This window comes from Rosa rugosa, chromosome 6, assembly GCF_958449725.1.
Source record: "Rosa rugosa chromosome 6, drRosRugo1.1, whole genome shotgun sequence".
NCBI classification, from domain to species: Eukaryota; Viridiplantae; Streptophyta; class Magnoliopsida; order Rosales; family Rosaceae; genus Rosa; species Rosa rugosa.
In genome coordinates, this window is record NC_084825.1 from 38,827,884 (window position 1) to 38,897,428 (window position 69,545).

Genomic DNA, 69,545 nt, shown 5'->3' on the forward strand with positions numbered 1-69,545 from the left:
CAGTGGCAACATGATGGGAAAGCTGCGAGTATGGAAATTATGCTATGATGTAATCAAGTAGCAAGTCGAGTTATCTTTCCGTTGTGTCACTGCTGTAAAGCAAATAGAGTCGCCTGTAGAGCGCTCTTTGCTAGTTGGTGCGTAATTGATTACATTTGTTTAGTAGAGAGTCATGATATTATTTCATGATGTTCTCTAGGTGCCTATTGTAATCAGGGGTTTACGCTCAATGTCCCCCCTTGTATTCGACAGTTTCATTAATTAAGACTTGAGGGTAGCCGCACCAGCCCTTTATTCAATTAAAAAAAAAAAGAGGAAGTAAAACTGGAAAGAAAATGAATACAACAACCCCTGAAAGTCCCGCCGTCTCCAGGTTTCCAACTTGGGTCAGTTAAAAAAGAAGGGAGCTCCTTAGCCAACATCGCCAAACCAAGTAATGTAACTTGTCTGTAGATACTAATAATCTTATAGAGAAATTTATAGCCCAACCAGCCTTGTGAGATACGCCACTACTGGTGATGTGGTTAGTGTTTGAGCCCAAAAGTGGAGCCAAACAGTTAGCCCTTGCTTTAAGGGCAAAGGAAAAATCTAAAATCTTTGGTTAGCTTTGCCTTGCAATTGGATTTTGATATATGTCTTCTTAACTCGTATTTTCTCTAGTGGTACACCAATTGAGGTCTCTAGGCGACTAGTTTTAGCATTAAGGGGAGTTAGGTTGCTAGATTTGAGTGCTTTTGTTTTAGGCTTAAATAAGTGAGCTTATTTGTTTGCAATAAGGGAACCTATCAATTTGTTTGGCGACTTGTGCCATTTATGATTTTGGTGTAAGACAACAATTTGTACATGCCTTCTAGCTATGGATAAGTAATAAAATTAAATATTCTCTTTAAAAAAGAAATATTGAATGTAAGATATGGTTAAATAGAAGAGTACTTATAGCATGCATTCGCTCATCGTTGTCTCATAGACACAATTAAAGGTATAATGAGCCAATAGGAAATCATTAAGTATGTTAAGACTTCACGTGCTTACTTGTCAATATTTTACGGCTAAAATCAGCAAAACACAAATTTCAATAAGCTATACATACATAGACATACAAAAAGACTGTACCCTTTAATAAACCCTGGCCTCGTGGAATTAAATTAAATGCAAACCATCTCTTTAATAGAAGCAACATGTCTTTGATAGAGCAGTAGGATCGAAGCAAACATGTTTTTTTTTTTTTTTTTGAAAAGGAGGGCTCTCAATACATTATTATGAAATTAGATAACAACATATCATAACCCACCCTCTACGAGGTATGTTAAAATTGAGCCATGTTAGGCTACCTTAAAGCAACCTATAAGTAATGACACTGGAGTGTGCTCTAGTAACCAAAGTAACTAAGAGAATGTTAGGATTATGAATCAAAGTCCACTCTAACTCATTCATAAGAACTCAGGACCATCATACACATATGGACTCCCCTTGGATCCCAAGCACAGGCCCAATAATAAATGGGCTGAAGACCGTAGCCAACAAAAGAACATAACACCAAACAAGGAGTCAGGCCTAATAAAATCTGCTTTGGGCACCCAAGCAGAACGCAGCCTTTGAAGTTTTCTGGCAATAGAACACCCGACTTCACTGTAGCCAACATCGATTTACCCCAGTACGTTTCCGTCCAGCCGTTCCACACACAGCTCAACAGGCGCAACCTAATCGAATACTGAACTGAAACCTGAATTCAAAGCTTCGTCTGAACCTAATCTGAACTTATTTGCGAAGACTGGTTTGAGAACCGATCGAAAGACCACTGGCAGATCCTCGAGTATGGAAAACTATCCGGCTAGGCACCACAAACGCCAACATCGCAGGCCAAAGAAGTCGGGCAGTGAAACCCTAAGGTTAGTCGCCACATAGATGAGAGAGTGAGAGCTCTAAATTTTTTTTTTTTTTAGAACTTAGAAGCAAACGTGTCTGTGATAGAGACTAAATGGATGAATATTTTAACAAGTTAAGAGACTTGTATGTTTCACTATCCCCACCAAAATAAATAAATAAATAACAGCATAAAATAGTTAATCTTCAAAAATGCTTAGAGCGTTGTTGTTTCTACTATAGTATAATGTGATCACAATAGGAGTATGAAATTTAATGTAAAATCATTCGTCCACAAATGGTGATTTAAAAGGGGCGATTGGGCAGGTATGGGTTGAAGATGGTATCTGGGACTGATTCGTGGGTCGGGTCGGGTTTAGGTGAGTGGAAAGAGGGAAGCTTTTGTCTGCTACGGCACCAGCTTTTGTTTCTGCATGTTACCAAGTTGATTTTGCAAATTCTATACCTTTTTGTGTGCTTGGGACTTTTTCGGGTCAATGCCCATTTGCTCATGTTTTTGGTCAATTTGTGTATTCAATTTCCCAATTATGTGATTGAGTTCTGCATTCTTCTTAAAAAAACCCATTAAGAGGATAATAGATGGTTGTTGTGGTGAAGTTACCCTTTTAAAACTGATTGATAATTGCCTGATTATTTAAGAACTTGCAACTTCAAAAAGTTATCTAGTTCTTAGGTTTTTGTTATGGAAATTCATTGGTGTTTATGCATTATTTATTCATTACCTTCAGACAAGGTCAACAAACATTATAGGTTTGTAGGAAGACTCCTGTTTCTCCGGAGCGAAACCGAAACCCTCTAGGTTTCGCTTAGCAAGCGGCGGCGCTCCCATACCGTCTGCAATAGGGCGCTCCGGCGCTACAAGTGACTGAAGAACGAGGCTTCATCTCCTTCGTGTGGCTGCGGAGGTGGTTTGGCTGGAGGAGAAAACTGCAGGTTCAGGTTGCTGCGGATTGGTTCTGGGGCGGCTTTTAGGGTCGACGAGGAGGAGGCAGCGACAGGCTTTCGGGGTCTAGAGGAGGAGCGCGGTCGGAGATATCCTTCAGGCGAAGAGGAGACGCCCACTAAGGCTTTTGGTTTGTGTTTTGCCGGCCAGACAATTTGCAGCGGGCAGATTTGGTAGGTGGTGAGATGGGTGCTATGGCCCCTTACCTAGGGAGGCCATCGGATTGACGAGGGGGTGGCGGACGACTTCTTGGGGGTTCCAGATCCGGTTGGCGGTTTGGGAGCGTAGGGTTTGGGCAGTGGGTCTTGGGCCTCTGCCTTTGAATTGGGCCTAATTGTTCAATTCCCCTATGTTCTCACTCTCAGTCAGGTTTGGGCTTCTTGGGGGTGGTCTGTTCTGCACCTGTCCCTAGCATGTTGCCGTGGGTGTGTTGAATGTTGCGACGTACACCAAAAGGGTCTTAGGCGTCAAGATGTTCAGGACATTGGTTCCATTTTAGGGCAGTGTAGGATTAGAGGGGTTTTTTAAATTCTGCATTTTTTTCAGCAGTTCCTTTAGGATTTTAGTCTTTTGGACTTCTGTTTTTTTTTATTTCTTTTGGATTCAGTACTCTTCATGAGCTTGCGTTGTAATATGAGGGGTGTTCTGTACCCTTCATGCTTGACCGAGTGAGGTCGTATGATTTACCATCAATGGATTAGTCTTCCGTTGCCCTCAAAAAAAAAAAAAAAGGTCACAAGGGTAGCTTCTATCTAAATATATGTAGAGAAAAATGAATTTATATGGTTCTTAGTTTATATAGCTTATACCCACGAGAGTGTGAGAGCTGACAGATCGAAAAAATAAATTGCAAAGGACCGGTTATGAGCAAATTAGTTTTTATGTGGTATTTAAGGTTTAGAGTTGACCCAATAGATCGAGACCCAAACGACAATGAAAATAACTGAAATTTTCACCATATCCATATCTTCTTATCATGATAACATCCAACGACCAATTTTGATAAATTATATTTCCTCCACCATGTTGCTCTTGGAATGTATAATTTTGTAATACGCCTAAAAAACAAGTTAGACCACATTACTAGGCATATAAGGATATTTTGCAATCTAAAAATTCGTAACTGGAAATTGATAAATTTGAGATTACCCGTCTATTTATAGTGTATTAATAGGTACTGTGTAAAAAAATTAACCCGATCCACCGTCAATTCGACATCAAACAAAGAGGTCAACTCTTTATACACTTATACTTCCCTAAGGAAAGCTATACCAGGACGAGATAAACTTCTAGAAATTTTTACATTAGTTTATATATCCCATAGACCCATACCCACGACAGTGTGAGAGCTGACAGATAGAAAAAATAAATTGCGAAGGACCGGTTATGAGCATATTAGTTTTATGTGATATTTAGGGTTTATAGTTGACCCAGTAGATCGAGACCTAAAGGATGACTAAAATAGCTGAAATTTTGACCATAACCATATATTCTTATCATGATAATATCCAACGGCTAATTTTGATAAATTATATTTTCTTCACCATGTTGTTCTTGGAAGATATAATTTTGTAATACACCTAATAAACAAGTTAGACCACATTACTAGGCATATAAGAATTTTGTGCGGTCTAAAAATTCGTAACTGGAAATCGGTAAATTTGTGATTACCCATATATTTATAGCGTATCAATAAGTATTGTGTAAAAAACTTAATCCGATCCGCCGTCAATTCGACATCAAACAAAGCGGTCAACTCTTTATACAGTTATACTTCCCTAAGAGGAGCTATACCAGAACGAGATAAGCTTCTAGAAATTTTTACATTAGTTTATATATCTCATACCCACGAGAGTGTGAGAGCTGACAGATCGAAAAAATAAATTGCGAAGGACTGACTATAAGCATATTAGTTTTATGTGGTATTTAAGGTTCAGAGTTGACCCAATAGATCAAGACTCAAACGACCATGAAAATAACTGAAATTTTGACCATAACCATATCTTCTTATCATGCAAAGGTCGTTTTTTTGATAAATTATATTTCCTCCCATGTTGCTCATGGAAGGTATAATTTTGTAATATACCTAAGTTATACCACATCACTAGGCATATGAGGATTTTGCCGACATCCGAGCTATTTATTATGATTTTTAGAAGTTTCAGAATTTTAAAAGTTATTTATGTATAATATTCTCAAAAATATATAAATAATTTATTAGAATTTTTTTTTTCATAAAATGTGGCCTGGACCGTCTACTCTGCACCTTTTGATCTGAGTTGTTAATAGAAATTACTAGCAATCGTGCCCACGCTTTGCTGCGGGATGTGAAACATAACCATAATGTCTTTTCCTACTTCTCAAACTTAAAAGGTGAGTTTAAATGATAGAACTGTTTTCATTACTGCAAAGGGAAAATTTCAGAAATAGTACCTGAAGTTTGGCCCACTATTAATTTATGTACATTAAGTTCTAAAATATAAACTTTAGTACATCAAATTGCAAGCCCGACCCAATATATGTACACGACGTCAATGACGTCGTTAGTTTGTGTGACATGTGTCATATTTTGAGGGGTAAAACGGTCTCTCTCTCTCTCTTCCTCTCCCTCACTTCACTTCGTTGGTTTTGCCTCTTAAATCCCAAGCCCTTCTGCTCATAACCACCACCGCCGTCGTCGACGCCTCCACCCCAACCTCACCACATGTCCCTACCACACCGACTTCACCCTATTCTTCTTGATTTAGTCTCACTCCTTTCTCGGCGACTGCTCTCTCCACCTCCACCTCTACTACCACGCCTTCTACTCTCCCCCACCTTCTTCTTCCTCTCCTTCTTTCCACCTCAACATCAAGTCTTCTGTACGGGCGCGAGAGATTGAGCTAACCTCGATTGCCAGAGAAGTGGAGGAATAGTGGAGGCCTTGAATTAGGGCGAGAGGGAGCCAGACGTTGCAGTTGTCTATGACTTTTGAATCGGATCACCGCCAGGGAAAAAACCCGATCAATTGGGCAGTAGCAGAGGACGTTGAGGTCGCCGCCGGTGTAATAAGGAACACTCGTCGCAGTCGGACCCGAGGAGGGACAGCAAAACTGGCGGCAGATTTTGGGTCGTGGACCAACGGTGATTGGTGGTGAGGATGGGGTTGAGTTTGGTGGGTGTGGATTTGGAAAGTGGAGGAGATGTGGTGGTCGTGGCCATGGAAGAGAGAAAGGGGATGGGTTTGGAAGGTGGATGAGATATGGTGGTCGTGGACATGGAGGAGAGAAAGGGGATGGGTCTGTGTACATAGAGAGAGAGAGAGAGAGAGAGAGAGAGAGAGAGAGAGAGAGAGAGAGAGAGAGAGAGAGAGAGAGAGAGAGAGAGAGAGAGAGATTGAGGAAACTGAAAGTACTAAATTACCCTTTGATAAATGAATAATGACATACGGGTTAACACCATTATTGACGTCGTGTACATATATTGGGTCGGGCTTGCAATTTGATGTACTAAAGTTTATATTTTAGAACTTCATGTACATAAATTAATAGTGGGCCAAACTTCAGGTACTATTTCTGAAATTTTCCCTACTGCAAATCATCTAAAACAAAGGATGATCTTATCATAGTGGAGTGTTCAAAAAATAGGCTATCCAAGGTTTACTTATTTACAGTTGTTGCTGGAATATTTTCCAAAAAGTAGTTGTTCTAGGTGTATATAAACAAAACGTGTTAGCCTATCAAAAAATTGCTTGCTCCAGTAATATCTAAACAAAAAGTGAAGCAAGAATTGCAATGACATGCTGCTTCAGTCAGTTTTCTGCTTGTTGGGTTGTGCACCGTATGTGATGACATTGCTGGTTCAATGTTAGCTTCCCTATCACTGTGAAAAAAAAAAAAACACAGTTACTGTTTTTTTTCAATGCACAATAGGAAGGTAGAAGGGTAAACTGAGGGTTTGATCAAAGAAGCCAAGAATGGATATATAATTGGAGAAAAAGAAAAAGAAGTCGGTAAGTTCTAGGAAAGATTAACATTAATGATCATCAATCAAGTTCCTTAGGAATACATAAGAATCAATAAGTTTTTAAGAACGACCAAGCAAAGTTATGTAGATCGAATTCCTTCATTGTAAAACAGGAGGAAACACACGATAAGAAGAGATTATCAAAAACAAAAAACAAAAGAAATATGAAAAAAGAGCAAATGAGTCAATGTAAAAGATGCGAAATAAAGTTGCATCAGCATGAAGATCTTTATCTTACCACAGGGAAAGCACTAATTCAATAGTAAGGACACAGTTTAGAAATCTTAGAATGTATTGCCATACATTCAAACATACATTACCAAATACGTTGTACTTAAATATTATAATCTATCACTTAAAAATGTATTGTAGAAGCTTGTTGTCCTCACAATTAATTGAAGATCAAAGCTGCAGATTGATAGAAAACAACATTCATACACAGAAACCAGAGATTCATATATCTGCTATTGGATTACATAATCAAACTCCTTCCAGGATTTCTTCTCCTTTGTTTCTTTACAAAAAATTAAGAATTTATGATCCCAATACTTCAATGTCAGAAGCAGAGACTGAAACTAAAAACCCAATAGCAAATGAAGTTTCTAATGCTAATCAATCAAATCCAAGCTAACTAATTTTCATTAGCAGAGCAATACCATCACAATACAGATTCTAGTGCATGTCTCATCAATCAAAAGCACCTAATGCAGCTATATGCAGTCTACGCACCTGTACCATTAAGAATAATCAAAATCTAAAGAAATAAATGGAAGGGGTATATACCTGAAGATTAAGTGATTGATATAAAACTGCAAGTTCTTTGATCCTTACTGAAACAACCCTGTGCAAATATATTGCAAATTAATCAAATTGCAAGGGCTAGAAATAAGCAAAAGGCTAAAAATGTTAATCACCAAATGATAAACTGAAATTTGTAATAAAAAATAGTCTATACAGAAGCAAATTTCATGTATCACTCAAATAAGGCATGATAGTGAATTGAAACAATTTAAGTATGCTCATTGACACATGTCTACAATACTGATTTCTAATTTCCAACTCCCTCATTTTCACTGAGTCATATTTCAAACAGTCAATCTATAAACAAAGATAGCACTTATTCGATTCATCCCCTAGCCATAAGCACAGAAAATATAAATACAAATACATACCGATACAAAAGAGAAATATAAGATAACAGGGACTCGCCAGAAAGATACAATCTTCTGGTGCCTAATGAGATTATCCAAAAGCACCAAGGAGATTGAGAACATCTTGTGAGAGAGCAAAGAGAACTCTTTCTTCCACTATGCAAATCACCATTGAGATTAATTTTGTTGATCCAGAGGAGTTTTAATCAAGATGTGTGTGCAATTACAAATAGGTGAAATATTGGTCTATCTCAAAATCTGTTTGTCAATAGCAGTTTCATGAATTATTGTTAGTGATTCAAAGACCACTAGAATCCATAGAACCTAGAATCCATAGAACCTGATTCTTTTGTTAGTGATTACTCTTAGGGATTTATAATTCATGACTCAAGGATAACATAAACCAAATTATTAGGACAGGAAAGGGTTCCCATTACTTTCCTATTTACCTATTTTGTTGACAAACAGACCAATATTTAGGTTCTATGGATTCGAGTGGTCTTTGAATCTGACAACAGGTCATGTGTTGTATTTAATTTTTGGTCAGGGGAAGAGAAAATGTATGCGTAAGAAGCATTTCCGCAAGAGGGATTTTACCCTGAGTGAGGAGGGCAGTCATGTTACCCCGAGTGAGGAGGGCAGTCATGACATGAGGTTTTCGGTTCAGATGATGAATCATCATTGTTTGGTGGTTACTATAAGCTGCTATTTGCAGAGGAAGAACACTTGTCAGAAAAGGTGAGCTTGTGATCTGTTTTTTTGTCTCATTATTTTTGGAAATTTTCAGGAGAAACAAGATCATTTCGTAAAGGAGAAGATTCTGACTACCCCCATTCCTCCTATCACGAACACTTTTGATAGGCCTAGCTGTCTGGTTGAGTATGGCAGACCTGTTTTGGACGGTGTCCCGGTCAAATACCGGCAATTCTCTTGGGATAGATTTGATCACTTGGAATCCCAAGAGAGTCATGATCTTTGGTAGGAGTTCCACTCTAATTTTGTTGATCCAGAGGAGTTTTAATCAAGATGTGTGCAATTACAAATAGGTGAAATATTGGTCTATCTCAAAATCTGTTTGTCAATAGCAGTTTCATGGTAAATAGATCCAAGTTGGTCTCTTCCAATTTTACTCGTTATTGTCGACTGAAAGTCAATACCTAAGAATCAATCTCATGAAACTACCTTAGGTATTGACTTTCAGTCGACAATAACGAGTAAAATTGGAAGAGACCAACTTGGATCTATTTACCATGAAACTGCTATTGACAAACAGATTTTGAGATAGACCAATATTTCACCTATTTGTAATTGCACACACATCTTGATTAAAACTCCTCTGGATCAACAAAATTAGAGTGGAACTCCTACCAAAGATCATGACTCTCTTGGGATTCCAAGTGATCAAATCTATCCCAAGAGAATTGCCGGTATTTGACCGGGACACCGCCCAAAACAGGTCTGCCATACTCAACCAGACAGCTAGGCCTATCAAAAGTGTTCGTGATAGGAGGAATGGGGGTAGTCAGAATCTTCTCCTTTACGAAATGATCTTGTTTCTCCTGAAAATTTCCAAAAATCAATACAAAAAATAATGAGAAAAGAAAAGAGACAAAAAAAACAGATCACAAGCTCACCTTTTCTGACAAGTGTTCTTCCTCTGCAAATAGCAGCTTATAGTAACCACCAAACAATGATGATTCATCATCTGAACCGAAAACCTCATGCTCATGACTGCCCTCCTCACTCGGGGTAACATGACTGCCCTCCTCACTCAGGGTAAAATCCCTCTTGCGGAAATGCTTCTTACGCATACCTTTTCTCTTCCCCTGACCAAAAATCAAATACAACACATGACCTGTTGTCAGATTCAAAGACCACTCGAATCCATAGAACCTAAATAAGGACCAATTCAAAGACCACTAGAATCCATAGAACCTGATTCTTTTGTTAGTGATTACTCTTAGGGATTTTTAATTCATGACTCGAGGATAACATAAACCAAATTATTAGGACAGGAAAGGGTTCCCATTACTTTCCTATTTACATTTTCACTTCCGAAATTCAATTATACCATGACTAGAAAACAAATGACGGTTAATAGCTATCCTGTCATGCACAGCAAAGATAACCTAAATGCACAGAAACAATAAACACAATATCATAAACACCATGGACATCTCACCAGTTGTGATTCACACACCAAGAAAGAACATTACACTATAATCCACATAAAAAGGAAAAAAAATTGAAAAGAAAACAAATGGCGGAGGAATCTAACCACAGGATCAGCAATGAAGGATTCCCCAGAGATAGAGACTAACGACTCAGCACCTCCAATCCTGAAATTAAATATACCTCAGTAATCACTATTTGTGCAAAGAACACCTCTCTTTCTGATCAATGAATTTAAATTCTAAATACAGTACCTCAATGCTTTAGGTTGGCCAGAAGATCCATCTCCAGAGATAGAGACCAACTCAGATGGTCCAGCTAATGACCCAGGAGCAGCAGCAGTCATAGGCTGTACAAAAGACAGTCCATTAGTACCAGATACGAAATTAAAACGCAAGACAACATACAAAACAGCGGAAATGAAATCAAAGTAATTCACGAGAATACAAACCTTTTGGAATCCAGAAGATGCAGCTGATCCAGACACACAAGTCAATCCAGAGGATTCATAGTTCGCAAGCTAAAAAAAGGCCAGAGTTAGAAACCCTACGATTATGAAAGAAATTGAGAGGAAAGATTTGCAAGACTCCTAAAGAAGTCAATGCAACCTTAATATCCATGCTGATCTTCAGAACAAATTCTAGAACCACAAGAAAATATAACAGTGCAAGAAGTTCTAGATCTAGGATGAAGAAAAGGAAAAAGAGGAAATTTGAATTTAAAGAATTAGAAGCTCTATGTTCTTTCGTTTCTTTTTTTTTTCTTTTTTTGTGTGAGTGAGTTTATATAGGTGCTCAAGCTTCCAGAGCAGGCCACTTTCCAAAGAAATGTACAAAATCTGTACAATGTAAAGAGAAAATGCACAGTACAAGTTGCGAAAAGAATAACATGTTTTTAAGAATGGAAGAAACCGTGTGACAAGCCAAAAGAAGACTCAGGTTCAAAGACCACTCAAAACCAAAATATTGCAATTACATTACTGGAATGTGGAATAAATAACAAGTCTACTTCACTAAAATCCAAAGAAGTTGAGATAATGAAGAAGCCCCATAATAAGGATCAAATCAGATTCAAAGACCACTCGAATCCATAAAACCTGATTCTTTTGTCAGTGATTACTCTTGGGGATTATGAATACATGACTCGAGGATTACACAGACCAAATCATTAGGGAAGAAAAGGGTTCCCATTACATATTTACATTGTCACTTCCAAAAATCAATTATACCATGACTACAAAACAAATAACGGTTAATAGTATCCTGTCATGCAGAGAAAAAATAACCTAAAAGCGCAGTTCATGCACAGAAGCGATAAACACAATATCTAAACACAATGGATATCTCACCAGTCATGATTCATACAACCAAGAAAGAAAATTACACTATAATAAAAAAACAAAAAAAATTGAAAAAGTAACAAATGGTGGAAGAATCTAACCACAGAATTAGCAATGGAGGATTCCCCAAATCCCTCAAAACCCAACGAATCAGCACCTCCAATCCTGAAATTAAATATACCTCAGTAATCAACCTCTCTTTCTAACCAACGAATTTAAGCAACTAAATACAGTACCTCACTGCCTTAGGTTGGACAGAAGCTCTAGCTGCAGTGCTAGAGACCAACTCAGATGTTCCAGAAGCAGCAGGAATCATAGGCTGTACAAAAGACAGTTCATTAGTGCCGGATACGAAATTGTACAGTAAAGACAGTTCATTCAAAATCTGTACAATGTATAGAGATAATGTACAGTACAAGTTGCAAACAGCACAACGTGTTTTTGAGAACGGAAGGAAGAAATCCCATGACAAGCCAACAGAAGACTCAGCTTCAAAGACCACACAAAACCACAAAACGTGGGATTATTATAGGGATTATCAATACATGGCTTCAGGAATAACAAACTATTAGAGAATAGAAAGGGTCCCCCATTACTTGTTTACATCGTGACTTGTAAAAATCAATTCATAACATAACAAAGAAACAAATGTGGCCATAGGTATCCAACTGTGCAGAGCAAAAAGATAACCTAAAAGCATGGTTCATGCACAGACATACAGAAATCATGGATAAACAATCCAAATTCATAAACAATATACCCAATAAAAGAACAAGGATATCACCACACCGATTTGTGACTAATACACGGCAAGAAATAAAATTACACTATAAAGATCCAAATAAAATGAAAGAACATGAACAAATGGTACCACAGAATTGGCAGTGGAGGACTCCCCAAATTCCTCAGAACCCAAACGCTCATCTCCTCCAATCCTGAAATCAAATAACACCTCAATCATCTACAGTACCTCGATCAAAAAGAACACAAGTCTTTTTTCAAGAATGAAGTGAGAAAAAACTATTAGAGTACCTCAATGGCTTAGATTCGGCAGTAGAAATAGCTACAGAGCTATTGAGCATCTCAGATGATCCAGACAATTCATTGGATCCACAAACAGACTTGGCACGCTACAAAGAAAACAACAACGCCACAATTACAACCCTAGATCATAGAATTGAGGGGGGCGAAGAGTTGCAGAAACCTAAAGAAACCACTGCAAAAACCCTAGGCGGACCCTAAGCACTGTAATGGCGAAGCGAAGCAAAGCTCACCTTGTCCATGACGATCGAGAGCGCTGTAGAGACGAGACGACTCGTGGAACTAGGGCTCAGAAATGTGAGTAGGGAAATGTGAAATCACAAGAATTTGGGGCTCTATTTTTCCCAGGCGAGCGCGAGTTTGAGTTTATATAAGAGCGCGGCCCAGTTTTAAGAGATATGTGTGGAATCGGTACAATGCAAAGGAAAGGGGGAAAAAATGGGTTGCGAATTGCATAATATGTGTTTGCCAAGGGAAGAGAAGATGTGAAGGCCCAAAATTCGAGACATCTTGTCTCTGGGTGTGTGTGTGTGTGTAGCCAGATGAAAGAAACTTTTTTCCCTAACTCCTCCATACATGAGATCAATAGAGTCGGGCATCCTTCCTGATGAAAATATGACATCATCATCATCATTTTTCTCAATTGAATCTCATGTGTAGGATGGGAAGATCCTACAACTACATAACAAAACCACAAATTGAATGACATGAGTTTTTTCTTCTTTTTTCAAAAGATGTGGAGAGACTAGAGCTTAGGGCAACTCCAACTATGAGCTCTATCTGGGGGTGCTATTTTCATTTTAGCACCCCCTTAGTGCACTATTCATGTATCCATCAATTCTCATCTCCAACCATGAGTTCTATTTGGAGGTGCTATTTTAACTATTCTTGACTAAAATATAATATGAGTATAATTTGAATGAATATTATATTAAAAATATGTTAATTTAATTAAATAAGGTAAGAAAAAATCATTTAACAATTTATCATAATATTTAATAATTATTCTTATTATTTAATGAATAAAAAAATGTTTAATTTTTTTTATTAGTGTCGGCATATACGGTGTGAGGAAATAGAAAAAAATGGGTTGGTATTTATAGAATTTCATATAATTTACTGTTCTAACGGGTATATTATTTTCCCTCAAATTTCTGATATTTTTTTAATTTTTTTTGGAACAAAATGGAATTAATAAGCCTTGAATTAACCAGAGCCATTGATCTCTTTTTAACATCAAATCTGAGCCATCAGATTTGAGATATATGATTTCAGTAAAAAAAAAAAAAAAAAAAAAGGAAAACATCAGACCGTCCATTTTCAAAATGGAGTGATCTGAGCCGTACATTATCAGACCGTTGTGTGTCCCAACGGTCGGTTTCCGACAGGCCGAAGCTGGTGGGGCCCAGTGGAGCAGACCACAGCAGGCGTATTACCTCTCTCCAGCGCGAGTTGGCGGGTTTCTTCGCTTCCTCGTTTCACCCTGACGCGCGTGCTGCCCAGCTCTCCTTCCGACGCGTCAGTCGAGCTTCTGGGCTGGGCTGGAATTTGGAGTGGTCCCGGGACACTGTTCCAAGTCCTGGTCTTGGTTTTGTCACATATTTGAGACTGGAAATGGCTCCAAGTCTCATAATTATAGGACTAGATCCACCAAAAATTATGGGTTGGAGATGATGAGTTCTATAAAAATCCCAAAACTGATTTTGAACCCTAAAGGTTGGAGTTGCCCTTAGAGAAGGAGAGATGGGGTTGGAGAAGGCTCTGGCCGCTCTGCAGGCAGGTGTGCATTATATAGCTTTTGAAAATCAATTAAATTACCAAATTACCCTCACTTTTGTTATTATTATTATTTTTTTAAAGTAATTTTTTAATCGGATCAAACGAGGATGCACTAATTCAAAGAACAAAAAACAAAACAAAAACCCGCATATTCGCCCGGTCCGACCTGACCTGATCTATCCTAAATACCAAATACAAGAATTCCCAAGGTACAACAGCTATTGCAAGACATATTTGATGGCAAGGAGCTTTGCAAAAGTATAAATCCTGATGAAGCAGTTGCATATGGTGCCTCTATACAAGCTGTAATTTTGAACCGTGAAGAAAATATCGAGAAGGTTCAGGACTAGCTCTTGTTGGATGTCACTCCCTTTTCCCTTGGTGCAGACTGCAGAGCGTTTTAATGGAGAAATGAAGGTTGTTGTCCCAAGAAACACTACCATCCCCACTAAGAAAGAAAAAGTTGTGACAAATGTCGAAATTGGACAAGTGTGTATGTAAGTTTAAAGTGTACGAGGGTGAAAGCGCAGTAGCTAAAGATAACAGATTGTTGGGTACATTTAAGCTCAAAGGCCTCCGTCATGCTCAAAGGGAAACATCTCAGGCCACCCTTTGCTTTGAGATTGATGCCAACGGGACTACGGTTGTCTCTGCCGAGGAAAAATCAACGGAGAATAAGAGCAAGATTACATCACCAATAACAACAAAGGCAGGTTATCTGAGAAAGAAATTGAGAAGATGGTCAAGGAAGCAGAGAGGTATAAGTTAGAGGACGAGGAAAATAAGAAAAAAAAATGGAGGCTAAGTTTGCATTGAAAGATTATGCATCCAACATCCCAAATCTAACTGAAGCAAATAAGACAAAAATTGTAGATGCAGTTGAAACGATGGCTTGATGATAATGAGAGCCAACTTGCTGAATGTGAAAATTATGAGAATGAGATGAGAAAAATTGAAAACCTCTGCAATTCCATGTGGCCTAAGATGAACTAGGGTGGTGGCCATACTAGAATTCGCTAAGAAAGGAGCTGTTTATTTTTTGCTGAGTAGATCTCAATCATTACTTATCTATTTAGTCTTGCTCGAATGCCTAATTGTAGAGTTTGGTTATGATTTTTTTCTTCGATCTGAGTGACATGAATGAATTTGGTCTCAAAATATTTTCGAATCAAACATACTTAATTGTATGAGATGGAATTATAGGAGAGAGAGAGAAGGTCAATGAGTCAAATTGATTCTCTGTTCGGCAAATACCTGCCTTCCCCTGTAAGAACGTGGTCTGGATCCTGGAAAGTACATTAACCGCTTAAATAAAATTTAAGATAAAGATTCACCGGAAGATAAAGAAGAGAAAAGAAAAATTAAAGAGAGGTAATAATCGGCAAGTATGGCAGTACCTCCATTCCCCATTTGATGAAATCTGGGGACTCACAGGCCTTATATTCATCAACCAAACACTCAAGTATTTCTCTTGATTCATCAAATTCTGAAAGGTCATTCTCCTGTCACATTATGGCATACATTTCATAAATTTGTTACACATGAAAATGTTTTTCTCATCAATCATCAACTCATCAAGATCAATTGCACCAACTATATGGAATATAAACATGGCATATCTACTGAAATAAAACAATTTCTACTCATTCAGCCAACTTCTCATCAAGCATTGTACTGTTAAAACTTAAAAGTTAGAAGTTAAAAACAATCATAATGCGACAAAGTTCAACTGTACTAATTGTATGAGATATACATATGGCATATCTACTGAAGCAGATTAATTTCTAATATTTAAGTCAAAAACCTCTCACCAAGCATTCTACAGTTACAAGTTCGAAACAAAAATTGAACGTATAAGAATCATAGTTGCACCATCAAGAAATTGATCAATCGAGTCTGAAATAATACTGACAGCTGTGCAGGCAACAACTTACAGCAAACATTGGGAACTTCCGGTAGTTATCAAGAAAAGCTTGCTTCTTTCTTAACAACGAATTCTGGCTCAAACACTTGCTGAAAAGGTGGCGAATACTAGTATGGCTGGCTGGCATAAGACCACTGACCTAAAAAGGATAAAACAGATAGATATTTCGTCATTATAATTACTCATCCATCTTATTAAACTGTAGGACACTACAAATGAAAACATAAAATTCTGAAATTCAAAATTGTAACTCAAATTAACTTTGAAGGGTAGATGGAAGTTTTTTAACAGCAAAAAGAACTGACATTGAGGACTTTCCAGACTTTGTTATCAGCACAAAATTTAAAAACAAGTAAGAAAGTCTAAGATAAGAGTCATAGCCTTACCCTATGGCCAGTTTGCACATGTGGAGACTTCCTAGACAACGCAACCTGCACAAACAAGCAGAAAGTACAAGATCAAACATCCAAATATTGCCCCAAATGAAGTAAATGAACTCATTTATACAACAAAATCTAGAGTGCAAAAGAACCTGAATGCTTGCAGGGGCCCACTCAATAAAGTTAAGAAGCTTTCTTTCACGTATCCTCTGCAAACTTTCATGAACCTGATTACAGAATACAAGCACTAAATACACCGTCCAAAGAAAATACAAAACAGTAGAAGAGAAACAAAGTGCTTAACATCCAAGGCAAATAAGAAACTCTAGTTCATATATCCACAGACAATTCTAAAACTTGCTACCACGTTCCGAGAATATGCATAGACTTGCAGTCATCTACTACAATTGACTTTCATTTCCCAACAAATTCATTTCAAATTTTGATTGGAAAAGATGATCATGAATGAGTAATGAATATTTTTGTACCAAACAGAAATTTTGGTTGTTTGTAGAACTGTAGGATTATCATGCAAATTCAACTATTATATTACTATTGTTATTATTGCATCCTGAGTAGGGTCTACTGTACTACTCCTTGAATGATGTTTAATATCAAAATATATAATTTGTTTGACTGGCTTCTTTTGTCTGAGCATACGATGAAACCATGATAGTTTTTGTCTGCAAAAGGAAACCAATTCATGTCAGAATTGCTCCATTCTGATCTGTGGAAAAGAAAGGCAAGCACCACTTCTTACCTGCAGAAGTCTACGGTCTTCTCATATTCATAGACTTAAAATATCAATATTCTAATAACAATATAGTAACAACATCCTAGACGTCACAACAAAACCAATCCAATCACATGATAAAACAGAAACCAATTATGATATAACATGGAACTAACTTTGTTCTTTCTATGGCCCTGCTCCCCTGCTGTTTCTACCAATCATATTTTCACAGAAATCTACATTATTACATATGAATGAATATAAGAATATATATTGAGTACTTGCAGTACACATTAGCAATCCACACAAAAACAAAATAGAAAGCTACTTTGTACGTTATGAAGTCCATCGTGTTGTGAAATAACAAGATCGAGACTAATAGTACTATACAACTGAATGAAAACAGAGACTAAAGAAACAAAAGAAACTTTGTTCACCAGACAACCATCATTTGATAAACCAAAAGTTGAATCAAGCTCTAATATATAGGAGGGGTCCTCATGCCACCATGTATCGGTGTTGCTCGGGGATCTCTCATGGGAGTCATAGGTGGAGTTCTCATGCCACCATGTATTGGTGTTGCTCGGGGGGGATCTCTTCTGGGAGTCATCATGTAGGGAGTCGTCATATAACGCATTGGGGATGCTCCAGGATCTCTCATGGGAGTTGTCATGTAAGGCATTGACGTTGCTCCAGGATCTCTCATAGGAGTCCTCATGTAAGGCATTGGGGTCTCACAACCAGAGCGATATGGTGTTGTAACTGCAGCAGCAACATTACCTGATTCTGAAATACAATGCAGACGATCAACAACAATAGTTTTCATCTGGGACTCTAGTTCAACCCTTACATTTGATCCTTTAACCTCCACAACACGCCCCCTGCAGCCTTTATAGGGACCTAGACGGAACTTTACTCGGCTCCCTTTACCAAAGCCATCCTGCCCATCATGCCTTCTTGCACCTCCAGAAAACCTCGGACTTCGACCAGGGGTTTTGTGATACCTTAAGTTGTGGGAGTCACACATTGTATCACCATTATTTACTTCAGGACTCTCCACAACATGATCAGAGAACACGCAGATAGCTTCATTGGCTGCATCAGATAAAATGGTGATCAACTGCTTCTGCTGATCAACCTTAACAACCATGCCAGTTGCTCCTTGTTGACTACCACTAACAACCTTCACATGCTGCCCTTCTTTAAAGCATTTCTGAAGTGCTGTTTGATTGATGGCAACAGTTTCCGGGAGGCCATCCATTTCCGCTTTGATATGAACAGTCCCTAACTCAACTTTCTCAACCCGTCCCACCAAGTTTCTCAGATCTCCCTCCGTAACAATAACTGCATCGCCCTTCATAAAGCTTTGGCCTTTCTTTCTATTTGGAATTGTATGATCTCCATCACCATCAAGTTCCTGGAATTCTTCAAGTTCCTGCAAGGAGGGTTTTGCCTCTTTTATACTTTTATCAGAAACAACTTTAAGATGGAAACCATCTTTAAAGATCATCCCAGATAAGCCATCAATCTTCTCAATATAACCACGTGCCAATGGATCTCGCATGGACTGTACTCGTACACCCAGCTGTCTAACTAGGTTCATGTTCCTAAGAAGTGCAGGAACACGATCAGGACGTGCGCCAGATTCCTTCTTCTTCGATGATTCTACACCTTTTGCAAGAGCTTGTAAATCAACCCTTGGAATTAACTTTACTCTAACTTGCTGTCTCCCCGGGACATGCCCCACAATCTTGGCAAGGTCCCCTTTATATACTCCCGTCTTAATCCTAACCCATTTATCATTTACAACGCTCTTGCTTTCACATGATAGCACATCAATCATCTCTTTAATAGGAACAAGCATTATTTTCTGCAGAATTACATACCTCAGACCTTTGCAAGCTTCCCTCACATGGGCTTCTTTGTAAGCTTCAACATATATGAAGCTTTTCAAGTGATCCAAAGCAATTGCAGACATGATCTGCAATTCTCCAGGATTATCAATACACTTGTGCATTAGACAAGCCGCTACCTCTCTCTCTTTACCAATGGCACACTTCACCAACCACAATTTCGGGTCCTTAACACCGGGTATGAGAGCTTGCTGTCCAACCTCCGTATCGTCCTCATATTCTTCCACATGAACATCCCTAAATCTGTCTTGAACCCTTCTTTCAAACTCATCAATATCCTCCTCTTCTTCTTCCTCCGGAAGCACAAACCCCATCCTTCTCCCACCGCCGCCATCATGATCAACTTCATCAGGTTCGTTATCAAACTCCGGTTCATTAACAATAAACCCATCCAATTCACCCTCATCGTCTTCCTCCTCATCCTCATCTTCATCCTCAATAGCCTCATCATCCACAAACATGGACTTAAAAGGCCTTCCACCACCGCCTTCTTCCTCCTCCTCCTCCTCCGCAACGGATTTCAATTTCCTCTTCTTCGAATTCGACCCTCGCCCTCTCCGCTTCTGGATCTCAATCTCGTCAGAATTCGAGCTCCCCCGCTTCGAATTGGCCCTTCGCTCCTCCCGCATCTCGCTCTCCTCTTCTTCTTCTTCATAATCCTCTCTCCGATTCGGCATGGCTGCTACAGAAAAAAGAAAACCCTAACTTTGCTCTCAATTTCGCAATTCCTCTATAACCCCTATGGGTTCATGCTATGAGGCAAAGGCCCCTATTTATACAGATAGTAGATAAAAGGATCCAAAATTACCTAGGGTTACCAAGCAATAGCATCACGCCGCCAAGCCCAATCCAAGGATAAGAATGAGAAAAACCGCGAGAAGAAGGAGATTGAGGAGGACCACGATTACGAATCGATTCGAGCCAAGCCGAACCGGTTCGTATTCGTAGAGCTCTTCGTCCTCTTCTTCTGGCTGCGTCGGGGTCCGAGTGTTGATGAGGCTCCATATGGTTTGTTGTCTCTGTAGAACCGAATTGGGGGATTTTAGTTTTCTAGGGTTTCTCCATTCTCCTTGAACATGGAGGACGTGATTGTGCCACATCCCTTATTAATAGGAAAAATAGAAGCAGTTTAGGTTTAGCAAATTGGGCCTCAAGTTTAGACCTTTTGGAACGTGTTGTGCTTTCCTCCCTTGGAGGGTTTGCTGCCTTGTTGGATTATGACGGGCTGTTAGTCTTTATGTCTATATTGTTCTGTTTGGTGTTTATCTTGTTCTAAAAAGTCTTGTATTTCTGTTTGTAAAGTTTTGCATATCCTTCCACCTCCAAAAAAAAAAAAAAAAAAAAAAATAGAAAACGTATATTTATTGGAGTTAAAAACATTCCACATTTAATATGGATCTTTTCAATAATACTTATTTAGATCAAGATTTTATTTCGAATAAAACTGGAGATAACAACTTTTTAATAGAGATATGATGGTCCTGAAATTAGGTAATTAATGCAATGGATCTGGCGGTGAGGAAAAAAATTGATGAAAATTTGGGCCTATATTGGTATAAAGAAGATCCTGGAAATCAAGTTTGGGTTTGAATGGATTTGTCTTTGAAAGGAAAGAAGAAGAAAAGACAATTGAATATGTAGTTCAAACTTCAAACATAGTTAAGGGTGATGGGTTTGTTGCATAGGTTTAGAGAATGAAGAAGGGAAGAAAAGGAAGAGGAAGAGGAAGAGGTAGAGGTGGGAAGGAAATCAGCTGTCCCCAAAATCTCTGTCCCTCCAATAAAATTAGCCACCTGTCTTCTCGACTAACAGAGATTTAACTCTGTTAAACAGAGACTTAATTATGTTAAACTTATATTATTTTAGTTAAAGATAAAAACAACCAAATAATCGTACACACTTGGTGGGGTGCTCTCTGAAGGCTTTTGGTTTCATCTTCTATTTTCTTTTCCATCAAACCCAGCTAGATACCAGCTAAAACAATTGTACCAATCTCTAGGTCCAAATTCAGCGATTTGCAATTTCCAACTATAAATCTACTGATCTAATTGTAATCCACAAATCATTGTGATAGAACAATTGAATGTAAAAAATTGCAGGAAAATGGGACAAGTGTAACTTGGATTCATGACGGTGTGTGTATATATAAGCTAAACCAAATTACCAATCCACCGACCCCTTAGTTTCCTTTTTTCTATAAGCTAAAACGAATAATCAAATTAATGTGTGTGTGTATATATATAGAGACACTTTCTACCGTGGTGATAAATTTTAGTAATTAAATTTCCTTGGTGCAAGAATCTAAACCATGGTAATCCTTCTTTTTCATATGAGAGAGTCTATGAGAATAATGTCTCGTTTCATTCTTCACACAGAACCTCCTTCACTCTTCTTGTATTAGAAGTGGAACGAAATGACTCGACTAGGCTCAGTTATCGTAACACATTGTAGCAAAGTCTTTATGTTTACATGATGATGTTACTGAGGCTCATTCAAGTGTTCAACGACTGGTTAGATTTTGGTTTAGGGCGTTTCATTCTTCACACAGAACCCTTTCAGTCTTCTTGTATTAGAAGTGGAACCAAATGACTTGACTAGGCTCAGTTATCGTAACACATTGTAGCAAAGTCTTTATAAACACATGATGATGTTACTAGGCCTCGTTTAAGTGTTGAACGACTGGTTAAGTTTTAGGTTTAGGGCTTCTAACCCTCTAGTTTCATAGTATTTGATTCATCTCTGAGTCGAGCATGAAGGAAGAACAATCTATGGACATTCTCTGATGTAGGACCTTTTTCCTGGGACCGAAAATGTTACCAACTTACTTTCCATCTTTTTACCATCACACACTGTTTTTCCTTTGAAGTTCACATTCTTGGATTTTGAAGACATAAATTTGGAGTTCATATATTGATTACTGAGAACATATGCAGTTGAAACATGTCCATCACACCACTAGAAATCCAAAAGTGGAATCAAAGAATTCAAAAACGAAAGTGAAAGCAAAGAATAATTTAACAAACAATAATAACATAAACTAAAACTCATCCCCCAAATACTGCCATTCATGAATTCCTCTAAACCATATATCCACAACCATAATTCTCGAACAACTCATAAATAAAGGAACCAAAAGAATAAAAACCCATCACCAATTTTTTTTTTTTTTCATTTCCCCCTTCTCCTACAAATCCCCATTTCTAAACCTAAAAAAAAAAAAAAAAAAAAAGAATCAAACTCAAAAGAAGTTGTAGGATGATGCATCCAAAGGATGAATGAGATATGTGAGCACCAAAGCCACGAGCATCAGCACATACGCAATCCCCTGATCTATTGAAGTCCCTGCAAAATCCAACCCACACAGAAAACCAATCAAAACCCAAAATGCCATTAGAAACAAAAATGGGGTTTCAGATCTAGACTCCATTACCATCACTAGTGGGAACAGGAACAGGAGCAGGAGCAGGAGCAGCTAGCGGTGAAGCAGCAGGAGCCCTTGAGGCAGAGGCAGAAGCCAAGAAGAGGACTGCCAGCACTGCCAGAAGTCGGAAAATGGCCTTGGAAAAAGCAAAGCAAGCTGCCATTTCGGAGCCAAAAAAAGAATATGGAACAAGAGTGAAGAAGAGAGGAGAATGGAGAAGACCCAAAATGAGAGAGAGAGAATGTGGTGTGGGAGAGGAGAGAATTTTGGTGTTATATAAGGGAGAGGGTTTGGTTTGGTTTGGTGGTGAGAAGGAGCCAGAGGAAAGAGAGGAATAAGGCAGGCCTCCCTGTATAGGGAAATTAATTTTTCCCCTTTTTTTCATTTTTTTGTCTCTTTTTTTGCTTTTTGCCCTTTTTTGGCTGACGTGGTCCATGTGGGTGACAGTCTGTCCTTCACAGCCCAACTTGTGTTTCAAAAGCCTTTTCGCTCTTTCTCGGATTCTACAATCCGAGGCGGGCCCCACCTTCGCTCCGTTACAACGAAATTAACGGCTATTTAACGGATACTCTTCAATCAATCTCTCTTCCGTTTTCAAATTCAAAAAATTCGGATTATTGATTATCCGAAAAATAACCAGCAGAGGTCTCAGCTCATCGATAATTTTTCATTTGATTACAATTGAGATTTGACGTTTCTAAACAATCTTTGCTAGGGTGTGAAGCAGAGTAGGGAATTTCGTTGTCATGGGTGGAGTGTGGAAAATTCTTGTAATGGCTTGAGACTCTGGCACTGACAATTGTCAATGACAACGATACGTATTATTGAGGAAGCAAGGGGTGATTGGAGAACGAAGGAATGTACAGGGACAGTTGTATAGGATAATCAAGATATGATTAGCAAGTGTGCACGAATTTAAAGTAGACAATTGGTTTTAGGGATTATTGAATTCGTCTTAAGCTGGCAATTGGCGTTTTTGGCAACAATGCAGCTTTGTGGATTTTCCCTTGTGTTCCGGCATTGGCGAATTGTTGTCTCAAGTCTTGACAGTTTCACGAAATCGTAACGAAATGAACCAGAGAGTCCTATCATTCACTCGAGTATGGCATATTCCGGGTTTCTGTACCGATAGCTCTGTTCTTTTACCCAATCTCTACAGTACAGAAAAACTCCGCGCGCATGCCATACTCGGCGGAAAGTAGGCATCCTTGGGATCACAACACTGTTCCTGTCCACATATTAGCTAAAAAGCTTGACATTTGAGATGAACAATGTCTTACAAATGGGGACAGACGAAACCCTAAAGCTCGTGCCAAAGTTATCTTCATCATTCAAATTTCAAAAACAAATAACCAGTCACAATCAGTGAAGAACAAACTTATGAAACCAAAGATGGGCATGACACCATTGAACATGCCATGCCAAACACCAAGAGCTGTGATGAAAACAAGCATACCAGCCTCCAATGGACCCAACAGACCAAAAACAAACAGGGTCTACCACATGGGGAGTAGGTCTATCACATGGGGAGGGTGGTACTATGGTAGCATCATCATCATCATACAGTGAGATTCTGTATTCTCTAGGGATTGAAAAATTGGACACCCTTACCCAAATCAATAACCAAAATGAAACACCCAGAAAATAATATTACATTAATTATTCCGTTAGGAAATACTTAAAATGAAGAATTGCAATAAATACTATACAATGCTCCCTCCAAATGTACTTTTGGCACCAGCACTTAGCGATATGTGTTTTCCAATCCTGGCAAATCACCAAACAAGGAGGGCATTAAAGATTCAGCATTTAGTTGGTCTCGAGTCTTGACAGAAAGTGAAAGGTGTAAATAGGGCAGATCTGATATAAAACCATCCCAAAACACAATAATCAGAACAACTACAGAAGGAAATGCAGTACATTTTACATCTAGCTTACCTAAATTGTTCATACTGCCAATTTTGGGTCCACTGTTCCTGCTGCACTGCCTTCTCCTGTAAGAACGTGGTCTGGATCCTGGAAAGTACACTAACCCGGTTAAATAAAATTTAAGATAAAGATTCACCGAAAGACAGAGAAAAGAAAAGAAAAACTAAAGAGAGGTAATTATTGGCAAGTATGGCAGTACCTCCATTCCCCATTTGATGTAATCTGGGGACTCACAGGCCTTATATTCATCAACCAAACTCTCAAGTATTTCTCTTGATTCATCAAATTCCGAAAGGTCATTCTCCTGTCACATTATGGCATATTGTTATGAGGAGCCCCACATGCATTTCATAAATTGCCACTCATGAAAATGTTTTTCTCTTCAATCATCAACTCATCAAGATTAACTGCACCAACTATATGGAATGGAATATAAATATGGCATATCTACTGAAATAGATTAATTTCTACCCATTGAGTCAACTTTTCATCAAGCATTGTACTGTTAAAAGTTAAAAACAATCATAATGCGACAAAGTTCAACTGTACTAATTGTATGAGATATACATATGGCATATCTACTGAAGCAAATTAATTTCTAATATTTAAGTCAAAAACTTCTCACCAAGCATTCCACAGTTACAAGTTAGAAACAAAAATGAACATATAAGAATCATAGTTGCACCATCAAGAAATTGATCAATCGAGTATGAAATAATACTGACAGTTGTGCAGGCAACAACTTACAGCAAACATAGGGAACTTCCGGTAGTTGTCAAGAAAAGCTTGCTTCTTTCTTAACAACGAATACTGGCTCAAACACTTGCTGAAAAGGTGGCGAATACTAGTATGGCTGGCTAGCATAAGACCACTGACCTACAAAGGATAAAGCAGATAGATATTTCATTATAATTACTCATCTATCTTATTAAACCATAGGACACTACAAATGAAAAACATAAAATTCCAAAATCCAAAATTGTAACTCAAATTAACTTTGAACTTTGAAGGGTAGATGGAAGTTTTTTAACAGCAAAAGAATTTGCATTTGAGGACTTTCCAGACTTGATTATCAACACAAAATTTAAAAACAAGGAAGAAAATCTAAGATAAGAGTTATAGCCTTACCCTATGGGCAGTTTGTACATACGGAGACTTCCTAGACAAAGCAACCTGCACAAACAAGCAGAAAGTACAAGATCAAACATCCAAATATTGCCAAATGAAGTAAATGAACTCATTTATACACACAATATTTAGAGCGCAAAAGAACCTGAATGCTTGCAGGGCCCCACTCAATAAAGTTAACAAGCTTTCTTTCACGTATCCTCTGCAAACTTTCATGAACCTGATTACAGAATACAAGCAGTAAATACACCGTCCAGAGTAATTACAAAACAGTAGAAGAGAAACAAAATGCTTAACATTCTAAGGTAAGCAAGAAACTCTAGTTCATATTTCCACAAACAATTCTAAAACTTGCTACCACGTTCAGAGAATCTGCATAGACTTGCAGTCATCTACTACAATTGACTTTCCTTTCCCAACAAATTCATTTCAAATTTTGATTGGAAAAGATGATCATGAATGAGTAATGAATATTTTTGCACCAAACAGAGAAATTTTGGTTGTTTGCAGAACTGCAGGATTACCATGAAAATTCAACTATTACTATTGTTATTATTACAACCTGAGTAGGGTCTACTTCTCCTTGAATGATGTTTAATATCGATATATACTTTGCTTGACTGGCTTCTTTTGTTCGAGCATACGAGGAAACCATGATATTTTTTGTCTGCAAAAGGAAACCAATGTCAGAATTGCTTCATTCTGCTCTGTGGAAAAGAAAGGCAAGCAACACTTCTTACCTGCAGAAGTCTTCTCATAACATCAAGTACAGTGGTTTTACGAATCACATTAGCCTGCCAATAGGAAATATATTTGCATCAGACAGCTAATTGCTTCTTTAGAAGCACAAAATGAACATTAAAATTTTGAAATTATATGAAATTACACATTTCTCTCAACCTCTTTCCCTCTAATTCGCCACATGCTAGCTCACACACATGGATACATATGAGTAATTGGATGGTATAAGATCAAAGACATTCATGCATGACTGAGTCTTACCTGGCGCTCGACTGTGAGGGGTGTATATCCTGTCATTAGAAAATGGCATCTTGGTGTTGGAATCAAAGATGCAAGAAGACCAACCAAGTCGTTGTTCATGTACCCTGGATATCTCAGAGTGGTTGTGCTAGCAGACATTACAGTAGAAACCAAAGAATTTGTTTGAGCAAAGGTGGGATTTGTGAGATGGAGGCGCTCGACAGCGATTCTATTCAATGCAGTGTTATCAAGGACGACAACACAATCAGCATTCAGAGTTAGTCGCTTAAGTGTCAAAAGTGAGTTATAAGGCTGGACCACCACATCACTTGTTTCCATCTGGTTAGGAAATACACTGTATGTCTGAACCAGTTTTTTGCTGTATCGATCATTCAAAGTCTCCAACAGATAGGAACCCATTCCTGCATTTTACATAGTGATCTGTGAGTACACTCAAAAGAGCTATGAAGTAAGCAGTCATTAAGAAGTCCATTTGTCTATACTACAAATTACACCACCGTCATGAAAGCAAAATCTTGTCCGGAAGGCTTTGGAGATACTCAGGCAAGTAACACATCCCATATACGATTCATTTGAAAAAATGTTGTTTTGTATAGGCCAGGCCTAAATTATATCTAGTTTGAAACAGGTACAGTAATGAAATGATATATCTAATCAAATGACCCATCCTTGTAAATAGGAAGTAAATTGAGCAAATATTTATTAGGTCATGAAAGGTGGGAGAAAAAGGTAAAACTAAAGAGAAGCAAAGAAAACCTGAGCCTGTTCCACCAGCAATTGAATGGCAAAGAACAAATCCTTCAAGACTATCACTCCCATCTGCTTCTCTATCAATCATGTCCATTATGGCCTCTTCAACACCTTTTCCCTGAATCATAATTTACAATAATTTCAGGTCCACTTACATGGCAGCTAAGAAAAGAGCTTTGACATCATAAAATTAGTATGACAGAAACTGGTATGTATCTAAAGTAATCGACTCAAAACACCTGACTGCAGTTGAACAAAGAAACAAACCTGATCATATCCACTGGCCCAATTATTTCCTGCACCACCTCCATGATCTGCAACATAGATGTTCTCATGATTGTAGAGGTTTCGATAGTCACTGTTCTGAATACCATTAATCACTCTGGGCTCCAAATCAATCAGCAAAGCTCGTGGTATGTAGTGCTGATCGTCAGCCTGGTAGAAAAACACATCTTTTCTGTCCCCTCCCTGCAGCATTTCAGTTTGATAAGTACTACAGACATCTATTTCAACAGACGCACTTCTTAAAGTTGCCATAATCACTACTTCCTGATGAACCATACGGCAACAATTCACATACGCAACTCCTCATTTTTCTGCTCAACACTTCCCATCACTCCAAAACAAATTTCGACCATCAATATCTTAAGCATCCTTAATCTATGTTTGACTCGGGCTACTCTAGGCCTGACTAGTATTACTCAAACACTACATAACCATTTTCAAGAGCCGAAATTTTTAACATTTGGTTATTGAGACAGAAACAATAAAATCTCAATTACACTTGCAACTTCTAACAGTAAAGTTTGAAGTTTCACTATATGATACCAGAAAACAAATTTACCCAGTGATCGAGCCTCAGTCAAAAACTCAACCAAGTTCCCAAACAATCGAAAATTCGATTTCCAGCGCAACTTTTGGATTCATGAATTTCATCATTCTTAACAACCGAAGCAGCAAAAAGACAATTCAATTCACACACTTCAACTAAGCCGAGCACGGGTGCTCAGGAGCAATTAAGCAAAAGGTAGACAAGTAAAGAAGGTGAGGGAACCTGAGTGGCAAAGTCTTCGAGAATGCCTTCTTTGCTGATACCGTGCTCGAGGCAGAGCTGCTTCCAGAACTCCATTCCGATCTGGTTCCCGCATTGTCCCACCTGCAATGTGATGATCTCCCGAGGCATTTTCTTCTTTCCCGCACTTTCTCTCACCTAGGGTTTTTCTTTCTTTCTTTCTTTCTTTCTTTCACACTCACTCACTCTCAGAGTTTTGAGACTTGAAATACTCATTTGCCGGTTCGCACCCAATTTAACTCCCATTTTCTGGGTAATTCGTAATTCAACGGAGCCGAAAGAAAGTCGTCGTGGTAAAATAATATTTTCTTTTAAAAAAAAAATGGTAAAATAATATTTTTAACTATTAAGATATATATTTTTTTTTAAAGGGAATAAGAAATTACGAGCGTGAAAGCGTAATGCAGAGATTAAGAAACAACACATGCGGTGACACGTAATATTATATTACCCTAGTTAAAGTTAAATCATATAAGATGATCTATACGGGAACTAGTCCTTTACATTTAATAACTCACATCCACAATCTAAAAGAGAGAACAAAAGACATTCTCTTCATTTTGATTGAAGAATGTTGATCCAATTTGAGAGCAGAATTCCAAATTTGGATGACTCCATTCGGATATTACACTCAAGTGGCATAAGTCTCCTCTTTGTAAATGGGAGGTTGTGAGTTCGACTCACAAAAGACTAGTTGTTGATATGATAAAAAAAATAAAATAAAATAAAAAAAGTCTAAGTCTGAACTTGACCCAACCTATGAACGCGATTTCAAGCCCCCTCGCACTAGTGCAGTCCCACCCACCAGATGGAAGATCTCCATCAATGATTGTTGGAGACAACTACAAGAACCCCTTAAGATGCAACAAAGTTGTTGTTGGTGACGAAAAATTCCGAAGAGAATTTTGACTCACCAGAAATGATTGAGAAGCTTCATTTGCTTGTTGACTGATGTTTGACTGCGACTCGAAGAGGTGGGGGTACCTACAAAAAACCCTTCGATGCCTAAGTTAGTAAACTACTTAAGTCGAGTGTGGTAGAAAGAATCGGAATGAGATGCATTACCTGAATATCGAGCCTCCTTTATATAGTACTTGGGCGACAAGTCGTCATTAACACTGCTTTTATGGCTTATCACCGTCCTTAAAATAAATTCTTCATCATTTTTCAATGAAAAAAAAAGTATCTAATTTGAATTCAAATCTAATGGTTACAAGGTATAGCTTATCACTCTACAAAGAAATGGGCAGGCAACTTTTTTTTTTTTTTTTTTTAAAAGAAAAAAATGAAAAACTATGATAGGCTAGCATCCTCCTTTACCCAATCATTACACTTTGACGGGGCAATAAATGCAGAGGGTAAAGCTTCAACAGGGTTTGTTATTAGAGATCAAAATGGAATTGCAATTTTCGTTGGTTCGATTCTGATTGGCTTTGCATCAGTACTTCAAGCAGAGGCTATTGGGTTAAAGACAAGATTACTTTGGGCTATCGACTTCGGATTCAAAATATTCAAGTAGAAGGCGACTATTGTAGTGCTAATCAAGATCATCAAACATACTTATAAGTTGCCTTGGCGAGTCGCGACCATTATAGCAGACCATTTTGCTAATCAAGATCATCTTTCTTCTCATTCTTCAATATTTCTCACTCATGTTTTTCAAGAGACAAATATGTTGCTGACCATTTTGCTAGTCTAGGTTAGAGATTATCTCAAAATAGTATTTGATGTAATCAGTTTTCTTTTTCTGTCCTTAAGTTGCTATATTTTGATCAATGTATGCATATAATCCCAAGGGAATTTGTTGTTTAATGTGTTTGATTTTGCAAAAAGAAATGGGCCAGTTTGAAGTTAGAACCCCATAAGTGCGATTAAGGCACCCAACTTAAACAACTTTTTGAGATAGCTAGTGATAGTTGTTTAACACGACTAAAATGAACAAAGCTTCTGTCAAAGTAGAAAAGCACAAAGGAGAAATTAACAAACCTTGAAGTTAACCACTTCTGTCAAACTATGATCTTTACTATCAACATGAGGAGTTTTCACTGTGTTGTTAGCGTCTTCAATTTTAGGTTTCTTTGCTTGTGGCTCCTTCACTTTGATAATCATACCCAATAAACCAGGAGTAGGATTCTTCTTTTCAGCTGCAGATAACTGTCCCTGGACTCCTAGAGGAAGACAACTAGGTGCTTCCTTAAGCTCATGCACGACGCTGGCCTTGGCTAGCTGCCAGGGCTGCCTTGAAACTCAGAAGCTGTTGTGCTTCCTCATCCTCTAGTCGCGCGCCGTTCGTATTCCTTTCTTGTCCTCTGCATTCTATCAAGAAAGTTAGTCTCCTCATCGTCCAAAGCTTTAGGTGGTCTGTGCTTGAAACGTTCGTTGAACTCTGCATCCTTCCTCTCCTTGTTTTCTTTCAGAACCTCGTAAAGGGGTCTATCCCTGTGGGCAGTGCCATCATGCATCTACTCGTTCACCCCTTCTTTTCTTGGCTTCTTCCAACTGTTTCTCCGAAACGAAGTTCATAAGATGGGTTGAGCGTTCCATTGTTTATTTAGGGTTATTTAACTCTCTTTAAAAATGTAGACTAAATTTTGTTCGAGGTATTTGTAGATTGTGAAAGCCTGGTTGAAAAAGGAATACTCTGCTCAGCTTTGCCCAAGTTGTAAAATACATGAACATAGTAACCAATTTGGATTAGTAATAGAGAAAGTTGCAGAACCAGTAGGTATATATTGAACTTTTAGTTACTTCTTATTTTTCAGGAAAGGTATTGAGCTAAGGTTTTCTTTTTTTTGAAATGTAAATTCATTAACGAGTACACTCGTTTAGAATGACATCCCTTATATTGTCGAAGCAATACCAAACCAAGTTTGGTCAACACTATTACAAAGAGCTTTTTTTGTTAAAATATGAGCTACTTTGTTTGCTTCACGGGGAGCATAAACCACCTTGAAATCAGCAGAGCTATTGAGATGATCCTTCAGATCTTCAACAACAAAACTAAGCAGGGAAAGATCATTTTCAGTTTGGTTCACTGCTGCTGCCAAGATGGAGCGATCTGTTTCGAATATGACCTTCTCCATATTCATCATTTCAGCTAATTTGACACCTTCCAACAGGGCCACTAATTCTGCATGGAATGGTGAAGTGATATGCCTCACAGGCTTTGCTGGTGCTGCTCTAAACTGATCATCATGGTCACGGATAATTAATCCAACTCCACCCCTGCTAGTTTGCTCAACAAAAGCTCCATCAGAATTGCATTTAACTATTTAAGCCACCCCTCCTGAGGCACCACCCAGCCTAGCTTGTCTCTGCACCTGAGATTGCTTTTCACAGCTATTAGCTTTTAAAAACTCTATTAGCCAGCCCAAAGCCATTAACACGGCATCACATAGGTGTTGCATTGTCCCTTCCCATACCTGAGTGTTTCGATTTTTCCATATAGCCCGGAGAAGAATTAAAACTTTGCCAAATTGTTCCTTACTCAAACTGCCCACCAACTGTAAGAGCCAATCTTTCACGTCCAAGACATGCATTGTGCGTACTGGAAGATTTGCAGCTGCCCATACTTGATGTGCATAACTACAATGAATAAATAGATGCACATTGTTTTCAATCCCACCTCCACACAAAGGACAAACCATATCCCCCACATAACCTGAGCTAAGGTTTTCTTTCTTCTTTTTCAAATTTTTTTTATATTTTTTTTAACGGGAGACTTGGTATTAAGAATGTTTACAAGTCAAAAGAAAAAGTTAATTGGTCACACAACTATTAACAAAGCAGAGGTCTTAAAACTTACCATCAACAAATCGAAGCCAAGACATTTCCAAGTCTACAAGAAGTTTCAATATAATCATTCTGTGAGTACCACAACGAGTCTAGTTTTGATTGCTAGCTAGATATGTCGATCCTTTGCATGCACGGATTGCAAATTCTAATGGTGGGTCTACAAATCTCAAGGTCGTGACAATAATTACTGTTGGTAATTATCTTGAGGAGGCTGGGGATTTGCATTTCGGGGGATTTGCCTTTAGTTTTTGCTAGTTTTATTTTACAAGGACAACTGGTTGGTGTAGTACATCTTCTGGTTTGTTCTAGGGCCAAGCTGTTTTTGGCCTTTGTATGCTCCTCATTGGGATGGCCTCTTGAGTGATTTCAATTGCTAATTCAATGAACCTTTTTTTTTTTTTTAAATCGAAGCCAAGATCTAGAAGAAACAATTTTAATACATCACCAAACATAACAATTATATTATATATTAGAACTGATACACATTGATTAACTAACTATACCTCATGAACAAGACTAGTTAACTATAAGCTAGAGGTAAATGCTACCAAACTTCTCATACTTGCAGAACAATATCCACAAGGCCTACTTAGACCACAAGAAGTGTCCGATGGCAGACTTCCTAGCTCCTTCAACATCTCCAATGGTTGGTAGCCCATACGAATTAAGCAAACAATCTAGCTTCCACTCCGGCCGGCATGGTCTCATAGTCCCATTTTTTGTACCTAGGATAGTGCAGAGGCATCTGGAAATACTCACGTCGCTCTATCGTGGGTTGTCCATTCACTTCTTGTGTCATGGAGGCCATGGATATCGATTCCATGCTGCCTCCGATCCACACATATCTTTGATCGTTGATTCAAAGGATTTGGTTCTCTCTCTCTACTTCTTATTAGGGTTCACTTGGAGTGATGAAATGTGTTTTGAGGAGGTATTATAAGGTTTGTGATGGTCGTATAAAGGATGGAATAGACTGCTGAGCTTTGTCCAGGTTGTCAATTTTAATACAATAGGAATCAGAAAAGAAACCAATTTCAATTAGGAATTAGTGAAATTGCAAGCAAAAGCTATAAAGGAATATATTTTTAAGAAAGCCTTGACTTAGGAAGACTGTGCTGAGCTTTCTACAGGTTGTCAAATTTAATTATGCAAACTTACCAATAATTAACCATAATGAACACAAAGCTTTATGCAAGAACAAAGGAACAGGGAATTCTCAAAAATGAAAAGAAAATAGGAAGAGGGAAAGTCCCACAGATATCGGTTTTCCTTTTGTTGCATCTTGCAAGAAGTGATTTTTAAGACACTTTGTGTTTTCTGGTTTCCTTGCAAAGTTTTTCTTCTCCTGGAATTTCCGGTTACATATACTATAAAACTTATATTGTAGAGATACACACCAAGATACCCATTTCATTTCAAAAGTATCATCATACCTTGATTTTGTTCACTATTAAATATTCTTTCTTTTCTCTTTCAATATTTCTGTCATCAGTTTTGCTTATATCAAGACAGAATTCTTTTTTAAAAACATAAAAATTAGCACCAAATTGAAGCCAGGAAGAAGAAGAAATGAGTTTTGTACATCACCAAACATAATAATACAAGATCATCATAAAACCCATATATGCACATTGATTCACTAACTAGACCATGCATGCATGCCAAGTAAAAACGACTAAACCAGCATAATAAACAGGATCGTTTCATAGAACACGATTTAAACGAGGCCTAGCTAGTTAGGCCAAAGAAATTTCCCACGGCTGACTTCCTCTTCTCTTTAAGATCTCCAGTGAATACTAGAAGAAGGTACACGCGATAAACAAAGCCTAGTTATACCACAGAAAGTTTCCCATGGCTGACTTCCTCCTCTCTTCAACATCTCCAGTGATCGGTAGCCCATAAGATCTAAGCAAACAGTCAAGCTTCCACTCCGGCATGGTCTCATAGTCGGATTTCTTGTACCTTGGATAGTGCAGGGGCATCTGAAAATACTCGCATCGCTCTCTCTTGTGCTGTCCATTTGGTTCTTGTGAACAAGACGACATCGATCCCATTCCACTCATATCTTTGGCGGTGGTCTTAGCTAGGCTTTGGTTCTCTCTAGGTCTGCTTCTTATTAGGGTTAACTCTAAAAGTAATAAAATTTGGTTTGTGGAGGTGAGCTACTTATAGGGATTTTGAAGGCCAGGTAGTAGAGGAAGAATAGTGTGCTGAGCTTTGTCCAGGTTGTAAAATATATAGTTTATTGTTATTGCGAAACTAACTTAATTACCAATTTCAAATAGGAAGAATGAAAGGTAAACGGTAATTTCTCATTAAAAGACAGACAGAGGATCAAAAACACCCTAGATATAGAGCAAATTTTGACCTTCTGGAGACCTCCGAACCCATTAATTCACCAAAATTAGCCAAATAATTTTTAGTTAATCTTAACATTAGACTATATAACCATTGCAAGTGGCCTAGTGGTTCTTGCCTAGTTGGGTGTGCTCCTCAACCTAGGTTCGAACCCTGAAGCTATTAAAAGTAGCCAGGCACTGTGCTGCAATGCACAGTTGGAGCATTTCACATGCGCCGAATGAGTTTATCTTAGACCTAGTAAGCTTTTGGGTTCCCCTTGACAAAGTAAAAAAAAAACATTAGACTATACTATATATAAACTGTTTATTTTGTTAATTTTTAAGTTTCTTATAAAGTTTACTTTCTAGTATTAGTACGAGTGTTTTGTCTTTGGGTGGACTACTAGAATTTGCATTTGAATGTTTATCATATTGAGGATTCGAGCTTATCAAATGGAACTTGCTTCGAAGAATTGGATAATTGGATGGGTAGGAATATGATCTCGTGCATGGCAGGCTTTTTCCAAGTCCTGCACTATGTACGTTTATGAGCAGGCTGTGTCATTATGTGAGGGTTTCTCAAGGCTAATTTGCTTGTCTCAAAGTCCCAACCAAAATGGTCTGTTGGCTTATTGTGAAGGTTTGGTCGAGATCAATGTGCACATTAGGGAAATTCGATTCAGGTGGTCAAATTTGGTCCCTTGTGCGGGATTGCCACTCCTAGACGTGTAGAGATTCTGGAGTCTCTCATGGGGGCAGCATTTAGTTCTAGGGCTATATTTCTTTCTATTATTTTCTTCAGTCAGATGCTCAAGTTATATTATTCAGAGCTTGCAAGATGACGAAGAAAACTTGGTCTTGTCTTCTTCTTTTTTTGGAGAAGGAAAAAAAAAAAACAAAGTTAGACTTGGGCGAGCATCTAACTGAGAAACTTAAAAGGGGATCCGACTCCTCTAAAGTTAGGAGCCATGAAGTTACATGAATTTAATAAAATCCAAGCCATTTAAATTTATCTAATGGTTCAAGATAAAACATGCCATCAAGAGCTTCTTCTTTTTTCTTTTTTTTTGGCACAATCAACAAGGCATAACTGATGGTAGCATTTGCCGTTCAATCCTCAAGTTACTTTCTCAACATAGATTCCAGGAACTGTTATTGAATGATTTTCGCATTCGTTTTCCAAAAAGAAGTAAAAGAAAGAGCAGCTCAATCTCCATTAAAATTAAGATACCAAACCTTAACAATTAAAATAAGAAATTTAAAAGCTTTGGAAAGTTGGCATCCTGTGCCATTAAAAGAGAATAGCTCATGAGTAATTTATATATATATTGATTTATCAAAGCTGATGAATCCTTTCCTATTGAATCGATTGATCATATCGAGTTTTTGTGATTACCATCAACATTAGCCAAATCATTCAAATTATAGCTCTCTATATCTGGTCTTTGTATCCTGATATTCAAATTGACTACCTGAGAAATAAGAAGAGGAAGCAATTCATTTAATAGCAGGAGATATATCCCTACAGAGAATGTTGAACAACAATGAGAGATAGAGGAGATCGATCATGAAACAAAGAGATTGACGGCAATTTTTTTTTTTGGAAGGAGGTTTGACGGCAATTACAAAAATAAAGATACCTAGGTTAATTTGGCTGACATGGACAATTTGGGTTCACTTAATTGATCAGTTAAATGGCTTAGATTTTACTAATTTCATGTAACTTCACGGTTCCTAAATTTAGAGGAGCCGGATCCCTTAAAAGGTTACTTCAAACATGCAATTTGATGTGTAACACATCGATATGATCCTAGAATGAGCAACATGTGGCAGCTCATTTTGTGGCTCAACAAAGAGTAAGTGCGCCATCACTAACTTGTGAGGCGTTTTGTTAACCTTGCACAAATTATTGATATGGTCCAAGGGATGCTTGCAACTTAGTAAGAACGAGCGTTACTCATTTCTTAGTTTAAAATTCTGTTCCAACGAGTCCTTTTAAAACAAAGTTTTAATGAACTCGCGATTGAGAAATTAGAGTACATAACTGTAAGTAATTGACTAATCTATTGATGATAAATCATATGACCACACTTGGAACAGGGAACAAGGAAGAAAAGTCGCGGAGGTCTTTACCAAACGCAGTACATAAGCACTTCTGGATACTTGTGCAAACAAATATATTAGTTACGGTAATACACATATATATCTTCGGAACTCAGAGGCTTCCAAAACTGGAGGCCTTATGAGACCACACCACTTGAACATGCTGAGGGCCGCCTTTGTGTCATCTTACCCGCCAACTACTTTATGTGTGCTTGTTTACTTTTTCAATATTTTTCTTTCAAAATTTATGTACCAAGTGTCAATTTCTTTCAAAAATTAATGACAAAAAGTGGTACATGACAAGCACGTACATAACTCACTTTGTAAGTATAACTTGGTCTCAGATGCGTCATTTTTAGTACGTAGTTTGCTTTCCAACCTTCTTCTCTTATGAATCTTTTACAGCTTCTTCCCATCTTCTAATGTCCGCATGAAGCAAATATTGCTACTCACTTGGTTGCGCAGGATGTTGGGCGTTGGCGTTTCAGGTGGAGGAGCCGCATTGGTTCGTTATAAGTCTTTAAAATGATATGCCCATTATTCTGAGTGGGTCTTTGCCACCATGTCGGCAAGTCCTCCCCGTGCTACTCAAAAGTGATTGAATAATATAGATAGTTTCGAAGCCACCCTTCAAAAGAAAACAAAAGGATTGATCTCACCAATTTGTCCTTGATTGCGAGTCATCAGGTGCTGCAACTGCTACTTGCCACTTGAAAATTAGATGAATCATCAAAATTGACGCCTTGATAGTACATGCATTGGTTATGTCATTATAATTTAGAAAGCAAATCAATTATTGAAAAAGAATTTGAGTTAATCAACGCGCTCCCTGATTTAATACACAGGTATGCTCGATCGTTAAAATTATCTCATTCTTATACCTCTTTTCATGGAGCCTTTTTTTCTTCGCAATTCTATTTCTTTGTTAATTTTGCAGAAATAAACAAGATGATGTTACAAAATCAGAACAGTTTTATACATTCATACTCCAGCAAACATATATAGATCACAAAACCAAGCATCAAGAACCATGAATACAACATATAAACTAGCATATATAATTAGCATCATATATCTCTCATGGCTAGAAAGAACGAACGATTAAGAAATAAGTCTAGTACGACCACAAGAAGGCTCCCATGGCAAACTTCCTCTTCTGCTCAACGTCTCCGGAGATCGGCAGCCCATACTCTTTAAGCAAACAGTCGAGCCTCCACTCCGGCATGGTCTCGTAGTCCGATTTGGTGTACCTTGGATAGTGCAGAGGCATCTGAAAATACCCACATCGCTCGCTGTGATGACCATTCTGTTGATGCCTAGACGTCGACACCGATTCCATGCCGCCTCCTCTCATAGTTTTCTCCTGCCTCTCTCTCTCTCTCTCTCTCTCTCTCTCTCTCTCTGGTTATATGAAATGGGGGGAGGTATTTATAGAGGTTGTGGAAGCCTGCACCAGAGGCTAGGAAGGAATTAAATACCGTGTGCTGAGCTTTGTCCAGGTTGTAAAAATATCAGATTTATTGAGAAAACAAAGTTCCCGAATTGAGCTAGGCATTCTACAAATCTTGGACAGCAAGCTAGCTTTTGACACTTTGATAAAGTAATTGTTTTGTGGTATAATAACTTTCCCAACTGAACCGCCCAAAGATATTAATGGTGGTATTATGATTTCTCACTTCTTCTACCAAACAAACCTAAATAATTCCTCTCCCCAACAACGTTTCTCTCATTTTCTCCTTGAGGTAGGCCCTCCAGATCCATCATTGTGTACCAAATCAAATGACCACATCCAATGAAAGAAAATCAGTAGGAACGTTCGATAAGAGGAGTGAAGAACCAAAAGATTGAGAGGACGACTTAAAAGTCAAGAATTGGTATCGAAATAGCCGCGGGGTGAGGAAAATTGATTCCTAAAAAATTAAAATCAAATTTTACATGGGGTCTAATCATTCTCGTTCTTACAAATATGAAATGTTTATTTACTTAAACTTAATAAAAACAAAATAAGACAAATGATTCCAATGTATGACCTCATTTGCTTCTATTACTTATGGACAAATGGAAGAATTCGACATCAAAAGAAGAAACTCCCTCGTTGATAACACCAAATTCAATATCCAAAGTCTTATCGAAGTTGATGGCTATCACTCATCACCAGTATACTAGCTAAATGCAACCATTAACTTGGCGTTTTCATTAGACACTGTCCACACAATATCACTGTGAAGTATGAGACCTGGCTAGAGATCTGACCATCAATTGAGTAAGAGAGCTTTCAATACATAGATGTAAACGCTGTACAATGTATGTATTATTAATTAGCCCATTCCCACAATCAAGTATCAGCATATTGCTCATAATGAGCCATTCGATCAGGAAGTAGAAGATGCTAGAAGCAAGAAATAGAGGCCACAGATGGTGGCTTAGCTTGACCCTCACACCATTCATTGGCGGTAGGTGGAGGCTGGCAAGATTAGCGGTCTAGCTGGATGAGACTCGCCCTAAGTCCAGTCACCACAAGGCTAGCGCAACATTAATCTACGGGTTTCAAATCATGGGTAATACAATTTGAACTTCGCATCTTGCATGTGTTCAGTGAACTTGACTAATCTAGCATCTTTTAAGAATCATTGATATTTGTAAAACAAAGTCTCTCTGACCTAGACGCTTTTTGGTCCGTTCCCGTCGAGGTTCATGCCCTGTCCGACGACACGCATTCGTGGCGACGTCGTCGGACGAGCCAAAGTGGACTTAGTGTCCAGTGGTGGAGGATGCAGGTCGTGTGAATCCAGTCACCGGCCGCCACCCACGGGACTTCTCTAAAAACCTCGCCGGAGGTCTCCAAAAAGGTCGTCAGAGATCTCATAGGTCGCTGAAAAAATTTATTGCCTCCCAATAAACCTTTATTGGAGGGCAATAAAGGTTTATGAAACCTCGCTGGAAGTTCCCAAAGAGGTTGTCGGAGATTTCATATGGAGCCGGAAATGTTTATTGTCCCCCCCAATAAACTTTTATTACCCTCCAATAGACCTTTATTGTCCCCCAATAGACATTTTGATTGTCGGAATGAGAACTAATCTCCCTAAACTTAGACAAATAAAACTTTGATTAAGGAAAAAAAACGAGGAGATTACATCAATTCAAAACATTTATTGCCCCCTCCCCCCCCCCCCCCCCCCAATAGATGTCTATTGCCCTCCAATAAAACTTTTTTCTTTTTTCTTTCCTTCTGGGCCTTAAAGGGAAACTGATTGTAGCTAGTCTCTTTTTTTTTTTTTTTTTTGAAAGGTGTAGCTAGTCTCTTTTGATAAGGAATAAATCAGAAAAAAAAAAGAGATAAACCAAATATTGGCGATATCGTAGCTACAATATGATTCTGACTACAATATCAGAATAAATCCCGTGCCCAATCAAAAGAGACTAGCTACAATCATCATTGGCGCAACTCTTGCCGACCAACTCTTGTCTGACTGCAATATTTCCCACATCATCATTCTCAATCTCCAACTCCAATGTCACTTTCTACTTCTCAGAAAAGAAAAAAAAAGAAAAAAAACTTTAATTTCACTTCGACTTCCCTCTCCTTGGCAACCCTCCCTCTCTGGCCCCCGTTCATTGCAACCAGACCCACCTTACCCGCCAGGCCGCGCCTCCGGTTCCGCCTCAACCTGCTCTTCTCGTGGCCGTCGATCTTGACAGAGATCGACGTGTACTCCCCAACAACGCCAGCGACCCAAGGAGACAAACTCTTGAAGCCACATGACCCGTACCGGAATCCTCTGAGAAGCTCCTGCACTCGACGCCGATGAGCTAGACCTAAAACCAGCACCAAAGGAGGAAGGAAGGCTTCGACACCAGCGAGGCCGGATGTGGAGGACGTGCGGCGTGAGGTGGCGATAATGAAGCATCTGCCCAAGAATTCGAGAATTACAGGCCATGTCGCCGGAAAACTTTCTCCGGCAAAGTGGGGGGAGAGAGAAAGAGAGCTGCGTGTCTGCGTCAGCTGGAGAGAGAGAGAAGAGAGAGTAGATTAATGATGTAATTGTTGAGGGCAGAATAGTCATTTTATTTTAAATTGGGTTAATGTTTGTTGCTGAGGTAAGTGAGATAATTTTGGCTTATTTTGGTGCTTTGGTCAAAGACCGTAAAAAAAAAAAAAAAAAAAGGGATCATTGATAAAAATGTTTATGAATGTAGCCTTTGGTATATGTAATATTTTGGTAATACAATTCATCCCATTAAAAAAGAATTTCAATGATTTGTATTTTTTTTTTTTGGTCAAAAAATGATTTGTATTGAATGTTGGATTATACAAACAAGTGATAGATGACTATGGGACAAGCCCTCCCATTTACATAAAAAAGAATTATGTCACTATTCAAGTAATTATGGGCAAATAAAAATTTAGTCAAATGGAACTTTCATCGATTAAAGACAAGTAAATCATAAAAGTTTTTGAAAATGTTATTTTTTTTATTACATAACAATTAAGAATACACAACAATTAATCCGTAAGTCGAATTAGAATTTAGTACCTCTCACTTACACAAAAAAAAAAAAAAACTAATATCGATCATTAGACCAAATGATATTGGGCTGAAAAGGTTCATAGAATATTTGTGTTTTATTTTTCTTTTTTAAATTTTATTTTAGTCGCCGAAATGGAGAAATTTATTCATGGGCAATGAATCACCAAAACGACGTAGCATTGTTCAAAAAAAGGCGCGAAACCAGCATCAAAATTCTGTTAAAACGGTTGGCCCAGTCCTCTCTAAATTGAGAAGGGAGAGACATCGAAGCTGGCGGGAACACTTGTACGGAGAACCACCCACACATACAAAGTAGAGTGTCATCAACCAACACATGTTGGCTTCCCTAGTTTTGAGTCATGCATTCCCAACATCTCAAAATTTTCTAACCAAAAACTAACATCACCACCAAGAAAAAAAATAAAATTTTAACCGAAAATCGGATCGTTTTCTTACTGGTGATCTGCTGGTTCTAGTTTTCTGCTCCAAAGTGCTATTTTCCCCCCCTTTTGAGTGATACCTGGATTGCTAGGTACTCTAAACTTGCTGGATTAATTTGGCTCGAAAACTGTATTAGTGCATACCTTGCTTGGTTGCTCAGAGAGTCGAGATCTTTGTATATCCGATTCTTTGTTTTCACCGCCGGATTGCAAAGAGTTCGAGAGATCTCAACTTTTCCTCCTCCTGGGAGGTCTTTATTCACATTTCTGTTCCCAAAGAAGCTCCTTTTTTGGGTCATATAGCGCCTTTTTTTGTCATTGCTTTGTTTCATTCTTTGTTTTCCTGCAGTAATTTATTCTGCTGCAAGACTTCTTATGGTAGTTACAATTCACTTTCGGCATCCCATTTTCAGATCATTCAATTTGAGCCCTGAAAATGGAGCCTTTCCGAAGGCTTGGGGAGGCTTTAGGAAGTATTAAGTCCTTGATGGTGTTCCGAGACAATATCCGCATCAATCAGCGGCAGTGCCTTTTGCTGCTCGACATCTTTGGCTCAGCGTATGACTTAATAGCCGAGGAGATGAAACACAACCTGAGATTTGAAGAGAAGCACACTAAATGGAGGGTTCTTGAGAAACCATTAAAGGAGCTGCACAGGATCTTCAAAGAAGGAGAGTTCTACATTAGACACTGCTTGGACAACAAGGAATGGTGGGCGAAAGCCATCTCGCTCTATCAGAACACCGACTGCGTTGAGCTTCACATCCACAACTTGCTTTCCTGCATCCCAATTGTCATTGAAGCGATTGAAATTTCAGGAGAAGTGTCGGGGTCGGATCTGAGTGAGATGCAAAGGAGGAAAATTGTGTATGCGGAAAAGTACAAAGAAGCATATAGAGATTGGAAGCTTTTCCAATGGAGATTTGGGAAGCAGTACCTGATTACTCAAGATTTCTGCAATAGATTTGACACAGTATGGAAGGAAGATAGATGGACTCTTCTGAATCAAATCAGAGAAAAAAAACTGATCTCAGGTTCAACAAAGTATGATCGACGCCTCACAGATCTCCTTCTTAAAAGCTTAGAAGGGCCAGAGCCTTGGAATGGGAAGCTCTTGCCTAGCTCAATCCTGGTGGGATCTAAGGAATACCAAGTGAGGCGAAGACTAGGCAGTGGAAGTCAGTACAAAGAGATCTTATGGTTAGGTGAAAGCTTTGCCTCAAGGCAGTTCTATGGGGAAATTGAACCCTTGCTGCCAGAGATCTCTTCATTGTTATCGCTTTCCCACCCGAACGTTGTTCACTGCCTTTGCGGGTTTACAGATGAGGAAAAGAAAGAGTGTTTCCTCATTATGGAGCTGATGAGTAGAGACCTAGGCAGCTACATCAAAGAGATCTGTGGCCCGAGGAAGCGAATTCCATTTACTCTTCCTGTTGCTATTGATTTGATGCTTCAAATTGCAAGAGGAATGGAATACCTCCACTCCAAGAAAATCTACCATGGAGAATTGAATCCTTGTAACATACTGGTCAAAGCAAGAGGAGTGTCCACAGAAGGTTACTTGCTGGCAAAGGTTTCAGGTTTCGGCCTAACTTCTGTTAAAAACTCCACCCAGAAAAACCCTACAAATCAGAATGGAAGCCCACCTGTTATATGGTATTCTCCAGAAGTTCTGGAAGAGCAAGAACATAGTGAAAGTAGTGAGAAAAAGCATACAGAAAAGTCCGATGTGTATAGCTTTGCGATGGTTTGCTTTGAGCTTCTTACAGGTAAAGTGCCTTTTGAGGATAGTCATCTTCAAGGGGACAAAATGAGCCGAAATATTAGGGCAGGTGAGAGGCCATTGTTCCCCTTCTATTCTCTGAGATATGCCACCAACCTCACAAAGAGATGTTGGCATGCGGATCCAAATCAAAGGCCAAGCTTCTCATCCATCTGTAGGATTCTTCGCTATGTTAAAAGGTTCCTTGCCATGAATCCTGACTATGACAGCCAGCTAGACCAACCAGTGCATATGGTAGATTACTGTGACATCGAGTCGGGGGTTCTGAAAAAGTTCCCTTCTTGGGGGAGCTCTGATCAATTACCATTATGGCAAATCCCATTTCAGATGTTTGTTTATAGGATAGCGGAGAAAGTCAGAAACTCAGGCCTGAAAGATACTTCAGAATCAGGAAGTGACGCTTCGATATGTGGGGATGGAATTGTGACCCCACCAGATGATCCATTCCCAGCAATACCCGAAAGGAAGTGTTCACCTGATAGTACGAACAAGAAACTTCCCTTGTTGAAGAGATCTTCAGATGTGAAAGCCAACAGAGTACCAGGTATGCCTTTATAAGTATACTATTTTCTCTAAGAAACAATCATAATAACTTCCATCAAAGATGTTAATGCCTAAAATAGAAGAACCAAGACTCAAGTCCACAACTAATCAAATAGGAACTTGGTGAATGCACCTATGCACTAACATCTTCTGATTTTGGTTACACAGGAACACCAAGAGGACGGTCTGCCAGACCTCCACAGGTAACAACCCCTTATCGTAGTATTAGCATGAAAATGAGTTCAGAAAGCCATCAAAAGATGACTCAAAGAATACGGAGGACATCAACGAGTTCAGAAATGGTGATGAGTTCCAGAATACAGAGAACCAAATCCGGTCATGCCTCAGACTCTGAGCTCTCCTAGACCTTTATATGTCATATCAAAAGACAATCTGGATCCATTCTAAATTCAAAGTTCAAACAATCTGTGGACTGCAATCAAAGATTAAGAGGAAGCACAGTTAAAGGGAAAGCTGAACCTGAAAGGTAGCATTGGTCTTTTTATGAAGGTAAATAAGGGTAGGTAAAGTGTAGCTTGCTCTGACCGAGTCTAGCATCTTTATCAATAGTAAATTGTGTTTGAAAACCACAGTTAAATGTTTGAAGCATAGAATCCTTGTCAACAGAAACATCAAAGTAGAGGACAATACCAGGAGAAAAAGATGGAGGAACAAGAAGATGTTTTTTCAAGGTCCAAAAGGGAAGAGCAATAATCGCAAGACCATATGATCTGCAGAAACTCAAAGCAGACTTCTAAGAGTCTGATACAGAATTACAAAGTGGCGTCATAAAGAGTTAAAGATTTGGGAGCCTCTGTTGAGCTTAATGCAGACAGAACTTTAACGGAAGATCTCTGACAAGAAATAACAACAAACTTGAAGGCAACACAAGACAATCTCAGTTATTCAGCAAAGGGAAAAAAGAAGACTACATATATATGAGGATAATATACTATTATGGGAGCGATGATCAAGGGATCCCATCAGTTTTGTAATACTGACTTGATCAGAAAATGCAAAGCATTCAGAAATGGAAAAAATTTATTCGGATCATCAGAAGATGAACCAGATATTTACATCTTGTGGTTTTCTCTATAAGTTTTCAGCAGCACATTGAAAAGCTACAAAGTAAAATTTGGAATTTAGTTGTTGTAAAGCGTAAACAATCCCAGCAGTATCACAACATCCACTCTGGTAAAACCGTAAAACATTACCTCACTCAAGAAATTAGATGACTGCATGCCTGAGACAGATTTACAGTTCCAAGAAGGAATCCAGATGCAGCCATAAGCTTCTCTTGAATCACTAGAACCCTGAATATCTCAGCCACAGATGTACAGTTCCAAGGAGCAATCAATCAATCAATCATAGTAGTGTCATAAATTACTAGTATCAACAAAATATTGCTTGTACAGGATCTATATGCCTTGTCCAGACAAAGCTCTGTAAACAAATCACAGGAATCTTTAGTGAATATACACCGATCTTTAGCCACCCAAACCCTCCAATCTACAATCTATCTGAATTCCACTACCATTCAGCTCTATTCTATTCTATTTTCAGAAAAGAAGAAAAAAAAAAAAAAGGTCCCAATTTTGGAACTAATATAGAACCAATGATGTATATTTTTCAGCTATCAGCTTCAGCAGGTAACTAGATTCCAGCATGACGTTTAACCCACAATTGAAGGTAAATTAATTTCTCTGTGCATCCCCTCTCTGCACCCAGAACACACAGGGCTGGCTCTGTTAAACTTCTGTTGACAATGTAGTCTTCAACACGACAATTTCATGCTTCCCATTCATACTTGCATGCGAAGAAGACAGGACAGGCAAAGCTTCGGCAGACAACAGATTCATTTAATGATCTAGAGAAGGCAAGCTTTTACTCACACTATCTGTAATAATTTCATAGTTCCACTTGAGTTGGCAGCAACAAGTGTGTTAGACTTTCTTTGCCAACAGACACTTGAGACATACGGTCCACTATCACCAATCTCACTTCTAGGGACAGGATCAATAGATCCAAATTTGTGAGAAGTGATTGGAATGGGTAGACTTCTGTGATAACTATAAACCTGAAAAGGGAAGAAAAACATCCACAAAGATACAAAGCTAGTCAATAAATGTATGGTCCGTAATCACGTATTGGTTTATATTGCAATATAAAGAAATGCTTGGAGGATGAGATTGAGCAAAGCTTTTGAAATTTGAAAAGTAAACCCCACATAAACAGACACTGCACCCACTCATGCTCATTCTGCTATAACATGGCACAGTTATAGGTTCCAACAACCAAAACCATCCCATTGTGGAAAAGACAATAACAATAATGAAGGTAAAACCTAATAATAAACAAAATTTCAATCGTTTTTTTAGCAGAAGGAAATTTCATTGAAATGAAAAGAAAAATTTAAGAAGAAAACAATTAGGACTGTAGGAAAGGGGAACATGAAAGCCAAAGCCCCTCTAACAAAAACAGATGTGCACCTCATTAGTTTCTGAACCGCATGCTATGTATCCATCAAAAACAGATAAACCTACAAAATTCTGAGCAACCAGGACACACAGAGTTAGAATATCAATTGCTTAAATTATTGAAACAATACAAATGATGAAAGGTGATAACAAAGAGTAAAGCAGGCAACCTTCTCATTAGTATGACCGCTAAAAGTTAAGCTGCAGGCATTGGAAGACAACCCAGTTGAACTAGATTTGTTAAGATCCCAAAGCTTCAGAGTGTTGTCCGTGGAAGCGGAAACAAGAGTTTCTTTATCTACAAATCTGACATAGCTAACAGCTTTTTCATGACCACGTAAAGTGCACCAAGGCATTCTAGTATGCCGAAGATCATAGCCGTAGATCTTGTAATCAGCACATCCAAGAATCAAGAGATGAGAAGAGTACGCGGAGAACTGAACATAACAGACATTAGCAGGGTTCCAGATAGTGTTTATTGAATTTTCCTGCACATTATAGATTCAATATTACTTCTCATTATCTTGTAGATATTACTTTTCAAAGATGAGTCCTGAACTATCATACTATGACCCGACAAAATAACACCCTGAGATCTTCACTCGAGTTTATGAATATACGAATATCATGATAAGGCGTTTTTTAAAATCATACAAGAGACTTTACCTCTTTAACATCCCACAGTCTCACAGAAAAGTCATCACTTCCACTAGCAAACTTTGTTGGGTCAGCTTGAGAAAAGTCGACAGACCAAGCCCTCCTTTCATGCTCTTTATGTTGACAAACTCTTTGACCCGTGTTTGCATCCCATATCTGAACTCCAGACATGATATAATAATATCATTGGTAAAGAAATAGATTGACCAAGGGCATTATTTTTCCTCAAATGAAATCACCAACTTAAAGCTGATACAGCCATACACATTTATGCATGTATATGAGTATATCTGAATCTTTGTACTTTTATACATGCTATAGGGTAAAACTATTTTAATTGTAAGAAACACACCTGTACCACTCCATCATAATCTGATGATGCCAGATAGCTCTTAAAGTAGTTGTTCCAGCAAACAGAGCTCAGCTTAGAATTGTTTGACATCTCAACTGAAGGATAATGGATATCTAAAGAGTTGTCTACAAGGGCACCAAAATCAAAGATTTTGATTTTCTTTGATACTCCGGCTGTAGCAATATAGTCCTCATCACGGTCGAAACTTAAAGAGCAGATTGCACTGGAAGAGTTGAGAAGATCTGCATTCCTTAGTGTCCCACATTCTTTAAACTTTTTGTGGCAAGCAAACTTGGTCAGACCATCAAAAAAGGCCCCAAGGGGATCACCTGATTTCTTATTGATGCTTAAATCTTGAGTACAATTTCGCACATGACTATCTAGCTTGTTTAACATATCCTTATTAGAACCTGCTGCAGAAGCCGTTTCCATAACCAGCATTTGGGATCTTGCGGAGAAGTAGGCATTGTCTAGCTGACTGATACTTTTCATCATTTGTGTCTCATCCATGTCTGATGCTGAGAATAATCTAGAACAAACACCTGAGCGTACAGGCTCTTCCAGACAGAATCCATGTTCTCTTTCACTGGAAAGCTCATTCTGTGCCCTGAAATAATCTAAGGATTCCCTTGATAAGTGCCTTGTCGTAAACTTGTTTATATCTTCTTCTAAGCATCTTATATCTTCGATTAACTTAGAGGCACGCCCATGCTTCCTGTCTTTTAATGAGAGGAGAAAACTACGTAACTCTGATTCTGCAACAAGATCATCATCAAAATTTGAGAAATCATCACAATGATACACTTCTTTGTGTCCACCTATGAGTTCAGACTGCAAGATTTCTCTGTTGCACACCAGAAAACCAAAACTTCAATATGTGCCCATTTAAGTTTAATCGTCTGGAGGAAAAAAAAAAGAGCTCATTTAAGATATTCATTGGCTAAGAAATGCATTTATTTGAAGTGGATTTGGATAGGGTATGTAGATAAAGGGGTAGCTAGGAACGGTAAATGCTTCAAATATGACTACATTTCCCAAATTTCGAATGCCTTGATTTTTCATACTTGAATATAGTACAATGCAGTACATAAAAGAAGTGAAAAAAATAATGCAGATAGTAAGACCTAGTTGTTGGACGAGACAAAGGTTCAGGATGGAGAAGCCAAAAGCAAAAGCCAGCTTCCTTTGGACTTCGTGAAAGAAAATTTGGTGGTAGGATTCGATGGTGCAAATCTGACATCACTGCAGAATGCACCTCCCACGATTCACAGCAGCACAACAACTGACAAAAACAGGCCATACAAGTCAAAAGGACGGACATAAACAAAAGGATTATATTCTAGAATACCCTTGAATAGGGTTTCCAAGCTACTCAGTTATTATATGTTCCTTTCTGCTAAGCTCAAATGCAACATAGCAGCAGCTCATAATATAGTGGAAGAATTTCTCTTGCCCATTGGCATAATACTATCAGTCCAACATATTGTTTTGATTCATTGTTTCAGAATATTACTTAAAGTTTCACTTGGGAGTAGCAAGTCTTGAATTATATTACTTTATATCAAGCTATATAAAAAATCCCATGGAATCATAAATTGCTATAATCAAGTTCCGAATTGTAAGTGCGGAAACAGTAAACATATCTCCCTACCTCAAAAAGAAGAATGCCAAGGCCATAGATATTTGATGACAGTGTGCAACCTATCTCACCAAGATCCTCTGGGCTCGTATACCACGTCTCTTCCAAATGAATAGTTGCAGAAATGGTTTGTTGTTTGGGTAATAGTACTGCATTTTGGAACTGGAGTTCACCATACCCAGAATCTTGTGGATCTATGCAGAATTCCTTCTCATTACGTACTTTAGTCCCAGAGCCACAACTAGAGGTGTACTGAGGCTGGTATTTAACAGATATCATCTCCTCACTCAGTTTTCGCTGTTTTCCACCTAAATTACGTCCAGCACAGGCCCCTTGCTCTAACAGCCTCTTCTTACTCAAATCTCGGTTCACAATACTGTCTGATTGTCTGATGGCTGATGCACCTGTATATTTAATAACATTTGATGGCAATAAAATGAAGCGTGATGGTCGCAACTCTTGCAAGGCAACACCTTGATAGTGTGCATAATCCACCAACTCCACAATCTGCCTAAATATGAGCAGTCTTTCAGCTATATCTACTTTGTGACGCCCGGGTTCAAGCCACTCCCTCAAGCAGATCCCAGTACTGATAGATTCAGGACCAGACCTATCAAGGACAAGTGAAGAATGCTGACCATTTTGGTTAAGTGATTTCATCCTTGTATCGCAAGATACCTTCTGGTCCATAACTGGGATTTCACTGATACCCTTACCCTTAACTGTTTCCTTCACAAGAGATTGGATCTTCAGATGGTTTTTGGCAATACTTAGCATATTGCTTGAGATGATCTTGCTGTTCCTAGCCCTTACATATGCTGACATTTTATCAGGGTCTTGCTCAGAGGAATTGCTTGAAGAAGGCTTCGGACTCCTGATGCCAGAATGGATTTCTCTAAGCTCACGTCTAACTCTCAACAACATCTGATCATTATCTTCTGACACAGAATCACCATGTGAATCCTTACTTCTAAACCCAATTCCTACCTGACTATAATCAGCTGAGTTTGGATTCCTTAGATATTTCAATTTTAACTCTTGAGCATCAGGGGCAATGCTAGTTATGGAACAAGGACTTCTGCACTCGTATCCAGATGAGGAGGTTACACGTTTACTCAAATCCTTCTCCTCCATATTAGTACTACAATTATCGGTGTGCATCGCTGGTAACCCCAACAATGTTTTACCCTCTGGTTTGAGATCACAATCCTTTTGCTTAAGTTCTCCAATCCTTACCACATTTGCTGCCATTATATCTATGAAACTCTATACTATCCAATTGCATTTCATTCAATCAATATGAGTAATTTATGGCGAATTGGCCTACACATGTCAAATTCAAAGAATCAGTGACAAAGAAGATAGACAAAATCATAATCAATGACTGGTAAACTAGTTGAATCTAAAGGTATCAAACTCAGCATGAATGCAATAATAACTTCTGCTTTTCAATGACTCATCTTTTACAGAACAGACACCACAGTCCTCAGGTATATCGAATTAGGAAAATGAACTGGAACAAATCATTCTAGAGAATTAAAGATACAATCTAGACAAATCCATAAAGTCAAATGCAGAATCCTACTTGAATTAAAAGAGAGGGACAAATAAACATGACCAAAATGAGAGACAAAGATTACATATGAAATCACAGAAAGTAATGTGTGAAAATTGCTTTAGATTACAAAATCTAAACACAATCATCCAAACACATATACATAAGCACAAAAGATCACATTTTTATATAATTTATAAAAAAAATATATAAAAAAAAAGATTTGAAATTCAACATCATCCCTTCTTTGGTTGATAACACCATCAATTTCTTGCCAGATCAGTATCAAACAAATCCATCATCCTCAATAGTCTTAACATCACCACACAGAAACCACTAATCAAAAAGGCAATAAATCCTTAAATCAGTTCCCACTAAATCTGAACTCAATGTGCAAAAACTAACCAATACCCAAGAATCTTAAATCAAATTCAAACCAGAAAGAAATAGCATTACCATTGAAAACAAGCACCAGACAGTGTAACCATGATAAGCAAAGCCTCCAAACACCCAACAAGCTCAGAACAGAGACTCCATGAAAAGACTTGGCTGGAATATCAAGTAAACTTCTTTTGAGTTCTCTTTCTATAAACTGAAACGGTGAAGCATTATAACAATATAAGTGTCTGATCAATGTCTAAAAGTTCCCTTCACGTTTTTTTTTTTTTTTTCCAATTTCTTTGGATACCCTCTATATAGAAAAGTTTGAAGCTTCCATTTCAATAGCAATTATTAAGCTTTATGTATATTTTTGGGTTTGGCTTTGGAATTTTGGGTGGCTTTGCTTGCTTTCAATATCAGAGAGGCCTTCTGCAGGTCTGTGGCAAAAAGTGCAACCACGACGAATTATTGCATCATTTTCTTTTCTTTTTCTGAGACATGGTTTTACAGATATGGGCTCTTGTTTTGTGATTGTTACTGATCTTGCCACTGAGATCTTTTTTAAGAACTTTCAAGTTCAGAATAATGAATCCTCTCCGATTCAAATCACAACATGTGAATTTTGGGTACATGAATCATAACAGTACAGCATTATTCGGTCTTCGGCCCTCTTGGATGGCACTAGAAGAATTTGGAATTGTCACTCTCCTAGTGGTTGAAGGTACGAGAATGTGTCTTAACTTTTTCAGAGAATTCCAATTGAAAATGATTCAAAGTTTTAATTTGACTGTATTATGAGAAATTACGACATAATCCTCATTCATAACTCAAAACTAGTATCCATTACATTTGATGATTTTCTACAACTTTTGAAGACATTTACTTCAAGCATTATTTTCACAATGCAAACTTCAAAACAAACGTTATGACCAATCTTGACACATAGTTTGAATGAGAATTGAATTTGACTTAATGACTTCTACTTAGTGTATTTACAGCTTTAAATTTTGATCGTTTCAGCTCAAAGTGTACAAAGAGCTTTCGGTTATAGTTAATACTAACTTTTGTTGGTGCTATATACATTTATACATAAAGAATAATTCTAGTAAATTTTCTAATATTAGTTGGACAAAATTGGGTTTGTGAGGGTTTTTTTACTTTATCATGAAATTTTGTACAAAGAATCGTGCTAACCATGACTTGTCATGTCATTGAGTCATAGGGTTGCATTGGTTGGTACTCATTTGAAAACCACAAATGGCACGTGTTGATCTTTGTGTGAATCGGCCATGAACCTAAAACGAGTTTGGTGAAAATATCTAGCACCAAACTTATATATGTGAACCAAAATGCAATGAGGATTGAGAAGCATCATCGTCGTCCTCGTCCGGGGCATATCATGTAATTCAGAGCAACTCTGGGGGCAGAGTGTAGAATCGCACATCAGAAATGATCAAGTTGGAGCAAATTCAGTGAACCACGTCTCAGGGAACGAGTGGCCTTTAACGAGCTTTGGTTAAACGTCCATGCATTGTGACGTAAGCACTGCCCCTGTAATTATTCTGATGCCCAGCCATTGGCCTCCGGAGAGGTGTACTGGTGCTAGGGATGGTCCTTCGGGTCCGACCAGTTTAGGATCTCATCCACGATCGGGTTAATATTTGCTTGAGCCTCTCTCATTATGTTCTTATTCCAAATTAGCAGCGTTCTCAAACCGTTCGATTTCTCCAGTCTTGTGTTTCTATCGACGATTTCCAATCTCGTAGACTTGGGGGCAAGTGATTTAGCATGTAATGAAAATTTTGTCATACACTAGGGTATGCTTGCAAGGATATGTATATCTATTGAAACTTTGAAAAAGGGATATATCGGTAATATTTAGGAAAATATTTTTTTTTTGAAAAAACCAATTTATTGGAATTACATATAAATACATATGAATGTCAACTTCATCTACATCCAAAAATATATTCTAAGTTGTTGAAAAGTCGCTCGCTGGTCAAGACATATGACTCATATAGTACGAATTGCTTCATCATGAATTCTCCTCATTCAGATTTATCCTCACCTGGATTTCACTCCTCACTCGGATTTCTCTCGAAGGGAATACTCAGATTCATTTTGAGGAGATTTCTCCTTACCCATTAGGGTTCGGTTCGGTTCGATACCGGAGTATATGAGCCAATACCATGTACCGTACCAACTTATATTGGTATGCCAAAAATCATACCACTACCGGCCACAAAATTCGGTATACCTATTTAATTGGTTGGTTCGGTACGGTTGGGCCTGTAACCGAGTGATGGAAGAGTGATTGTGGTGAAGGAAGAAGCAGCCTCAAATCTGCAACCTCTCTGCTGTTAGTGGCTCAAACTGGTTTGATCTCCTCCCCTTTCTTGTTTCTTTGCCCACAGATCCTTAATGATCCTCTGATACCCACAACCCAAAAATCAAAAGAGGGAGTGAGACGCCCATAGCTGCCCTATGCGGTCGAGTCCCTCTTTCACCAACCCAAGTTTTCAATCTCACTAAATCAGGTACTTTTCATTTCTGGGTCTTTCAATTTCAATCAAAGTTTTGATCTTTAGCTATCTGGGTATTTGAATCTGTCAACCGAGCTCTGTAATCTACAAAAATATATTACATAAAATGATGATTATATGAAATTCTGATGATTGCATGCTAATTGCCTAAGATAGAGATGCCAGAAGAATAGGAACGTAACAAAGTATTTGACTCTGATCGAAACCCTCAAATAAAGGAAGCTGAAGAAAACAAAGGATTGAATGGTTTGATTCTTTGAAGGAACAGATGAAAGAAGCAGTCGACTTTTAGATGAAATGCGTGATCTGGGTGCCAACCAAGTGTTCTGGTTTACACAAGCTTAATCACAGGGTTCGGAAATTAGATCAAGATGGATATGGTTCATGGATTGCTGAGAGAGTTTGAGAGAGGTTGGGCTCGGTTTGAGAGAGACTGAGGGAAATGAAATCGATTTCGATTGTCTCTCTGATTCCTTTAGGGTTTGTTAATCTAACTGTTCTGATTTAATCTCACATAAAACAATTGATAATCAATGGCTAAGATTAATAAATATTAGAAAATTTTAGATAAATATATATAATATCAAATATATGGTACGGTACGGTATACCGTATTTCTCTAAAAATCAATACCAATACCGTACCGTGTACTCCTTCTCGGTTCGGTACTACCGTACCAATACTTCGGTTACCGAAAATGTCGGCTGCCAACAAACTTGGTTCGGGACGGATACGGTTGGTTGGTTTGTCTCGGTTGGATTTGCCAGCCCTATTACCCATATTCACCTTGAGGAGATCTCTCCTCACACAGATTTGCATTTAGAGAATTACTTCTCACCCAGAATAGCCTTGAGGGAGTTTCTCCTCACCCAAATTCTCCTTAAGAGGATCTCGCTTCACCCAAATCTGCCTTCAGAAGTTTCACTTCGAGATATTTTTCCCAAACAGGTTAATTTGCAACTTTATTAGGCCATATTCTAATTAGAAACCATTGTTAAAATTTTACACCCTGATATAACCTCCATATTCCATAATGTACTAGCCCCTTAACATGTGCTCTGCACATGTCAATTGGCTTTTGTTTTTATTTTTTTAAATTAAAAAAAGTTATAGCAGTTTCTCTCCTGATTTTGAGGAAGTTTCTCCATTTTTCATGGGAGGTATTGCAATCTTTTGAAATATGATATAGTCAATTGACTATCTTATCCTCATATATAAATAATTTATTTATTAATATCTATATTATGTGAGGGCATATATGGTAGTTCAAAAATTTAACCATTCCCTCAAGAATTGGTTTAATTATATAAGATGTTTTTTGTGAATAATTGAGTTTTTTTTTCTATTTTTTATTTTGAGAAATTTTAAATACCCACACCCCTAACTACTTAATACACATCTCTATTATTTTACATTTCAAATTAGATTTTATTGGTAGGTTAAATTGATATGAGCATTTTAATGCGACGTTTTAATAATTAATTCCTCATATTTTGTTCAGTTATTTCCCTTACTTAATCATTTTAACTTAGTTTCTACTTTCTAGGTACATTGGAGCAGATGAAGGAGAAATGAGCTTAAAAGAGCAGGAGAAGCAAAGTAGACATTGGAAATGACAAAGGCAAGGCACAAGGGATGCAGAAATGAGCTGAAATGAAGAAATTGAGTATTCCTGGTCCAACCAGGAAAAGGTATCCCAGTCAAAGTAGGAATCCTAGGTCAACTAGGAAACATGTTTGGGGTAGTGAAGAAAAATGCAGAGTCCTAGTTGGAATAGGAAACATATTTCTGCTAGGAAATGAAATCCTAATGAGATAAGGAGTCCCAGTTGAACAAGGAAAGCATCTAGAAAACATTTCGACCAAAGAGTCATGATGACATGAGGAGTCCTTGTTGGACTAGGACACTTGATTGCATAAGGAGTCCTGATGACACTAGGATACCTGAGTGGACTAGGAGAGCCCAAGAACATTCAAGAAGCATCTAGAAGAAGTCCAAAACATCCCTATACAAAGGTGATATGGATTGGGAATTGATTTTGACAAGAAAAGATGGATAAATATTAGATTTGGAGTCCGTATTAGACACAGACTGATTTTGGCCGAATTTCAAGTATATATCTGGATAATGACATCTCAATTAAATCCTAAATGCATCTAGACATGATTGTGGCCAAAGTAAGTCTCCTAGAGTTATCTTTGAGAGTTTCAAGAGATTACAATATGCACAAAGGATGGAATCAAGTCCAGATACATTCCTTGTTGCCCACACTCCTTGTTTGCCTAATTTGAAGAAGAAAATCATATTATATCTCTTAATATTTCGGCAATTTTAAAGAATCAAGGTGCAAAAATACTTAATTTTAAAGGCTTCTCATTGGTTGGATGACACAAGAATGCTGACAAGGATTTATCTGATTGGTTGGAGCTGTGTGGACCAATTAGATAATTCCTGGAAATTAAAAGAATGATCCAGAAGGCTTGGATGTCTCCTATATATATATGCACCCTGTAACGTCTCATTCATTCATTCATTCTTTCGTACGCCAAAATTATCTCCATTCTCTGGTTCTCAAAGTTCTGCGTTTTTCAAGCAAAGAGGAGAAGAAGAAGAAGCCGTGAGAAGCCCTAGCCACCATCATCCACCCTTGTGCCGTAGCCATTGAAGCCTTGCTTTCAAGATTCAAGTGTTCTTCATTCATCCCTTCACGGTGTAATTCAATCTTTTTCCTTGTAAACTCTTTCGTTTTTCTTTGTTTGAATTCGTGAACAATAATTTCTAGTTAACATATAATGTTAAGGGAAAAGTTTAAAGCCCGTCTTTATGCTTGAATAAATTTGCGATTTCTCTATGGTTGATATCTATGTTGCTTATGTGAGTTTGCTCAATTGGTTTTGCTTTACAAAAATCTTTTTTATGTTAATCTTAATTGGTTCAAAACTTTTAGGATTTGCATGTAATTGATACTAGATTTGGGTTAACAATTCACCTAATAGTTTTGTAACCCTAAATCATAAGTAGTAAAGGTTTTGACAAAAGTCGAAATAAATTGAGGAGGATTGCAAGTGGATGAGTTTTTTCATACTAATTTGTACACTTAAGTTGACATCTTTTCTTTGTTCTTCATGCATTAAATGTGTTCTTGAGTAGCTAACTTTTTAGGCTATGATTGCATATTCAATATAATTAATTTGGGTACTTTCACTTAGATTAGTTATTCAAGGAAAGTAAAAAATGGGAATATTCACATGGTCAACTTCTTTCTCATGACATAGAAATTCAACTATAGGAATTGTAACTGGATTTCTTGCATACGGTTGTGGTTTTGATCTTTGGTCATTGCGTTCTATCCTTGTATATGTGTTTTTACGTTTTCTTTGTTTGATTTATTTTAAGGGAAATTGGTCTAAATGGTACCTGAACTATCGCACTTTATAAAATTCGGTACATCAAGTTTCAGAAATGTCATATCGGTACCTGAGATTCGTACCCCGACCGAATATATGTACCTGGGGCTGTTAGCTCCTTTATGGAAGTTGCCATCTGACAATTTTTTGAAGGGTATTTTTGTCTCTTCATATATATATATATATGGGGAGGGAGGGAGGGAGCGAGAGAGAGAGAGTTCAGAGAATTCTTAAGAATTCTCTGAACTCTCTCTCTCTCGCTCGCTCCCTCCCTCCCTCCCTCCCCCCCTCTCTCTCCCCCAGATCAAAGCCTCTTTCCTTTCCGCTTTAGAGTTAAAACACTTCTCCTTCACAACATAATCTGCTTCCCTGAAAATCATCCTCCCCACCAACGCTCAATTTTTCAAACAGGGTCGAGATGCATTCGGATTTTGCCAAAAGAATGAAACTTAGAATTGGGGCAAATCATTAATAAAGAAGGGATTGAAAAATTGGTTTCTGAAGCCCAATATTGGGCAAATCGCAAATCATCCTCCAAAAATCCGGTCGGATCAAACTGGATGTGTAGAAAGTCCCAAAGGCCTAGCCGCTTCAGGAGCTCCTCATGGCGCTGTAAGTTCAGATTTTTGGCGGGCACAAAGAGAAATGGGTTTAGGGTTTGTCTGAGGATTTCAAGTTTTGATCTTTGTGTGACATTGATTTGGTTTAGGGTTTATTGTTGATTTGGTTTAGTGCGCTTTGATCTTTGTGTGACATTGATCTTTTAATTGAATTAATGTAATGCAAAAAGTTCAATCCTATTTCTAGCTTTCTATGTAAAGTTTTGTTGTTAAACTCATCTCTGTAGCATTTGTATAACAACAAGAGTCAAACCTTATTTCTGTTTGATTGTTTTTTTTTTTTTTTAATAAAACCGGGGCAAAAGGCCTGGAAGAAAAAAAAAATTGAGGTAGAAGGAAAGATAATTCAAGACATTGACAGATTGCCTCTTCTTTTGAGTCACTCTCTTTTAGTTATGTTTTTAGGGAGGCAAATTTTTTTGCTGATGTTATTGCAAATTTAGGACATAGTTTTTTCAAAATGGTCATTTATGGACCAATATTTTCCCTACTAGAGTGTCTAATGCTCTATTTTTTTTTTTTTATCAAAAGAGACTTCCATATTTAATATATAGTCTTTCGTTATTGAAAAATATAGCCTTTTAGATAGAGTTGGTATATATAGGCACCCTAAGTTGCTCCGAGATTACAGGGAAGCCTTTTAGGGTTTTGGAAATCGCAAAGAAAAGCTTGCTGCCTGTCCGACGGCGCCTCTGCGTCGACTGTGGGCTCCGACCTCATCGACGAGTGGCGGATGTTGCCGGACGGGATCGTGGGGGCTCGGAGATCCGTATCGGGTTTCTGATTCATCCTTTCGGGTCGTATACGACGTTTCTCTCTTCTCGGATGGCAACGCAGGCGTGCAGGATGGGTGGCTGGGATTCGACGCAGGCTTGGAGCAGGTGGCCTGAGGCCAGATCGTGGCGGCGGTATGCCATGGATTGTATGGCGCTGGCTATCTCTCTTAGATGGGTTGATAAGCGGATCAAGCGGACGGACAAGGCCGGGCGGCAAGGCATGGGGAGTTTCACACTGGATCTAAATGTGGACTCGTCGGGATCTGGGTTTAATTCTGGTTTCGGCCGACAACAGTTGAGGTCGGCGTGGCTTGCTGTGGTGTCTTTCCGGCGATGTGAGTTTGACGGGGCAGTGTTATGGAGGTGGATTGCCGGTGGGCCACCTAAGGAGAAGGAAGACGGTAGGTGGGGCTGTTTCATGTTTTTAATTAGAGTAATTGTTTTGGTTACGTTTTTTATTAGGATTTTGGTTAGGTCTTTCTGGTCATTCGCATGTCCCTACTCTGTTGAGCTAGGGTTGGGTCAATTTGAGGTGCCATGGATGTGGTGTCATTCCTGGGGACGAATTGGTTTAATTTCGGTGTTATCTTATGGTCAAGGTGTTGACGAGCGATCCTTGCACGTGGTCTGGTATCTTTGGGACACGGTGTGGAAGAGGGCGTTGGTTTTTCTGGCGATTGTCTATAAGGTGGTATCAAGATTCTCGGGATTTCTTGTAGCCCTAGAGGTTGGGCGTTATAGGTGGTTAGGGGTTGGGCCCATTCGGCTCATGGAAGTCATTCTTGATGACGGACCCATAACTGGTTTGGTTTTTAGGGAAGAGAGTGTGGAGTTCATGTCCACCACCGGTTATTCTCGTATGGTGTAGTTTGGTTATTATCAATAAAGGTTTCTTATTCCCAAAAAAAAAAAAATAGAGTTGGTACAAAAATAATTTTCAATAGGAATTTTAGATTATATGCACAACTAAGGTATGTGAGAATTCATTTTTCTCCATATTTTTCATTTTATTAGTTGGACAAAATTGGAATTGTGAGGGTTTTCTTCATCTTACATATAATTTCGGGCTAACTATAACAGTATAACTTGTCATGCCATCGAGTCATATATAGCTAGGGTTGAGTTGGTTGGTAGTTGGTACTCATTTTGATAACCACAAATGGCACGTGTTGATCTTTGTGTACGTGAATCGCCACCAACCCAAACGAGTTTGGGGAAAAATAAGATCTAGCACCAAACTGATTTGTGAACCAAATGCAATGAGAATTCAGAAGCATCATGAATTCATGATCATCGATGATCTCTTCCGGGGCGTCATATCTTGTGACGTAAGCACTGCCCGTGTAATTATTCTGATGCCCAGCCATTGGTCTCCGGAGAGGTACTAGTGCTAGGGAGGGTCATTGGGTCCGACCATTTTAGGAACCCTTTCTCGGGTTACTATTTGCTTGGGCCTCACTCATCATTATTATTTTTATTTTGCACTCAACTAATAGTCTTCGTCGTACCGTCTTCATTACTGTTGTTGTTTCCACATGCATGGTTCATGCTGTCTATATATGCTTTTCATTTTAATCCATATGCATAACATGTTCTGATGCTATCTTGAATACTTGAGATCTGCTATCTATAAACAGCCAGAGTTTGTATAGCTTTCAAGTTATGACTTCCATGGAGGACATGAGCTCAAAAGCATTTGTGCTGCTAGTACCCAGCCCCGGCATGGGACACCTCATCCCCTTCTTGGAGCTCGCCAACTGCCTCGTCGAGCATCACAATTTCCACGCCACAGTCGTCGTCATTTCATCCAACACTTCTCCTGCACAATCCCAGGTCATCCAATCCACCATGACCCCGAAACTTTTCGACATCATTGAGCTTCCACCACTAGACACCTCCGGCCAAGTCAATGCCCCTATTTCAGTCTTCACACAGCTCCCGGCCATTATGCTTGATGCCCGGTCCTCTCTCTAGTCCGCCATCTCGGCCATGGAGTTCAAGCCGGCAGCCATGATTGTCGATCTTTTCGGCACCGCTGTTCTTCCCGTGGCCGATGAGTTCCACATGCTCAAGTATGTAAGAGTCTCGTGTGCTTGGCCCCTTGCCCTGCTTTTATACGCTCCTATTCTAGATAAGGAGGTGGAAGGAGAATACTTGGATAAAAAAGAACCACTTAAGATCCCGGGTTGCAAGCCTGTTCGACCGGAAGACGTTGTTAAGCCCATGATGAACAGAAAAGATCCCGAATACGAGTCCTTCATACGTATTGGGGTAGAGATAAGCGAGATGAGTGATGGGATTTTGGTCAACACTTGGGAAGATCTGGAGTCAATGAGTCTTAGACCCATGAGAGAGGATCCAGAGTGGAAGCAGATCCTTAAGGTTCCGGTCCATACTTTCGGTCCCATGATTAGGCCGGCAGGGCGCTCCACTCCGAGGAGCGAGGTGTTGGGTTGGCTGGACATGCAGCCCAATGCCTCTGTGATTTACATTTCTTTTGGGAGTGGTGGGGTTCTGTCGGCTGATCAAATTACCGAGATGGCTTGGGGTATAGAGCTTACCGCTCAGAGATTTATATGGGTAGTGCATCCACCAAGCAAAGATGGTGACAGAGGCAATGACATTTCAGACTACTTGCCTGAAGGGTTCATGGCTCGGACTCGTGACAAGTGGTCACCACTTGGGCTCCTCAGATGGAAATCTTGGCTCATTCATCAGTCGGAGGGTTCTTGTCACACTATGGTTGGAACTCGTCGCTGGAGAATATATTGAATGGTGTGCCAATGATCGCATGGCCACTTTATGCCGAGCACAAAATGATTGCCACGTTTTTCGTGGAGGAGCTGAAGGTAGCGATTCGACCTAAAGTTCTGCCGGCAAAGAGGATAGTAAGGAGGGAGGAGATTGAGATGATGGTGAGGAAGATTGTGGAGGAGAAAGAAGGAGATGAAATGAGGGCAAGTGCTAAAGAGCTAAAAAAGAGTGGGGAAGCAACTTTGAGTGAAGGTGGGTCTTCGTTCAAGACACTCTCTGCACTGGCAAAGCTCTGCCAGCACAACTCGCAACATCAGAAAGTTGGTAGTGTGATGACATAAAACTATAGAAAATTACACACAAGTATCATTTTGAAACTTAAATTAGCCATAAGGCCACCTAACATTTTTTGTCATCATAAGGCGCCACTTGAGAACTCAAATTTTCCCCTCCCTGGTGATTTTACCCTTCTACCTCAAAAAACTAACCGCACCACCGAAGCCAATTACAGATCAATCACACACACACACACACACACACACACACATACACACACACACTCTCTCTCTCTCTCTGTCACACACACACAAACACACACACACAGAGTTCAATTCCAAAACCTAGACATTGAATCGACCTCCTCCGTCTGATGGCGCCATTCTGGTCTGAAGAACTTCGACGACGCGAGCCACAGCTAAAACGGCGCAAAGCTCCGATCATCGCTCCGATGAAAATGAATGGCGGTCGCACAAGAAGATGAAGAACCTCGAGCTTCCGATCATCGAGCCCGGCGGCCAGGAGCTCAAAATCGAAGCCGAGTCGCTCTGCTCAAGCCGTACTCCAATATTTCGTAATCTCAATGTCCGGAAGGCATCTGAATTGGAGAATGGTTGATCTGTGCTTTGTACTCGATTTGAGAGATTTTGTTGTCGCCGACTTGGGGCAAATTGGAGTCGCTCGGAGATCTGATAGGCCTGTGCTCGTTGATCACCTCCTCCGATTGTATTCCCATCACCGTCATCGACACCTCATCCAGGTTAGTTGTACTTATCGATTTCTGATGCAAATCCCTATGCAACTGTAAACGGAGCTCCGTTTGATTTTGATTTTGTGGATGTGTGAATTATTATCATGGAGACTAGTATTAAGCGCAGTGAAGAACTCAAGCGAGTTGATGCAGTGATGCTAATGTACTCCTATGATCAGCCAATGACGCTTACTCGTATCTCTAGCTTCTGGCTCCCTAAGCTTCGTCGATTGGAGGTATTGCTTTGTAAATCCAAGTGGTTTGAGCTTAGCTGATACCTAATTTGGTGGTTAGGTTCGTAGGTAATATGATTCAAAATGGTTTAGGTGAATGTACTAGTAATTTTGGTTGGATGCAAGTTGGATTTGAGAGACGAGCATGATTCGATGAGCATGGAGCAGGTGATGACACCAATCATGCAGTGGTATAGGGAAATTGAGACTTGCATCGAGTGTTCTGCTGTTACTCTTAGATTTTGTATTCAGATTTTGTGCAAGAGCTTGAAGACTAAACAACAATTTGCTTGTGTTTAGGTTCCTGATGCATTCTATTATGCTCAAAAGGCAATTCTTCATCCAACATTGCCTTTGTTTGATTAAGAAACATAGTCTCTGCAACCCCGTTGTGTTAGTGCTTAATTTGCTACTGCTCCAGAAAGGTAAATTCATTAATTACACTTTATTTATTAGTTTGATGTGGTATACATTGTGTTGGATGTCACAGGTAGTTCTGTTGTCTTCCAGACCCCCAAAAAAAAAGTTCAATGAATGGTTACCAGCGTTTGATTGTGAGCATTGAATTTGCAGGTAACTATTGTGATCTATGAAAGATAGGTTTTGCTATTTTTGGGTACTAGCACTTATGCTGGTGTGCAACCAGTCAACCACTATCAAAACATATTGATTATCTTGTTAGATTGATAGGTAAATGTGACAGAAATAGGAGGGTGAAGTGTGAATCATCACTCATTTTTCTTTGCTGTGTCGCCAATGATTTGTTTTTTTATGTGGATTTTCAACACAGTGATAATAGTTTTTTATTACTATGTTAGTATCTTTTCGACGTGATGTTAGTGGGTTTTTTTGTTTTCATTTTATTTGATTTCAAGTCAGTAGCCCTCTATAATTGTTATAGTGGCTTTTCAATACATTAATAGTAGCTCTCCGTCTATTTTAGTATCTTTTCAAGCTGGTAGCTTTTTGGTTTTCATTTTGATTGATTTCAAATCTGTAACTCTCCATAAATGTTATAGTGGCTTTTTAATACAATGATAGTAGCTTTCTATTCATACATTAATATCTTTTTAAACTGATGTCAGTAGCTTTTTTTGTTTTCATTTTGATTAATTGAAGTCAGTAGCACTCTATAACTATTATAGTGGGTTTTCAATACAGTGATAGTAGCTTTCTATCCCTATGTTAGTATCTTTTCAATCTGATGTCAGTTGCTTTTTTGTTTTCATTTTGATTGATTTTATGTGGTCATTTGTTAATAACTTATCAAATTGGAAAAACATAATTATGAATGAAATTCAATTTTCTTTTTGTTATGATTTCGCATCTCTTAATTAACATTTCTTGTTTGAGATTTGTGTTACACTATCAACATGGATAATCAGCAGGTTTTGTGCGACCATGTCAGTAGCTTTTTATTACTGGTCCAATAGCTTTGTACGTGTGTTATAGTAGTTTTCTGTATTTATGTCAGTAGCCTTTTAGATTGCTTATTTTTTATTATCTAGTTGATAAAGAGTGCCACGTTTGCGGCTTTAGCAATACATTGTTGTTTTTAGTTTTTATTTCAAATACTAATATTTTGTTGTATCTTTGTTCTTGTAGAACTCTTCCCCTTTGCATTTGTAGTGGTAGATTTCGAAACTCATGTGAATTTGGATATTAAAGTCTTCATTGGCCAAGAGATCATTTGGCTAACCAAGAAATGTGGAAATGAAGTCTCGTGCTAAAGGTGGCAAAATTATGCCTATGGGATTAGGGCGTCACCATTGAAAAATCACAATAGCATTACAACATTGACAGTAGCTTTATACAACTATTGTAATAGATTTTCACAACTATATTAGTAGCTTTTTACAACTATGGAAGTAGTTTCTTACATAGTTATATCATTGTTGAACCGTGGATACTTTTTGTATCATTGAATATCATTTCTTTTCTCGATTGTAGTAGCATTTTTATTTTGGTTGTATCATTTAAATCTCATCAGAGTAGTTTTTGTTACTAGTGATAGTAGTTTTTATTGCTAGTGATAGTAGCTTTTGTGACCTCGCCAGAAGTTGCCGGAAATCTCATTAGAGTAGTTTTTGTTGTTAGCCACAGTAGCTTTTGGTGTTAGTGACAATAGCTTTTGTGGTCCCTGGAGACCCACCGGAAGTTCGCCGGAGACCCACCGGAGTTGACCGGAGACCTCGACGGAGATGAGAGAGAGAATGATTGTTGACTTTTTACTCTAGTGGCATCTACGTAAATATGTTAGTTTTTATATCTAAAATATAACACCAATTTTAATCTAGTGGCCTTGCGAGGGAAAAAAACTAGTTGGTGGCCTTATGGCTAAAAAAACATTCAAAGATGCATTTATATGTAATTAACCCATAAAACTATCAAGACTCGTGGCACCGAACACCAAATCTAGTTGCGCGACTTACCGTTGTTAACATTTGTGTGTTTAAATTTACATTTCAAAATCATCTCATTGCATGTTGCGCTTTGCCCGTTAAATAAGCTAAAGTTGAAAATAAAGCTATTCCACTATATATTTTAAGGTCATCAATGGCTACTTTAGCAAGCAACTAATAATACCATCCTAGATACATGGCCCCGCTTCGCTGCAGCTTTTATAGTTGATTAATTTAGCTGCATTAATGTATAGTAATTAGGTTGCTTTTGAATTTTGATAAAAAAAAGTTGCCAAAGATATTTGTCTACATTCATTACAAAAAATGGCATGGCTGCCCCAGCAGCGCTGGGTGTTGACACACTTTGGTTACAAAAACAGTAGATTTCTATCTGCAACACTCAAAAGCAGCACTACTTGATTGGTTTTTGAGAGCCATTAACAATACAAAAAATAGCAAATGGTCTTGGCAACTAATCCATGACAGGAACAGTAGTAAGTGAAATCTGCAAGCAAAATCCATGACAACCTAATATCAAAACAGCATAATCAATCTATTTGCCAACTGTGAAGCACAAAATTATTCAAAGCCTAAAATAACTCCAAATGTCATTTTGAGTAAGCATAAAAACTAACAATTTAAGCAACTCTAAGTAAAATAGAGATGCTAGAAACTTCAAAATTAGAGTAAACAATTTAAGCACTGGTAGAATAGAAGCCTTTTGAAGTGCCAATAGTTGTAGCTGTGGGTAGGTAGAACTTTCGTTTTTATCGCTCTGAGTTTCGATCAGAACTTGAGTGGTCTTTACTTTCTAGGTACTGGTAGTCAATTCAGATTGTATAGCTGCTGCGAAGCTTAAAGATCAATCAATGTCCAGATTGCAACGCATTAAGATGTCAATGTCTAGTAGTGAATGTGTTGAATGGAGGAGGGGAATTATTCATGAATGCCTTCAATTTCTTTATGGTCTCATATACTATGTAATCCTATCATCCTATGTAATGAGCAAACATGATCAGGAACATCCAATTACTGCACCCGTAGAAAGAGATGACCAGCTACCGCACTACCCAAACATCAAGGCAAACAATGACAACCAGGTTCACACACATCATCAAACTTCCCAAAAGCTTCTCTGATTGCAACAGTAGACTGGTCCACCTAGATACAACCATTTTCCCATTTTCTGATTCTGCCAAAGACAGTAGAAACCATGGTCATCAAATGCTGAGTAGTCAACAAACCTCCAAGAACAGTGTCAACATTAATCAAAAACACATGCTACTGAATCAAATAAGTGCTAATATTTTGCCACAAAAATTCAAAGTCCAAATGTAATTGTTATCTTCTGATAAAGCAAGTATAAGGAGATGTGTGGCTGTGTGTTAGTAAACACCAGAATCGGCGATGCTTAGAGTGATTGGAAACTCGAGAATGCTTAAGTTTCATCTTCTGTCAAAAGCTGCTTAGTGTACTTAGAATTAAATAGGTGAAAATGTGAAATGTGATTATACAGAAGTATACACAAAGATAGAACTGCTGGCCTAAGTACTGTCGGGCCCAATTCTCAGATCTCACATTCCACATTCCCACATTGTCCAAAGGCATGTAAATTGCAGTCCATGAAACGGGATAGACCTGTAATATGCCGAATTGAGGTTAGAAAAGTCACATTAAAATCAACCATGAACACATAAGTCACATAGTTATTAAGACAACCGCTGGTAAACTTTGCCAAAATTATTTTGTCATGTTAAGAATAGTTGGCGAAAAAATTTGTTGAGTTTACCTAAACAATGCAACGTGAAATAGTGTCCTGCAAATTGGGTCTTAATCTGCTTGCTAGTATCCACTCTCCACCATCCATACTGTCCATATCAAAACCATCTTGTTTAAGAAACTTAACAAGCAGCGAAAATAGTTAATCTGAACTTCTGAAATAGAAAAGTGGACAAAGAAGCTATAACAATCAATGTGCCATGACTGCAAAGTATCCTCTGGATTCTCAAACACAAAATCCCCAATACATATATACACACCCTAATTCAAATAATTTATAGTCATTTAGCTGAATTAGAAACAACAAAGCTGCCAATATCAAAATGTATGTTTTCAGAGGCCGAGTGCCAAGCTTGTGTTTGATTAATTAATTAAAACCAAAATCCACTTTGTTTCTTCATTTTCTCTAATATGCTTTATTTCTGAGTTCTAGTAAGTGTGTTCCTTTTTCTCAATGCAATTACAGCAGCTGCAGCTTATAAATATTCAAAATTCTTCAACTTCTTAAGAAACTTTGAAACTTCAATAATAGGAAACATGAACACAAATTTGAAGGGATTCAGACAATTTGGCCCCTCCTCCAGCCATAGGGGACAATGCAAATTTAATTGCAGCATGGCCCCTCATCCTTCAGTTCCCGAGCAAAGAGACGAGGATCATATGATCGAAAATCTTTTAGTTCAAATGGAACAGAACTTGGATCCTCTGGTTAATGAGAATAGTATTCGTCATTTCGGTATCTAAAATGGTGCTTTACCAATTTGGCAACACCTTATGTGCTGGGTTGTGGTATGCTTTCAGATACATGGAAGCCAAACACAGCTTTAAAAGGGCCATCGGATTCTGATGAGTTGCTTTGAAGCAAGCTTTATGTCCAATATATTGTTTAGGACGGACTACTGAGGAACTTGGAAGTGATGCTTAGGTCTGGGAAAGCTACATAGATAATAACCCTCCAAAAGGACATAGTCGGATTAATGATGATTATCAAAAGCTACTTAAGATCTGATTCTGTATTATTAGCTAATTCTAAGGTGACCTAATCAAAAGATTCAAAACCTTGATGTGGAGTAGTGGGTTTGGTAAGACAGTAAGAGTACAGCAAGCCAACAACATCAATAACATAGCAACAGTTCTCTCATCAAGACTAAACTAGAAACATCAGAAAGATCGACATGAGAAACAAATACTAGAGATATTTGGCAATTGTATGAGAATTCAACCCATCCAATAACAAAGAACAAAACTTCATATAGACAAAGGCATCAAGCAGAGCGTACACATTTAAAGATCCATATTAATATGAAATCACAGACAATTGGATCAAGAACTGATCTTTCAATGCAAACATTGACACCCATCGAAACAAATCGATCAAACAGAACACAACATATTAACAAATTGAGTGTAATACCTTCAATGGCAGATCAATACATAGCTGACATAATTCCAATCAACAAAGCTGAAACACTGGAACCTGAATTAACTACGCATAAGAAAACCCACCAAGAATTCCAATCAACAAAGGTGACCAAAAGTCTGCAGAGTACCAATTCTTTTGCTTCTGATTCCAATCCTCCATTACAGAACACATGCATAAAGGTTTTGCATTAGTAAAATGGCAGAACCTGATCGAGTACCGGACAACGAAGATGGTCAGGTGGGGGAAGACAGAGAAGAGAGAGTGAGTAAGTAAACGTGTCATGAAAGTACTTCGACTTGTACTTTGGTTGTGGAACAATTTTAGTGAACAATGAACTCACCGAGAATCGGATACTTTAGAGAACATTTTGAAGAAAGTTTAACAAAATCAGTTCAGCTTTGTTTCTTTATTCTTTTACAGTTTTGAATAACACCAGCAATAGGCAGACCTCTCTCTCTCTCTAATTTTTTTTTTTTTTTCCGGAACAAAAAATACGCAGGCTTTTAGAATCACGTACCGATATCAACAACATTTAAAGATGTAAAACTAAAACATACTTTGATTGCTCATTCAAGATCAACTTTGATGATGGCTCAGTTATCAGGAACTCGGCCGCTAGGGATTTTGTAATCGAAAACTCTTGTATACCCCTAATTGCAGCCAATAAAAGAACAGGAACATCAACTGTTCCTACAACTGAATTTTTGGCACGTTGCGACAGCTTACTCAGTGCTCAACAAGGCGGCTTTTGGAGAATTCAAGTGGAGGTTGACTCCAAACTTGTCATTGACTGTGTCCGCAGTGTGCCCTCACCACCCTAGAGATGATTGAAGATAATTCAAGACATTAGAGAGATTGCCTCTTCTTTTCAGTCAATCTCCTTTAATCATGTTTTTAGGGAGGCAAATTTTATCTAGGACATCGGTCTTCAAATGGTCATTTGTGGACCAATACAATCCCCAGTAGAGCGTCTAATGCTCTACTGTTTGATCTAAAGAGACTTTCATATTTAATATATAGTATTTTCTTATCGAAACAAAAAAAAGTAAAAGAATAAAGAAGAAGAGCTTTTTGGATAGAGTTGGTCCAAAAAGAATTCTCAATATATAGGAATACAATGAATTTTAGATTATATGTGTAACTAATGTCAAGAGTAAAACGAAAATGAATCTCTTGTAAGGTATGTGAGGCTCTCCATATTTTTCATTTTATTAGTTGGACAAAATTGGGATTGTGGGGTTTTCTTCATCTTACCTATAATTTCTGGCTAACTATAACAGTTGGCACGTCTTGATCTTTGTGTGAATTGCCACGAACCCAAACGAGTTTGGTGAAAATATCTAGCACCAAACCTTTCTCGGTTTATTATTTGCCTGGGCCTCACTCATCATGTCCTTATTGGTTGTTTGAAATGTCTATTTA

General features: G+C 38.4%; 7 protein-coding genes, 1 long non-coding RNA gene and 2 pseudogenes across 19 annotated transcripts; 3 read left to right on the plus strand and 7 right to left on the minus strand.

Annotated features, from left to right (window-relative positions):
* Positions 1-6,408: 6,408 nt before the first annotated feature.
* LOC133717911 (uncharacterized) lies at positions 6,409-13,290 on the minus strand. 7 transcript variants are annotated; one of them, XM_062144673.1, is made up of 12 exons: positions 12,769-13,290; positions 12,527-12,624; positions 12,366-12,429; positions 11,731-11,813; positions 11,596-11,659; positions 10,607-10,675; positions 10,410-10,504; positions 10,262-10,322; positions 9,710-9,809; positions 9,618-9,671; positions 7,616-7,673; positions 6,409-6,688 (listed from the first exon to the last, which is right to left on the minus strand). In XM_062144673.1, the coding sequence occupies exons 1-10, from the start codon at positions 12,775-12,777 to the stop codon at positions 9,655-9,657; spliced, it is 660 nt and encodes a 219-aa protein (XP_062000657.1). In that variant the 5' UTR covers positions 12,778-13,290; the 3' UTR covers positions 6,409-6,688; positions 7,616-7,673; positions 9,618-9,654. The 7 variants fall into 7 exon arrangements, with proteins under 7 accessions (XP_062000657.1, XP_062000652.1, XP_062000655.1 ...); XM_062144668.1 differs by adding an exon at positions 9,282-9,542 and having other exon boundaries at positions 9,618-9,809; XM_062144671.1 differs by lacking the exons at positions 9,618-9,671; positions 9,710-9,809 and adding an exon at positions 8,433-8,491.
* Positions 13,291-13,394: 104 nt separating this feature from the next.
* LOC133717912 (heat shock cognate 70 kDa protein 2-like) lies at positions 13,395-15,596 on the plus strand (annotated as a pseudogene).
* Positions 15,597-17,574: 1,978 nt separating this feature from the next.
* Positions 17,575-20,359, minus strand: LOC133717910 (putative transcription elongation factor SPT5 homolog 1). Of its 2 annotated transcripts, none has more exons than XM_062144667.1 (2): positions 20,073-20,359; positions 17,575-19,943 (listed from the first exon to the last, which is right to left on the minus strand). In XM_062144667.1, the coding sequence occupies exon 2, from the start codon at positions 19,939-19,941 to the stop codon at positions 17,830-17,832; it is 2,112 nt and encodes a 703-aa protein (XP_062000651.1). In that variant the 5' UTR covers positions 19,942-19,943; positions 20,073-20,359; the 3' UTR covers positions 17,575-17,829. The 2 variants fall into 2 exon arrangements, with proteins under 2 accessions (XP_062000651.1, XP_062000650.1); XM_062144666.1 differs by having other exon boundaries at positions 17,575-19,946.
* A 1,902-nt stretch (positions 20,360-22,261) lies between these two features.
* On the minus strand, positions 22,262-22,966 carry LOC133715946 (arabinogalactan protein 16-like). The gene is made up of 2 exons (XM_062142649.1): positions 22,695-22,966; positions 22,262-22,606 (listed from the first exon to the last, which is right to left on the minus strand). The coding sequence occupies exons 1-2, from the start codon at positions 22,846-22,848 to the stop codon at positions 22,503-22,505; spliced, it is 258 nt and encodes an 85-aa protein (XP_061998633.1). The 5' UTR covers positions 22,849-22,966; the 3' UTR covers positions 22,262-22,502.
* Positions 22,967-24,297: 1,331 nt separating this feature from the next.
* Positions 24,298-28,768, minus strand: LOC133714868 (tubulin gamma-1 chain). The gene is made up of 12 exons (XM_062141131.1): positions 28,549-28,768; positions 27,762-27,962; positions 27,501-27,612; positions 26,745-27,145; positions 26,483-26,536; positions 26,305-26,409; positions 25,888-25,962; positions 25,743-25,787; positions 25,362-25,490; positions 24,814-24,918; positions 24,624-24,701; positions 24,298-24,452 (listed from the first exon to the last, which is right to left on the minus strand). The coding sequence occupies exons 1-11, from the start codon at positions 28,675-28,677 to the stop codon at positions 24,633-24,635; spliced, it is 1,425 nt and encodes a 474-aa protein (XP_061997115.1). The 5' UTR covers positions 28,678-28,768; the 3' UTR covers positions 24,298-24,452; positions 24,624-24,632.
* A 1,775-nt stretch (positions 28,769-30,543) lies between these two features.
* On the minus strand, positions 30,544-31,110 carry LOC133716755 (uncharacterized; annotated as a pseudogene).
* Positions 31,111-41,353: 10,243 nt separating this feature from the next.
* Positions 41,354-44,952, plus strand: LOC133718733 (uncharacterized). 3 transcript variants are annotated; one of them, XM_062145599.1, is made up of 4 exons: positions 41,354-41,864; positions 42,186-44,099; positions 44,267-44,618; positions 44,726-44,952. In XM_062145599.1, the coding sequence occupies exons 2-3, from the start codon at positions 42,209-42,211 to the stop codon at positions 44,461-44,463; spliced, it is 2,088 nt and encodes a 695-aa protein (XP_062001583.1). In that variant the 5' UTR covers positions 41,354-41,864; positions 42,186-42,208; the 3' UTR covers positions 44,464-44,618; positions 44,726-44,952. The 3 variants fall into 3 exon arrangements, with proteins under 3 accessions (XP_062001583.1, XP_062001581.1, XP_062001582.1); XM_062145597.1 differs by having other exon boundaries at positions 41,354-44,099; XM_062145598.1 differs by having other exon boundaries at positions 41,354-44,099; positions 44,267-44,608.
* A 493-nt stretch (positions 44,953-45,445) lies between these two features.
* LOC133718732 (protein SUPPRESSOR OF PHYA-105 1-like) lies at positions 45,446-51,606 on the minus strand. The gene is made up of 8 exons (XM_062145596.1): positions 51,235-51,606; positions 49,236-50,546; positions 48,709-48,866; positions 47,585-48,428; positions 47,242-47,388; positions 46,746-47,063; positions 46,588-46,647; positions 45,446-46,175 (listed from the first exon to the last, which is right to left on the minus strand). The coding sequence occupies exons 2-8, from the start codon at positions 50,472-50,474 to the stop codon at positions 45,987-45,989; spliced, it is 2,955 nt and encodes a 984-aa protein (XP_062001580.1). The 5' UTR covers positions 50,475-50,546; positions 51,235-51,606; the 3' UTR covers positions 45,446-45,986.
* Positions 51,607-60,494: 8,888 nt separating this feature from the next.
* On the plus strand, positions 60,495-61,277 carry LOC133716756 (anthocyanidin 3-O-glucosyltransferase 5-like). Its single transcript, XM_062143418.1, has one exon. The coding sequence runs from the start codon at positions 60,495-60,497 to the stop codon at positions 61,275-61,277; it is 783 nt and encodes a 260-aa protein (XP_061999402.1).
* Positions 61,278-65,475: 4,198 nt separating this feature from the next.
* LOC133717866 (uncharacterized) lies at positions 65,476-69,025 on the minus strand. Of its 3 annotated transcripts, none has more exons than XR_009849987.1 (4): positions 68,681-69,025; positions 68,115-68,328; positions 66,711-66,789; positions 65,476-66,559 (listed from the first exon to the last, which is right to left on the minus strand). It is a non-coding gene; the product is annotated as an uncharacterized LOC133717866 (long non-coding RNA). The 3 variants fall into 3 exon arrangements; XR_009849988.1 differs by having other exon boundaries at positions 65,476-66,113; positions 66,446-66,559; positions 68,115-69,022; XR_009849986.1 differs by having other exon boundaries at positions 68,115-69,012.
* Between the last annotated feature and the right edge of the window lie 520 nt (positions 69,026-69,545).

Bases quoted from the DNA above. Each gene is read 5' to 3' on its own strand.
- LOC133717911 (XM_062144668.1), bottom strand. The intron at 11,660-11,730 runs GTACTGTATTTA...ATTTAATTTCAG, and splicing joins GTCCAACCTAAGGCAGTGAG to GATTGGAGGTGCTGATTCGT. The intron at 10,323-10,409 runs GTACTGTATTTA...ATTTAATTTCAG, and splicing joins GGCCAACCTAAAGCATTGAG to GATTGGAGGTGCTGAGTCGT.
- LOC133717910 (XM_062144667.1), bottom strand. From the start codon at position 19,941: ATGCCGAATCGGAGAGAGGATTATGAAGAAGAAGAAGAGGAGAGCGAG.
- LOC133715946 (XM_062142649.1), bottom strand. From the start codon at position 22,848: ATGGCAGCTTGCTTTGCTTTTTCCAAGGCCATTTTCCGACTTCTGGCA. The intron at 22,607-22,694 runs GTAATGGAGTCT...TGGATTTTGCAG, and splicing joins TCCTGTTCCCACTAGTGATG to GGACTTCAATAGATCAGGGG.
- LOC133714868 (XM_062141131.1), bottom strand. From the start codon at position 28,677: ATGCCTCGGGAGATCATCACATTGCAGGTGGGACAATGCGGGAACCAG. The intron at 27,146-27,500 runs GTTTTCTTTGCT...TGTAAAATGCAG, and splicing joins TGCTGGTGGAACAGGCTCAG to GAATGGGTTCCTATCTGTTG. The intron at 25,491-25,742 runs GTAAGGCTATAA...TATCCTTTGTAG, and splicing joins ATGTACAAACTGCCCATAGG to GTCAGTGGTCTTATGCTAGC.
- LOC133718733 (XM_062145597.1), top strand. From the start codon at position 42,209: ATGGAGCCTTTCCGAAGGCTTGGGGAGGCTTTAGGAAGTATTAAGTCC. The intron at 44,100-44,266 runs GTATGCCTTTAT...TTGGTTACACAG, and splicing joins GAAAGCCAACAGAGTACCAG to GAACACCAAGAGGACGGTCT.
- LOC133718732 (XM_062145596.1), bottom strand. From the start codon at position 50,474: ATGGCAGCAAATGTGGTAAGGATTGGAGAACTTAAGCAAAAGGATTGT. The intron at 48,867-49,235 runs GTAGGGAGATAT...TGTTTTTGTCAG, and splicing joins TTGGCATTCTTCTTTTTGAG to TTGTTGTGCTGCTGTGAATC. The intron at 46,648-46,745 runs GTTGCCTGCTTT...CTGGTTGCTCAG, and splicing joins GCGGTCATACTAATGAGAAG to AATTTTGTAGGTTTATCTGT.
- LOC133716756 (XM_062143418.1), top strand. From the start codon at position 60,495: ATGGAGTTCAAGCCGGCAGCCATGATTGTCGATCTTTTCGGCACCGCT.